General features: G+C 34.2%; 1 pseudogene; it reads left to right on the top strand.

The window, feature by feature from the left end:
• The first annotated feature begins 16,011 nt into the window (after window positions 1–16,011).
• On the top strand, window positions 16,012–64,753 carry LOC101697281 (protein Mdm4 pseudogene; annotated as a pseudogene).
• Window positions 64,754–72,089: the final 7,336 nt, after the last annotated feature.

The raw sequence follows: 72,089 nt of genomic DNA, 5'->3' as shown, positions 1-72,089 counted from the left end.
GAGCTTAAAACACACAGATTTCATGGCTAGAGTACCTAGGGATGGATTACTTATGTGAGGTTATGATCCCCAGAAAATGTTAACCCTTAAAACGGAACGGAACTCCAATAGGTGAAAAATTTCACAACTCAGGAAAGTTGTGCAATAAGAGCAAATATGAATTTGAGTGCTAACAGGTTGAGATTTGCAGCCACATAAGTAGTCTTTTAGAAAATATGTACATATACTTGTAATGAGGAACAATTACCATCATATTAAATAACAATTTTTAATATTAATATACAAGTTACCATGTGAATAGAAAAACTAATCACCATGCATGTGAATGACAGCTCTTGCTCAGAATGAGCTTATGAGAAAGTTGTATAAAGAAATTGTTGCTCACAGGAGCTTCTGTAACAAAAAATAAGTTGAAATATATCAGAAATATTAAAGCCTGTGTGGTTCCAAGTGCTCTTTGTTTCCATGCTATTTTGTATGAATTCATCAGTATCACCAACATTTTACTCATCTGTCATTTTAAAATGCCAATTCTTCAACTAAAATGCCATGCTTTAATTGAAGAAGCAAATATCTAAAGTTACTAAACTCCAAAACATTTTAATAATTCACACGTAAACCCTGGCTCTGTACTTCATATCTCTGTAAACTTATCTGTGTGCCTGCTGTTCATATTTAAAATGGAAATTAATTATCAGCAAGAAATGAGAAAATTACATCATTTAATATACCTAAAGAGCTAAAAAAAATGCCTGGTCCAGGAGAGATACTTGGTTCAGGTGTCTTAATCGCTTGTTGTTGTTGTTGTTATTATTATTATTATTATTATTATTATATTATTACTAGAATAAATTTTACTGTCCATATATTTTCATATATTTATAGTCTTTTTGTGTGGAACCACTATATTATATCAAATCGCATAATAGATCAAACCGTATCAAGGAGTGTAACTTATTATGTAGCTTTCATTAAGAAAGTTTAGTATTAGTGAAATCTACTTGCTTTGTGATATTATCTATAATTATTAGTATAGCAATTTAAAATTTCCATTGCCATATTATGCCTCTACATGTAAATATTGTGAAATACTTATATTCATAATAACTATAAAACTAAAAAGTCTAGGTATGTAAATCTTTTGCTGTTACCACAGGTTATATCATGCAGACTATTTCCACTTTTTCCATCACACAAAGGAAAGGGTACTGTCAAAAGCACTGTAGATGATTAGTATATATCTGTTACATTACAGTTAGATATTAAATTGTTGTCTCTCATAGATTGAATCTAAATTCAATGTGTTATTAAAGTGTGCATTTCACACTCGAGTCATATCACACTTATAGTTTTAGCACTGAGGTTCTAAACTCTCAGAAAATATCACTAAGCTTCTCTATACACCTGTAATTCACACAGTGAAGATCTATGTAAATCTACTGCTGCTACTAGCAAAGGCTCTTGCAAAACTAGGAGCAGAGGTTTATATTTAATCTCTGTCTCTTTTGGGAGTGGATCTCTTCATGGGAAATATTCTTTACAGTCTTCAATTTGTGATTATGCTTGAGAAAGATATGGTCAAAATACATGACAAATTAAAGAATAAGATGGTTGTGCCTACCAAATTCCTGGTCTTGCAACATGATTTTAATTTCCACAACTCAGATCAAATAAATAAGTATAATAGTTCTCAGAATTTTCCTGTGTGTCAATCCATGTGTATCAGGGAAACAATGCAAATAGAGAAGTCTTAGACTGAAAAAATTATATCCATTATTAAATATAATGCTAGGTACTTCTAAGCAGCACCTCTAATTTTATGATTTCTATGATTTCTTACCTCACTTGTTATGTTGATTTAATTATACTATAAAAACAGCAAAATTTGAGTAATTTATTTTATATTTTAAAGAAAAAATTTTTACACTCTATATTCATTGATTACAAAATCAAAAACTTAGTTTCTCCAAGATTTTTTCAAATAAGTAAATAAATTTTGTAGCAAATTGATTTTTGCTGCATGCCTATAAAATTAGAATACATAGAAAACTTGAGAATAAAAATTTCATTGTTATAGTCCATGAAAACCAAGGGGCAATCCAAAAGAGGAAAGGAATTCCTATGTATAAAAATAAGTAAATGAAATAAAGTTTGTCATTAATTACAAATTTGAAAATAAATAATTTTATTGATCAGAATATATTGCTACATTCAGCAGAAATTTTTCAGGAGAAGAAAGAAAATAAATTATTTTCAAATTCTCCATAAAGTTTAGCTGTAAACACTTCAATAAATGTATAATAGTGAGGCTAAAATTTACAGTTTGTTACTCTTTTTAGACAAAATATTTTTTAAAAATTTAAAAGCTTAATGAAAAAATTAGAGAAACTCTAACCTTATAGAAAAATAAAAAAAGATGCTTTCCAACTATATATTATAAGCCTTTATCAAAATATAGATATATTATTCAGTTATACTTATTATATAATTAATAAGTACATTTGATATCCTAAATCAGAAATTTAGAAAATAGTTTCATTAAAACAATGTAAAACCTACATTTCTTGTTATTTATTCAGAATCAACCTGGAAAATGCCTATGTTGTTTTAGCTGGACCAGGGCAACATGCTTTTTTTCTTATTTTTTCTTTCTTGATAAATAGCTTACTGTAGGCCTCAGCAAAAAGACACCAAATTTTAAAATTAATTATTGTCAATAGTCTGCATGATCTTTACTCTAACTGCATCTTGCCTGTCAGTAATCATCCAAGGCTGTACTTCCAATGATAAAATGAAAGAGTTTGCATATTGAATCTCTGGGTCTCCTTGAAAGTGTTCGGTTATCACACTAATTTATTCCCATTGTCAGAGCAAGGTCCATTATGAAAACCCATTCATCTTCACCTGAAGATGAAGAGTGGAGAAAATCCACTTCTGCTCTGAATCAAGTACTAACTGCACCAGGCCCCTCAGATACATCGATAATCTGAACTGCTGCGACTGTGATTCTCTTCCAGCCCCCCTCCCACCCTCCATCTTTTATTCTGGGCACCGGGTCTTTAGGAGTTGGCTTCACCTTCATGATACACAATTTCTGGGCCATGTAAAATAACACTATATCTTACAACTGAGACTTTCATTATAACTGAGTTTTTGTCTTTTTTTTTTCTTTTTCCAGCTTAAACTGAACACCTAAACCATTAGTACAACAATGGGAAAAAGAAAGTTTGTTTTGTATATATAAGGTGAAAATGGATAACTAGGTACCACTGCCCACAGCGCCAAGGAGCAAAGCTGCCCCCAGTGCAGAGGAGGAACCTTGCACGCTGACATACCACCACCCCAGGACCAGGAGCAGAGCTGCACCCAGCACACAGGAGGTGAGGCTTCCAAGCCACCATACCATTGGCCCCAGTGTCAGAGGAACAGATCCACCCCCACCTCAGAGGAGGTGAGCTGTGGGCATCAGCAGGAAACCCCACCCCTGGCCTGTTGAAATGAGAAGACATGTAAACAAGTCTCAAAACAAGATTTCCAGATTACATAAAGGAACCCCATAGGGAAACAACATGGAACAATCTGATGCTCAACTACCTGGACGCCCTAAACTGGCAACAAAAGAGGATCTGGAAAAAATGAAATCAGAAATAATTCCTCAGATAATAGCAGGGATTGTGCCCATAATGCAAGATATGATTAATAAATCTAGAAAGGACACAGATAGAAAAATAGAGGAACTGAGGAACATCATGGAATCCCAAAACTGAAAACAAATGGAATCCATAAAACAGATGCAAACAGATTTCTAGGAGATTAAAAACTCCATTGAAAGTTTACACAGCAGAATGAGCCAATGTGATGACAGAATTTCAGATAAAGAAGATAAGATTGCAATTTGTGACCAGGAAAAGAAAAATTTCTTTAAACTAGTAAGGGACAACAAGAAATCAATCCAGCAGCTGTTAGACAAGGCAAAGAAGAATAGCATAAGATGGACTTGACTCAACAAAGAAACAGGAGAGAGTGCAGATGACATAAAAAACTGTTCACAGAAATGATGGCAGAAAACTTCCCAAGCAGGGCAAAAGAACTTGACATACAGATAAGTGAGCCATATAGGACTCCAACTACCTGTGATCAAAAAAAAATATCTACACATAGGCATATAATAGTTATGATTCCAGAAACCCAACAGAAGAACAAAATTTTACAAGCAGTGAGAGAAAAGAAACAAATCACATACAAAAGAAAGCCCATCAGAGCAGACTTCTCAATGAAAACCTTCAAGGCAAGAAGAGCTTGGAGTGATGTATTTCAAGCCCTAAAGGAAAACAGCCTCTAACCCAGATTGATGTACACTGCAAAACTATCTTTCAAACATGGAGAAATAAGATATTTTCATGACAAAGAGCACCTTAGGAACTTCATGAATAATAAATCAGCACTCTAAAAAATTTTAGACAATATCCTAGGAAAAGACAATGAGGATCACAATATGCTGCATACAACAAACACACTTAATTCAAAAAAAACCTCATAGACTGAAAATTAAAGGGTGGAAAACAATACTCCATGGGACAGGATCCTGAAAAAAAGCAGGAGTAGCTATCCTCTTGGCAGATCAAGTGGATTTCAAACCAACACTGATTAAGAGAGACAAAGAAGGACACTATATCCTAGTAAAGGGAACAATCCAAGAGGAAGAGATGATGATCATAAATATCTATGCACCAAACACTAGTGCACACAGCTATATAAAAAAATACTAACAGACATGAAAAATCAAATAAACACTAATACAATAGTATTGGGGGACCTCAATACCCCACTGTCACAAATAGATAGATCAACTACAGAGAAAATAAAGAATGAAATACTAGAACTCAATCAAACTTTTGAAGAAATCAACTTAATGGTTGTTTACAGAATGTTCCACCCTGAAAAATCAGAATACAGATTCCTTTCAGCTGCACACAGGTAGTTTTCTAAAATAGATCACAAACTGGCTCATAGAACATCTTTAAGCAAGTGCAAAGGAACTGAAGTTATCCCCTGTATATTATCAGACTGTAATGTGATGAAATTGGAGATCAAAACAAAAAGAAACTGCAAGAATTTCAAAAACACATGAAAATTGAACAACACATTTCTGAATAACCAATGGGTCACAGAGGAAACTAAAGAAGGAATCAGACAGTTCCTACAATTAAATGACAATGACAATACAACATAATGGAATCTATGGGACACAATGAAATCAGTCTTAAGAGAGAAACAAATAGCAGTGAATACTCACATTAGGAAAACAGAGCAAGCCCAATTAAATAATCTGATGCTGAACCTCAAGCTTCTAGATAAACAAGAGTGGGACAACCTAAAAGCTCATACAAGGGAGAAAAGTATAAATATCAGAGCAAGAATCAATACAAAGAGACTAAGAGAAGAATGATACAAAGAAAAAAAATCAATGAAGCCAAGAGTTGGTACTTCAAAAGAATAAACAAAACTGAAAAACCCTTAGCCAACCTTATCAGAAAAGAGGAAAGAAAAGGCCCAAATCCAAGCAATTAAGAATGAAAAGGATGATGAGCTCAAACCCCGGCAACAATCCACTGAAAACCCCCACCCCACTCCTCTGTACAGCCACCTGGTTCCACACTACAAAGACGCAGAGGACACTGGACCACCAGACCATGGTACTGAGTCCCGCTGCTCCAGGCCCAGAGGTAGGGGCTTCTGAGCCACAGTCCCACTGCTCCTGGTCCAGAGGAAGGGGCTTCCCGGACACCATACCTCCCACTGCTCCCAGCCCAGAGGAAAGGGCTTTGGGGCCACCTCCTGTCCTGCCACTCCTGGCCCAGAGGAAGGGGCTTCTGGGCCTCCATCCCACTGCTCCTGGACCAGAGGAAGGGGCTTCCCAACCAACATCCCTCCCACTGCTCCCAGCCCACAGGAAAGGGCTTTTGGGCTACCATCCCTACTGCTGCTCCCAGCCCCTGTTCCCATCTCTCCCAGCTCAGAGGAGGTAATCCGTTCAGTCACCAACAGCCCCCCCGCCCCAGTCAAAATGAGAAAACACGTAAATAAGTCTCAAAACCAGACTTCCAGATCACCTACAGAAACCCCAAAGGGAAATGAGATGGAACACTCTGATACTCAACCACCTGGACCCACTGAACTAGAAACAAAAGGGGATCTGGAAAAAATGAAATCAGAAATAATTTATCAGATAACAGGAGAAATTGTGCCCCTAGTGCAAGACATGATTAATAAATCTAGAGAGGAGCTCAGGAACATGATGGAATCCCAACATAGGAAACAAATGGAATCCATAAAACAGATGCAAATAGATTTCGAGGACATGAAAAACTCCATTAAAAGTCTGCACAGCAGAATAAGCCAGTGTAAGGAAAGAATTTCAGATATAGAATATAAGATTGCAATTAGTGACCAGGAAAAGAAAAATTGCTTCAAAATTATAAGGGAACATGAGAAATCAATCCAGCAGCTTCTAGATGATGCAAAGAAGAATAACATAAGACTGATTGAAGTCAATGAAGAAACAGGAGGGAGGGCAGATGACATAAAAACAAACTCTTCACAGAAATAATGGCAGAAAACTTCCCAAGCAGGAGAAAAGAGCTTGACATACAGATAAGTGAGGCATATAGGACTCCAAATAGCCTTGATAAAAAAAAAAAAAAAATCTACACATAGGCATATAATTGTTAAGATTCCACAAACTCAACAGAAGAACAAAGTTCTCCAAGCAGTCAGAGAAAAGAAACAAATCACATACAAAGGAAGGTCCGTCAGAATCACAGCAGACTTCTCAACACAAACCATCAAGGAAAGAAGAGCTTGGAGTGACATATTACAAGCCCTAAAAGAAAATAGCCTCCAATCCAGATTGATGTACCCTGCAAAACTATCTTTCAAAATTGATGGAGAAAGAAGATACTTTCATGACAAAGAGCACCTTAGGAACTTCGTGAATACCAAACCAGCACTCCAAAGAATTTTACACAGTATCCTAGGAACAGACATTGAGGATCACAACCCCAGGAAGCAAAGCAGAATGAACCCATCTGGCATGACAAGAAATTAAATGTAAAGGGGGAGAACCCAAAAAAGAAAAAGTCATAGGAATGACAAGTCAATACATTTCAGTTATAACCATCAACATTAACGGTCTCAATTCACCAATCAAAAGAAATAGACTGGCAGAATGGGTCAAGAAGCAAAATCCAACAATATGCTGCATACAAGAAACACACTTAATTCAAAAGGAAACTCATAGACTGAAAGTTAAAGGGTGGAAAACAATACTCCATGTGATGGGAACCTGAAAAAAAGCAGGAGTAGCTATCCTCTTTGCAGATCAAGTAGATTTCAAACCAACATTGATTAAGAGAGATGAAGAAGGACACTACATCCTTGTAAAGGGAAGAATCGAAGAGGAAGAGATGGCAATCATAAATATCTATGTATTAAACGCTAGTGCACCCAACTATATAAAACAAATACTAACAGACATGAAAAGTCATATATGCACTAATACAATTTAGTGGGGGACCTCAACACCCCACTGTCACAAATAGATAGTTCAACTAGACAAAAAATAAGTAATGAAATACTAGAACTCAATCAAACTCTTGAACAAATGAACATAACAGATGTTTAGAGTCTTGCACCCCACAAAATCAGAATACACATTCTTCTCAGATGCACATGGGTCATTCTCCTAAATAGACCACATAATCACACATAGAACATGTTTAAGTAAGTGCAAAGGAATTGAAGTTATACCCTGTATATTATCAGACCATAGAGCAATGAAATTGGATATCCATAGAAAAGAAACTTGAAAGCTTTCATAAACATGTGGAAATTGAACAACATACTTCTGAATAACCAACGGGTCACAGAGGAAATTAAAGAAGAAATCAGACAGTTCCTTCAATTAAATGACAATGACAATACAACATATCAGAATCTATGGGACAAAATGAAACCAGTTTTATGAGGGAAATTTATAGCAGTGAATATGCATATTAGGAAAATAGAATGAGCCCAATTAAACAACCTGATGCTGAACCTCAAGCTTCTAAAAAAAGAAGAACAGGACAACCCCAAAGCTCATACAAGGGAGGAAATTATAAAGATCAGAGGAGAAATCAATGCAATGGAGACTAAGAGAATGATACAAAAATCAATGAAGCCAAGAGTTGGTTCTTCGAAAGAATCAACAAAATTGACAAACCCTTAGCCAACCTTGTCAGAAAAAGGAAAGAAAAGGCCCAAACCCACACAATTAGGAATGAAAAGGGTGAAATTACAACAGACTCAGCAGAAATCCAGAGGATCATCAATACCTACTTCCAGAACCTATACACCAATAAGATGGACAACACAGAAGAAATGGACAGATTCCCAGATACATGTGAATTACCAAAGTTGAACAAAGAAGACCTAAAAATTCTGAACAACCCAATATCAACCAATGAAATTGAAAATGTAATTAAAAACTTAGCAACTAAGAAAAGCCCAGGCCCTGATGGCTTCACTGCTGAATTCTACAAGACATTTAGAGAGGAACTGCTGCCACTACTGTTTAAACTCTTCAATGAAATTGAAAGGGAAGCAATACTCTCAAATTCATTCCTGGAAGCAAGCATCACCTTGATCCCCAAAGCAGAGAAAGACTCAACCAAAAAGGAAAACTATAGGCCAATCTCACTAATGAACATAGATGCAAAAATCCTTAATAAGATAATGGCAAACAGAATGCAGAAGATCATAAAGATCATACACCCTGACCAAGTGGGATTCATCCCAGGGATGCAGGGATGGTTCAATATATGCAATTCTATCAATGTAATACACTATATCAATAGAGCCAAGAACAAAAACCATATGATTATTTCCATAGATGCAGAAAAAGCATTTGACAAAATCCAACATGCATTTATTTTAAAAACCCTACAAAAAATTGGAATAGATGGTCTCTACCTCAAACTGATAGAAGCCATCTATGAAAAACCAACAGCCAATATCATAGTAAATGGTCAAAAACTGAAATCCTTCACACTAAAATCAGGAACAAGACAAGGATATCCACTATCACCACTCTTGTTCAATATAGTTCTGGAAACATTAGCCATGGCAATTAGACAAGAGAAAGAAATAAAAGGAATAAAGATAGGAAATGAAGAAGTCAAATTGTCATTATTTGCAGATGACATGTTACTGTATACAGAAGACCCCAAGAACTCCACCAAAACTCTTCTAGACTTAATAACCAAATTCAGTAAAGTAGCTGGATACAAAATCAACACACAAAAATCAATAGCTTTCCTCTACATGTAAAACAGACTCACTGAGAGAGATATAGGGTAAAGAATCCCTTTAATGGGACAGGGATTTAGCTCAGTGGTTCTGGTGCCTGCCTCACCAGCTCAAGGTCCTGAGTTCGATCTCCCTTTCCAAAAAAAAAAAAAAAGAATTCCTTTAACAATAGTTTCCAAAAAACTGAAATATCTAGGAATCAACTGAACAAAACGAATCAAAGACTTCTAGACTTCTACTCTGAAAACTACAGTGCACTGAAAAAAGAAATTGAAGAGGATATCAGGAAATGGAAAAGCATTCCTTGCTCCTGGGTAGGAAGAATCAACATAGTGAAAATGACCATACTTCCAAAACTGCTATTTAGATTCAATGGAATCCCAATTGAAAACCCAGCAGCATACTTCAAAGACCTGGGGAAAACAATCCAAAAATTCATTTGAAACAAGAGACCTAGAATAGCAAAAGCACTTCTAGGCAACAGAGACATGGCAGGAGGTATCACAATCCCCAACTTGAAACTCTACTACAAAGCTACTGTGATAAAAACAGCATGGTCCTGGCAAAGAAACAGACCTGAGGACCAGTGGAACAGATTAGAAGATGCAGAAACAATTCCAGACACACTCAGCCACCTCATTTTTGACAAAGGAGCCAAACACCCTCACTGGAGAAGTGATAGCCTCTTTAATAAATGGTGCTGGAAAAATTGGGTTTCAACTTTCCAAAGATTAAAACTAGACCTATACCTCTCACCATGCACTAACATAAAATAGAAATGGATGAAAGATCTAACTATTAAAACAGAAATGATGAACCAGCTGGAACAGAGGTTAGGTAGAACTCTTGAAGACATTGGTGTAGGAAAAGATTTTATGAACAAAACCTCAGTTGCCTGTGAACTAGCACAATCAACAAGTGGGATCTCTTCTTATTAAAAAGCTTCTGCACAGCAAGAGAAACCACCAACAGTGTGAAGAGACCATCCACAATGTGGGAAAAAATTTTCACCTGCTGTTCCTCAGACAAAGGTATACTGTCTTGAATATATATAGAGCTTTAGAAAAATCAAACCTGCTGGATTTATAGATCCAGTCCAATAATGGGCATCTGAAGGGAACAGATACTTCTCAGAAAAAGATTTAAAAATAACAAATAAACATATGAAAAAATGTTCAACATCACTGGTTATTCAAGAGATGCAAATGAAAACAATGCTGAGATTCCACTTCACCCAGAAAGAATGGCTGCTATCATGAAATCAACCAATAATAAGTGCTGGTGGGGCTGTGGGGAAAGAGAAACCCTTCTCTATTGCTGGTGGGAGTGTAGACTGGTGCAACCTCTGTGGAAATCAGTATGGAGATACCTCAAAGAACTGGGACTGGAAGTCCCATTTGACCCAGCTATTTCCCTGCTTGTTATCTTACCAAAATAATCGAAAAGAATCATACCACAGTGATATATGTGCACCCATGTTCATAGCAGTGCAGTTTGTAATAGCTAAAACTTGGAAACAGCCCAATTGCTCATCAACAGGAGACTGGATAAAGAAAATGTGTGTTTTTTTAAATAAAATGCTGTACTATTCAGCCATAAAAAAATGAGAAACTAGAGGCATTTAAATCTAAATGGATGGACATTGTGGCCATACTCTAAAGTGAAATACATAGGACACACTTGTGTAAATTCCAAATAGATTCTCTAGTGTGAGAAACTGAAAGTGCAAGTAAGGAGTAAAAGGTATAATAGGTAATGTGAAATAGGAAGAAAAGGGGCAAATGGGAAGAGGAAGCAGGAGGGGTATGGGAAAGGAAAGACGGAAATGAAATTAATATGAGAAAGTGAAAAAATGGAAACAAAGTCTTTGTAAATAGAGAGTGATGGAGGGGTTGAATTGAAGGCAGGGGAATGGGGAAAAAATAAGAACCAAGAGAAATTACATAATGGTGTAAATTTCCAATGATGAATGTCATTATACTGTATACCTAAAATGTATCAATAAAATTAATTTAAAAAAGAAAAAGAAAATGGATACCTAAAGGAATCCTGAAAATAATTCATTAAAATGCCTAATTAATCCTTTCCATTTTGAAATATGTATAATTTTCATTTGTTTATGATTCTTATTTTTTTTATTCATTATGTTTATTGGTAGATTTATAAAGGTACAAATTCCCAGTGACGAATGTCATCATACAGTATTCCTAAAATGTACCAAGAAACATGATTCTTATCTATTCTTATGTGTACATATATAATAAAAACAGTATTCATATTTAAGAGTCAAAAGATAAATCTGTCTGAATGCTGAATTGGACTACTCACCACAGTTTATAAATAAGATAGGAAATATAAACAAAATGAAGACAGATAGTAAATATCAATTTGCAAATATTATTAATTAGTGGTTGTTCCCCAAACTCCAATTCTGATAAAAATGATAATACTTTCAGTCCAAGAATTTAATTTGAGTTAAATTACTCCCTTTTTAAAAGAAATCTTCAAATTTAGATTTTACCTGAGGCTTTTCTGAGGCAGTATAGGGGAGAACAAAATGAAAGAACTTTAGTTTGCCAACATACCTGAACCTTACCAATCTGGACCACCAATACACAGAAGAGTATGGAAGAGAGGAAAACAGATGGCCAGGCCTTTGGAAGAGCAAGGGCCCTTGGAGTGTTTCCTATGACTATTTTTAAGAAATTATCAAAAAGTGGTGTCTATAAATACAGAATGGATTCTCTTACAGCTCCAGAGCAGGGGTCCCCAACTCCTGAGCCTTGGATGGGAACCACTCTGTGGTCTGTAGCCTGTTAAGAACCTAGTTGTGCAGCAGGAGATGAGCTCTAGGCAAGCTAGGAAAGCTGACTCTGTATTTACAGCTGCTCCTCATTGCATGGTGTTACGGTTTGGGTCTAGATATCCCCCCAAAGCCTCATGTGGTCATAGGCTTGATCTAGAGTGTGCAGCTGGAATTGATTCATGTTCCAACGCTAGGCTCAAGAGCACTAGGATTAAAGGTGTGAGTGTTATCCACCCTAAGTAACCTGAATAAGATAAAAGGGGCTGAAAGATGCTGGCAACACTTCTTGTTACTTTTGCTGCCTTCTGCATGCCATGTTGTTTCTCCTCTGTGATGCTTGTTTGCCATCCCAGCCTCGGAACCAGGCGATTATGGACTGAAACCTCTATGAACTGTAAGCCAAATAAACCCCTTCCCCTTTAACTTTGGGTGTCGGGTATTTTAGTCTCAACAATGAGAAAAAAAGTAACCCACATGGTAAATGCTGGAGCTCTGCCTCCTGTCAGATCCAGAGGAGCACTAGATTCTCTAGGAAACTAAGCTGCATGGCCCTTTGCAAATCTAATGTAACGGCACTAGAAATAAAGTGCACAATAAATCCAACACATGAGTCATCCAGAAACCACCTCCTTCACCCCATTCACACTCCCAGTTCACAGAAAAATTGTCTTCCAAGAAACCTATTCCAAGTGTCACAAAAGTTGAAGCCCACGGTTCTAAAGGATATAATTCCAAAGTCAAAAGTGCTGGTCTCTCTCTGGAGACTGTGGGCTACTAGTGTCTCTTGTTACTCCAGGGTATGCTTTGGTGAATGGCCTCCTCAGTCCATCAGTGCCTTTGGCTTCATGGCCCTTTCTCCTCTGCCTGTACCTCATCTTGCTCTTCTCTGTCTCATAAATATACATATGATGGCCTTTAGGGACCATCCTGGAGGTACAGTGATCTCAAGAACATTAATCACATTTGTAAAAACCTTTTCCCAAATAAAGGAGGTCATATTTATGGTTTTTCAATGTATTATAAACTGTTTACAATTCTTAGCGTAAAGGCTGAAAGAAAAAGTCATTTCTAAACAGTCACCATTTTACAGAGAAGCAATTATGATAAAATATATATGTGTACATTTTCTCTCAAATATATTCAGTCTTTAAAAGAAAGAAAAAAGCATCTTTAAAAACCACTGACAATTACCTTTGTTATAATCAAGTAACTACTGAGCTACATCCAAAATACTAAATAATTTAGTGGTATAGTTATTCTTTGGAACAATTTCCAAAACTTCTTTTTAATTCAAGCATTTTTACTAAATGATACAAAAAACCCTGAAAAAGCTATTTTTACTTTACTTAATATTTTATACAGAAACATCACAAAACAAGTAGAAGTTAAGAAGGGCATAATATCCTAATACAACTGCCTGACTAGTGTGTAACCATGTCAGGAGTGGATCCTAGGTAGATTCTTTTGAGTGATTTTAATGATCTTTGAATTGATTTTTGACAAAGAGAGCACTTGCATTCATTTTCCATATGTAATGACAAACCTCTTAAAATGTAGATTAATTTAATTAACTGGCAGTCCTTGGTTGTATCTTTGAAAACGTGTTTTCTGTAATGCTTTTGTATTTCTGTAAAGAGCTGAACTAACTTACTTAGATGCAAAAATCGGTGAGAGCTCATCTGCTAAAATGCAAACTAGGGTTGCTTTTCTATAGCTATTCTTGGGCACACTCAAATCAAGCTTTTTGAGTCCTAGATTGGCTGCCTGGAACAACCCCTTATTTACATAAACTCTGGGCTTTTGCAGCCATCTCCATTGTGCAGTGGAGTTTTTCTCCATGCATTCTGATTAGGCTTGTGCAAAAATGCATAAATTTCTCATCCAATCAAAGGCTGACCTGGGGGAAACTGGCAGGGAGTGGGTAGAGTAGGAGATTACTAAATTGCCAATTCCTTTTTAACTCCAATAGCCATTTGGATGAAATGAACCAGACCTTAAAGAGGGCAGCAGTATTGGTCCAAATAGAAATAGAAAAGAGTGCTTTTGACTTGAGGAAAGATACTGCAACAAGAAACATGCAAAGAATCATTGCAAACAGAATATAGAATATGAATATGAGTGTTTTCCCTGAATAAAAAATTTAAAAAGACTCAATAATTTGTATTCTATAATATCAGAAATTCTTCATATCTATGTTTTCATTCATCATTAAATGACTTACCATTCTAAATAGGAGATACATTATAATTTTTTATTGAATTTCTATCAAATTTATATTGGGGAAGTTTGACAAAAAAGTGTAAGTATTGTAGACCACTTATAATTTCAGTAATCATGGTAGATGTTTGGGTAGCACATGGTTATAGAGTACACTCAAGAGAAAAGTAAACACATCCATGCATTTCTCTGAAATGTATTTGAAATAAATATGAATACTTAAGGCATTTCAAACCATGTAATTTAAAGAAGAGTGATTATAATCCATAAAAGGTAGTGAAGAAACTAAGACCACTATCATTAATATAACAATTTAAGAAGTATTCTAAAACTACTTGATACTACTTCCTTTGTTAATGGAAAATACACACAATATAAAACAGTTGTCCTTCAATCTTATACTAAAGGATACCCCCAGGTGACAATAATTTTATCAAAATAAGAATATTTTTAAAAATTTCTAATCTTATAAAATCTGAAGGCCAAATCTTAATGTTAAATGAATCACATATTTACAAATGAAAATGAAAGCTGCACATAAAAAGTGCAAGGAGGAGGATATATGTCAATGTAAATGTGTAATATGCTCAAATAGTTATTGAGTAATACAATTATTAAATTCAAGACGCAAATTTTCAAATTATATCAAAACTATTTTGTTGTCGATATAAGCAAAATGAACATTTTAACATATATAAATAAGCCTCAATTTCAGATAGTAAGAAATAAAAGAAGTGATTTTTCAAAAGGACTGGGATGGTACTTAAAATGGATTTTCTTCAGTCAGTACATTCCTTTGATTACCATTGCTAGAGTAGGACTCCAATTTGAACTTCATGGAGAATAGCAAAGAACATTATACCAACCACAAGAAATACAAGTCCAGACACATATATCCTGCCAAGGAAGACAAAATAATCAAGCACCAGTTGGAATTTTGCTTTGTTCACAGACAAGAGAAAAAGGAAGGTCAGCTCTAGCAGTTTGTGTTTATCCTCCAGAGCTCCTGGATTCCCATTCCTGCACTGCATCTCCAGGTTACACAGTACAACTAGTCTATGAACAACCCTCTTGCGCTGCAGTAGAAGGACTCAACCCCTTCCTTGTTGCATGTGAAACTGAGAGCTGGGGCTTGCCTGAGCGTCACTGGTACACAAATCTAAGCAAACAAAGGCTTTGAGTCTGAAGCAGGAATGATATTTCCACTTACAGTGATAGGCTTGGTACAGGGCATGTGAGCTGTCTCTTGGGAAAGCTCAAGGCCATTTTTATGTGGCTGAGCGGAAGAAAAGCAAGCAAACACAGCCCTCTAGGACTCCCTACTTGAACATATTCCTATAAGGGAAAAGAAACCTGATTATAGAACTGGGTTTAGTTTCAAATACAGTAAGACAAAGGAGGGATGTTTAGCCAAGTAACCAGATCAAGGGGGTCAGAGATAGAAAGTTACTGAAAGGGAAAATCAAATGTAGAATGGATTTTTTCTAAAAGACCAGAATTCTTGCTTAAGGCAAGCCTGTGCTATCTGATATCACCTGGGAGCATGGTGGGGGGATAAGAAATTGAGTTAGATATAGCGAGTGAACAGTTATCAAGTGTCAGGGATTCCTGCTAAAAGTGGATTCTACAGTTGTAGCAGGATGGCCTCTAGTCAAGAAGAGGGCTTAAACAACCCTGTCCAAATTGCGGTCAGTGAGAGCGACTTTGTCAGAAGTTTTTATACTGTCCTCGTTTTGCATCTTGTACCTTCTGAGGATGTATATACCTATGAACTAGATTAGAAAGTGCCTTAATTTTCAAGTGGAATCAGTCAAAGTACAAAGTATCTTTTCTAAATAGGGAGACTACATTAAAATTGGAAACACTGCAAAGGAAACAATGGAACAATAATTCTAGCTTCCCTGAAGGACTAATTGGTCCATTAGACGTTCACATGTAACCTGAGGCCCTAATTACCTATGCTTTATATAGAAAATTCTGCCTGCAAAGCTATCAGTGGATTCTTTATTTAAAGGTATTATTACAAAATATTTAGGTTGTATGAAGAAAAGTACTTGACTTTTCCGGAAAAAAAGTTAGGTAGTGGTACAGAATGCATTACGCCTTCTGTCTGTGCTCCTCTGCAGTGATTAAAGTTTTTAAAATTTATCTTCTTTTCTTCATATACTGTTCTTCTCCTCCTCTACTTCCCTTCCACCTTCTCCTCCTCAGTGGAAATAATTCAAGTTAAGAGAATAAACTTAAACCAGATAATGAGATAGTCTGAACTTAAAATTTCTCATGAAAAAAATGTTAATTTTAGATTCTCCTTCCAAAGGTTTCCTGCCACACCTGACTTCAATCCCAAGACTTGTGATCCCTGTCCTAGTAGCCCATCATCCTATTAATATTACTCCCAAACAGTCCAAGGAGTGAAAATACAACAAATCACTCTTTTCATTCAGCATTCCTCTCTCCTTTCTTTTCAAGTACAACAAAATCATTATAACATTTGCTGTCCTTGATTAATCATTTCCAATATCCTTTTAATCTTCTAATTATCTCCTATTTAAACAGTGATCAAGGACTTCCTAACACTAATTTCAATTACTGATTGATGTGTTACTCTGCTTTAGTAGCTTTTACCTTGTTGTCTAGTCTCTCCTCTCCAAATTTATTTTTGTATCTTGTCCAATACTACTTTTCTTCTGCTTTTCTAATTGTTTCTTCTTATTCTGCTTTGCCAAACACTATGTCTTTCCGTGATTCTAAGAATCACTGATGCTAAATGGTCTGGGATCTTTTCTCTTCCTAATCTAGATTTACTGCTTTGGTTATCTGAGATATTGTGATAGCTTAATCTTCTAGATGTTGTGGTTCAGTTGTTACCCCTTAATAATGTAACAAGAATTCGTTTGTCTCTCTCACATTACCTGCCACCTCCCAAGGGTTAAACAAAGTGGACTTCTTCATCCAAAGCTTCATCTGAAGAGTCAAAAAGCTGAATCACGATTTGAGGCTCCAAAGTCTTACATGGAACTGTGTCCCCCTTCATTCATGCTCTGAAGAAGATATTTGTCATTGTATTCATTATTTTTTTTCACCAAATTAAGATCTGAAAACATTTATTATTTGAGAACACTCTGCTGTTCTTCTGGATAGATCAGGATTTTGTCTTCATAGTAAGAAGAGAAAAACTTCTCCCTGATGCTTAGAAATGAAAATATATGTAATATCAGCTTTATGAATTACCTAGTTCCTATTTGAATTTTGACTTCACAAGAATAACAGGGAAATTCCAGCAAAAACATGAGTGATTTCAGTGGTGCTAGAAGCTGACACAGTGATAGGCAGTCAATGATGTATTCTATCCTTTAATGTCTTTCTCAGGGCAGCCACACACCAAATATTTTCTTTTTCAGTTTTCAAGCTCCCTTGTCATCACTTACATTAACTATTATTCTGGGTGATTTTCACAAGGAATGTAGTCAAGTAAAAGAAGCAAACAGCAAAAATTGGAAAGGAAGAAATAAAACTATTTTTTGCAGAAGATATAAGGTTTTAATCATAAAAACTATAAAAGACTCACTTAAATTATTAGAATTACATTTAGAGCAGTATCAAAAAAGAATAAATACTTATGTATAAATTTACAAACAGAAGTATAAGATTTACATACTGAAGACTATGTAACACTTTGAAAAAAATTCAAAGTTCTAAAAGAATAGAAAACATCCAATATTGATTGGTTGGAAGACATAATGTTACAATGGAAACATTTCTCCAACTAACTTATGCATTTAACACAATCTTTATTAAAATGTAAGATGCTTTTTGAAGAGAAATTGTTACTGTGATTCTGAAATTCATATGAGAAATTTAAGGCACCTAGTAGCCAAAACAGTCTTCAGAAAGAATAAAATTGGAATAGAGTTTGTGATTACAAAAATTACCAGAGAGTTGCAAGAATCAAGACAGTGTGGCATTTCCATAAAAATAGAAATGTATATTAAAGGACTAGAATAGAGATCAGAAATAAATCCATAAACATAAGGTTAACTTACTTTCAGCAAGGACACAAAGGCAATTTTTTGGAGGAAAGAATAGTTTTTTTAACAAATGGTACTGGAGCAACTGTAGGTAACATGCTAAGATTGATCCTGTACCTCTTTATGACATGCACAAGAAATTAATTTGTGTATATCAGAAAATTAAATAGGTCTTAGACCCATTTAATTAAAATTGGTCATAGACCTAAAAATCACAGATAAATTATAAAATTCTGAGAAGAGAACAGAACAGGTCATGTTACCTTAGGTAAAGCAACAGTTGCTTGAAGTGATACCAGAACACAAGTGACCCAAAAAAGTAGATTAATTGGAATACTTTCTTCTGTGATACAGACGACAATATTGTTGAGATGAAAAGACAGGATGGGAGAATTATTGTAAACTAAAATTGGTAAGAACTGGTATATAGGAAAAAGAAAGAATTTATACTACTAAACAATAAAGAGTTAAGCAACCCAATTGAAAAAGAGCCTAAATCTTTGAATAGGCATTTTTCAAAACAAAAAACAAAAAACAAAAAAACCCTCTAGGGCCAGAGATTTAGCTCAGTGGCACCGCCCCTGCCTCAAAACCACAAGGTTCTGAGTTCTATCCTCGGTATCAAAAAAAACACAAAAAACCTCTAAAAATGGAGAGAAGTACATGAAAAGATGCCCAATATCATTAATCATGAAGGAGATGTATATCATACATGTGGTAGTGCCACTTCAAACCATTTTGATTGTTATAATCAGAAAGCAAATAATAAGTTTTTTGAGAATACAGAGAAATGGAAATCTATGTGCATGTTTTTTGGAAAACAACTTTAAATATCCTCCAAATGTTAGCAAATAATATTTACCACATGACTCAACCTTCCCTTGTGGATATAAGTCCAAGAGGAAAGATACATTAGGTCAAGATAGTCTTGTACATAAATAATAGAGCATCATTCATAATTTAAAAGACTAGCAACAACTCCCATGTCCATCACCTAATAAATAAAATGTGACATAGTTATACAATTAGGTACTATTTGGCTGTACCAAGGAAGTTCTATTCTCTGCCAACATATAGATGACCTGTGAAACTTTATGCACAGTGAAAAAAGCCAGAAATAAATGCCTACCCATTTTATGGCTCCACTTACACAAGATGCCCATCTATTGAAGCAAACCTATTGAGATAGAAAATATTTTAGTGGTTGCTTACAGCATATTAGAGTGAAATAATTGGCAATAATCATTAAGGGTTATTGGGGAAAATGTCTTTAAAATAAAATTGTATTCATGGTTTTACATCTCTGAATATACAATAAAATATTGAATCATACATTAAATGTGGAATTTGAGAAATTTGTGAATTAAATGTAAAGCTTTTAAAAATAAAAACCTGAAATCCTATATCCATTTGAAAAGTAATGAGCTCAAATTCTTGCTCACTGAGTAAAATACAATATATTCACATCATCAAGTTACAGCAATTTTATTAAACAACTATCCAGGCAGCCTTAGGAGGAAACAGTACACTTGGATAAGTCTCTAAGATGCAGGGCCTATATGATGGCTTGCTCCGGAGGTCTAGGATAGGATTTCTTTTGAGGTCTTAGAATTTGAAGTGGAGTCAGGAATCTAAACCTGACAGGGCTCTTGCCAATAAACTGAGTCTCCACCCTCACATAGGGAGGAAGAGCTTTTGAATTTGTATGGGTCTAGTAAGAACCAGCAGGATGACCAAAGACCTTGGGTGGGGGTGGGGATGGGGTCCAAACTACAATGCGAAAATAGATGAGGCCTAATTGGGTTGGCAGAGTCCACACAGCCTAACTTGAAGCTTGTGTCCCAGGACGTGACTGTGGGACTGAAAGGTGTCAGTCTGTAAGGAAGGGGCATTTGCAAGAGGGCATGAAGAGCTATCGTCACCAAATTCAGGATATTTGGACCTCAGGCTTTCTTAGAATCCTCTAGTGGAGCCCTGTTGCCACTTTCCCAGATCCAGGTCATTTTTGACTAATTAACTATCACATCCAAAAAAGCAGCAATAAGAATTAGTTAATAACTGAGGCCATTGTTTTCTATGTATTGGACTTTAGAGATATGCAATGTGTATACAGTGTGTCCTTGATTTATGAACTCCATTTATTCCTGAGGGCTGGTTGTAACTCAAGTTGGTCAGTTGCCTTCAAAGTCTTTTTCCTGTATAATTTTAAGACACACCTTCTTCCAGGAAGATCTCAATGTCCTTAGAGAGACAATGACCCAGGATTTCTCAGTTAACCCCACCCAGGAAAGGATGTTGTAATGTTCCTTCCAGAACTCTTTAAAGGTTAAATCTGTATCTGAGACCATCTGGAAGCATAAGCGGTTGGCATTCGAGATGTAACTCAAGACTTAGTTTGTAAGTTAAAACTAAAATTCTGATCATGACCCAGGTTGTTTCTATGTCAGGCTGGTCATAACTAGAGGGTTCACTGTAACTTATACTTTATCATAATCATGATCTTGTGTTTAACAAATTTTCCAAAGTCTTCAAGCAAGGTTATTTTGTTGGAAATGTACTGTTGCCAGCTCTGATGAAGCTGAATCTAGGAGAAAAAAATAACCAGATTTTTTTCAATGTACCTTACAGGGATGAGTACTTTACCTACCCTAAGCCAACTGATTTTCTCTAAAATTTGAATTAAGTTTCACAAGTAAGATATACAGTGATAGCTGATGTAAAATCAAGTTGAGTCAAAGGTAGAGCTGGACTAGTGACACTGACAAAACTTTTATAAGAGAGTAAGAGCTTGGTTCATCAAAGAAACAGCAAAAATGGGAGAGAGAAAGGGAGAGGAGAGAAAAAGAGAAGCTTAAAAAGGAAAGAGACTCAGAGACACATAAACTTAAGGGCTATTCTTTTTCTTCTTTTCTTTACTCTTCAAAAACTCTTCAGACACATTTTATATTCCATTTATTGCATTTGTGACTATTCAAGGTTTATTTGAGTATAAACTTTGCCATTAAATTTAAACATATATGTTTTATTTATACTTTTTTGATTCCTTAATGAATTTATCCAATGAATGTTTGTTCTGATTATTTTAACTTAAAGAAATTCTATTTTCTAATATTCCCTCAGCTTGCAGTTTTAGTAAGGCTTTTCTCAACTTGCTGCTCTCATAATATTTTTTTTTTTGCTTCTATCTTGACCCTTTTGAAATAACATAGTCATGTTTGCTGCTTTCAAATCCTCTAGAATCTCTCCCAAGTCTAGTGAACTTTTAAAAATGTCAGTTAAAGGTTCACTGGTTTTCTTGTTCACTTCCTTTAAAATTCATGGATAGGCACCATTGAAATCATTGCACTGTCTGTTCGAAGCACAGTGCCTTTAGCAATTTTGCTTTTTATTTGTATCTGTCTAACTCTTTCTTAAAATCTTCTGCTTGGAAAGCATCTTATTTCTTATTTTAATTCTGAGTACAATTTAAATTAAAATTTTAACTTACTATAGCTAAAATAATGGTATGATTATGTGATCAAGGTAAAAGATTTTTGATATACTGAAATTAAAATGATAGTAAATGTAGTGAAAAACTAATGACCACATAAATATTTCCTTGAAAGTATTTTAAGTACTTTGTTAAAGGTCATGCTTGCAAGGAAAGATTCAGTGAAATTTTTAAAAATCCTCTTATCTCTTAGACATAATGTGGAAAACATGTCTGCAAACTTTTTTATAGATTTTCTTCTGTGATAAAGCAGTTCATTAATTGGTGTATAAATATATATATTCATCCAAAAAAGAAGAGTCTACTTAATGAGTTTTCTAATATCCAAACATTGTACATGATATACAATGTACAATATAATATTGTGTATTAATACATGTTATTAATATATTAATAATAATAAATAATATACAATATTAATTCTATATATCAGTATAATATTAATTATAATATATGAGGATGTATTATATATAGTATATTAATATAATATAATGTAACAATATATTATATTGTACAATGTGCAATATTACATTGCACATTATATTAAGCATAGTTAACCATGAATTCCATGAGTGTATAAAGAACTATTTTGAGATGACATGTCAATAAATACATAGGTGCATATAGGCAAAATAAGAAAAGTTTTTCTATAAATAAAATTTCAACATGCTTCATCATGAATACTAATTTATGGTTTTAATAAATAGTTTTATGGGTAAATATTTAGGAAGTAACCATCTAAGTAAGTGAAATGTTTGCTCAGAATGAATAAATACACAGTTTGCTTGGAATGTGAGAAATTAAACATTAGGAAGTCCAAAAAATTCCTTATTTATACAGGTTATGGGAATGGTGATTTATTACTAGCACATTTTTACAGCATACCCATGAGGCGATGCAGTCATCATATTACAAATCAGCTAACATAGGCTCTTCAGATACAGTTGGGATTTATTTGAATGCTCTTAGTAACAAATCAAATTAAAGTTTGCTCTCTAATTTTCTATAACAACTCAGATTAAGAACTCCTCTATGTTCTGGAGATCTTTCTGTTCTCTGTGCATTTACACAATGACCTTAAAAGAGAGCTAAATTTTATACTGTGGACTCATTTCCAAAAATATGTAATTTTCCAATAATGCCTTTTGATAAAATGTCTTTTGTATTAGAATCATATGTTTTATATACCTAATATAATTCATGTTGTCAAGAAAAGGTAGCTTATTCAATTAATAATAAACTGTTTCATAATGTATACATAGTAAGAAATTAATATGCATTAAAATATGTTTATATAAGAAGGGTGATTCATTTACATTGAGTGTTCTACAGACTTTCCTTTTCACAGCTGATATTCATTTTTTTTTTTTTTTTTTTAGTACCAGGGGATCGAACTCAGGACCTCGTGCTTGCAAGGCAGGCAGCAGAACCACTGAGCTAAATCCCTGGTCCTACAGCTGATATTTAAAAAAAATTTTAAATATTCTTTTAAAATTACCTTTCTGAAAATCAAAAAAAAAAAAAAAAGAGAGAGAAGACCTGGCCAGAAATTGAACCATAGGAGGACTTACATGTGGCTCTGTAACTCATAGAAGTGGATATTAAGCCATTCCTACACTGTCCAGTCCTGCCCCAAGTGAGATACGCTTATGCTCTGGAACCCCAAACAATGTCAGCTCTTCTCATCCTCAGATTAGCTCTCAACAAGTGCAGCTCCACTCTGTCAGCAAGAGTAAAGGGTTCCATGACCCAAGACTCTTCCAGAGTACAACTTTCTTGGACACTCTGCTTGCACTGCCCAGGATACCCATTCTTGGTCACGATGTGTTATTTTTGAATACATACCAATAGATTCAGTTTTCTAACATTTTTTTTTAATGATTTTCATTCATCTTTGTAAGAGAGAGTAGCTAACAATTTTTCTTTTCCCCCTGTTATTTTGGAATTAGGTTCATGCTGTCTTACAATTATTAAAGGAAATGTTATTTGCGTATGAATCATTCTGGAGAAATTTTGTGAAAATTAGTTTGTTACTTGAAAATTTACAAAATCTTCAAATTTTTCTTTTAAATCTACAAAAATTTTTTATTATTTATTAGCTATTTTTCATAATTATAGGCTACTAAAAGTGTTCTAACTTTCTTTTTAGTATGTTTTCAGAAGTTGAGTGTTCTACCAACTTTCCTTTTGGCAGCTGATATTGTTTATTGATTCTTTCCCCACTTTTGATTGATTTTTCCAAATATTTACCAATTTCAACAGTTTACTTCAAATAAAATTATTTTGTCAGGTTGTCTTTTTATTTCTGTATTTAAATTAATTTCTCTTCTGTTCTCGTGATGATTATTTCATTTGTTATCTTTTACTGCTTTTAGTTTTACTTTGGGCTTTTTAATAAATCTTAAATGATAAATTTAAGTAATCACTAGTTTTGTGTCTTCCAAATGCTAAAAATATTTCAGTTTCTTTCTTTCCAATTAAATATGTACTATTTTCTGATTTGTCACCTATACAAACTTTCAGGGCCGGGGCACAGTTCAGTGGCAGAGTGCTTGCCTAGCATATGCAAGGCCCTGGCCTCAATCTTGTGAACAACAACAACACCAAAAACAAAACAAAACACCCTCCCAAAGCAAAGCCACCAAACAACAAAAAAGAAACTTTCAATTTCTTCTATTGCCTTTCTGAAGTGAGATTTATTTTGAAATACTTTTAATTTTCAAATAAATCCCATGACTTTATTAGTTTAACTCATATAAGTTTTTCTTTACTTTTTGTCTACCTTTAAGACAAGACCTTTTGATTTTATTTGGTATATAGATTTATTATTTTCTCAACTTATTTTATTCTGTACTCATGAAATTATTTTCTCTATTACTACTTTAAAGTGAATTAAATAAAATTATTCTGATTGCACCTCTGACGATATTTTCTGATACTTGTTTTCTCTATGCTGATCCAAGACTTGTACATTGTTTTTATTATTTCACTTATTTAGTGTCTGTTTATGTTTACCATAAAATTACTTTTGTTTTTTGATTACCATATTTCTTGCATCTCACACTTTTTACCAAGATTGGTTTTATTCTTCCTGAAATATATCCTTATGAATATTTCTCTGAATAAGTCTAATAGCAAATTCTCTAAGCTCATTTTTATGCAAAATATTTTAAATTTGATCTTGTTCTTTAAGATGAGTTTCATTACACCATTTTACATCAGCAATTGTTTTTAACTACAGCATATATTTCATATATAATATTTCATAATCTCAGTGTGGTTAAATATTGGAATGGCAATTAGAAAATTCTCAATATTTTTAAGAACATTTCAGATGTTTGTGGGTTTTTGTTTGTTGTTTTTGGTTGATTAGGCCTATCTACTTTTCTTGAAAATATATTGAATGTTCAGTGCTTCTTATGTATTTTATTTTTCAAATGTATAATCTTCATTTTTTAACCATTTGCTTTATTCACTTTACCCTTTATGTAACTTTGTGTTCTCATATTTTGCTAATAATGTAAAAATAGATATGGTTTACTGTTCACTTGGTAAATTTTTTTCATGATATTTTGATTATTCCTTCAAGTGTTTTTAGAAACTACCCATTTCTCTTATTAAGCAAAATATTTCTGACACTACAGTTTAGCATTTGTGTTTATACATGTTTGAGTTAGGAAAGACTTTTGTGCATTTATTTTACAATATGGAGTTTATTATTTCTCTTGGAACTGTTCCTTTTACATGGGTAGCTGATAATAGTTTAACTTGAGTGAATTCATTTAGATTTTAAATGAGTAACACAATGGTGTGAAAAACTCTTGGTTGAAACAACATCTACTAGGCGTTTCTCTGAAGCAGTTCAGTTTTCTGTCCTGAAAACATTCATTATCACTTTCAAATTTAATTCTGAGGAAGAGACTAGTGTTAATATCAAGAACTCTTTATTTTAAAGTTTACTACAAGTAAAACATTGAAAATTATTCGGCTGCTAATTTATCCAGTGTATTTTAGGGTTTTATACTGCTTTCACTTTGCCCTACTGCTAACATAGCCTACACAGAATTATTGTGTATGTGTAGCTGGGTGTGGGTGGTGTGTCTGTGTCTGTGTGTCTGTCTGCATGTGTCTGTGTGTGTTGTACTGGAGATTGAATCGAGCCTCTTTTCCCTGGTACATCCTCATCTGTTTTTTTCCTTTTTTTGAGATAGGGTCTCCCCAAATTGCTAAGTGGCTCAGACTGGGCTCAAACTAGTGATTCTCTTACTTTAGCTTCCCAGAATGATAGGATTGCAGAGTTCAACAGTATTAATATTTTTTATTATATTATGAATTTTATTGGTACATTTCCGGTATACAATACACTTACATTCATCGTTGGAAATTTGCACCTTTACATAATCTCTCTAGGTTCTTATTTTTCCCCATTCCCCTGCCCTCCCTTCAACCCCTCCATCCTTCCCTATTTACAAAGACTTTGTTTCCATTTTTCTCATTTTCTATAAAATGGAGTAGTGCTCAGCCATAAAGAATGAGAAATTAGAGACATTTATAGCTAAAAAGAATTAATTTTTAAAGTAAAGTTAGAATGGGAAATCTACCACACTGCAAGATTGGCTGGAAAAGACCTTGGTCTCATCACAAATCTTGTCTTCCTCATAGAGAAAACAAGTGTTATCGCTCACCTTGAAGTTTATGTACACAAACCTTTAAAACCCTCACACAGAGCTTTGAAATAGTATGTTGACAGTGACTATGACAGCAGAAAGAGCCTGGCAATCTTCTCTGAGTAATGAAGTGGCTCCTCATATAGGACATCATGTTGTTACAGATCTTTGTTTAAAAGTAACTGTCAGAGTTTCTTCAGACAGTCACTGCCCTCCAGAGTACTGCAGCAGCAACAAAACCTGAGAACATCACGTGCAGAGGTGAGCAGATAACTGTACTCTGAAACCTAAGTTGAGTATGAAGGAGTCATGAAAGATGGTGCCAGACAAAAAGGAAGAGTCTAGCATGTTGTGTAAAGTGGAATTGAAATGCTTAATTCATTTATACTAGGTTAATCAAAATACTGTGTGTACATATATATATGAAACATTTATATCATTTTCATTATATACATAGGATTATGTTTACATGAATGCATTAACCACAATGGCCAATGACTCACAGATTGGTTACAACCCTGAGTCACAGGGTGGATGCAAAAACGTGTGCTGATTGATAACTTGGACTTACAAAAAATATGTCTATTCCTAGATATAGTTCTGCAGCTAAGTGCCTATGTGAAAAGCTTTTAATCTCTGAATCTTGTTTTCCTTGTCTGTAAAAAGCAAGTAATACAAATTCTATCACCAGCAAAAAATTTTAAAACTAATGTACATGACAAAAGACACTGAATTTTCAGTACAACTGGAAATATAGTTGTGCAATATTTATATATTGAGTCAATGAAGAATTAAAGCCTATGTACTTATATCATAGATAAGTACGATGAAGCAATAGTTATCCTAATGTCATCTGTCTTCAAACTTAGGATTTAATTAATATTATTTATCTTTTAGGTTCATATCATTGATGATCTTAAATAAATGGTGTCCATTTTTATATTTACAAGTAAAAAACGTTTGAAAAATGGTACAGACTAGCAGAGATACATGACAATGTATCAATACCAATGAGATATTCAGCACTGGGTTCTAGAGCAATAGAGATTTGTAGGAACAAGAGAGATTCACCCAGAGTCCTACTTGGCCAAATGTCCAAAGATGGTATTTTAGCCCTTTAGACAAATGTCATTAACTGGTTTTCCCTCATTGCAGTGCAAAGAGTTTATAAGGATTATAGTCATCTGGGTATCATTATACACAAAAAGGTGAAAATGTTCAATTTTTTAAAAATCTTTCTATTGAATTCTAACCTTGGCACAGGCCCTCTGGTCCTTCCTAGGTACACAGGGATCTAGGCTTAACTCTGGGTCTGACTCACTTCAGAAAGTTGAAAGGTCTGCTAGATAGTGACTGGAGGAGCCCTCAGACTCACCCACAGGCTCACAGGAAGAAGTGGAAGAATTTGGCTAATGTGTCTGGCAATGGTGGGAAGAACATGAAAAGTGGGGTAGGGCAGCCCACCAAGTTTGAGGAGCTCTTAGGCAGGCAGGGTTCTAAGCAAAGTGTTGCAGCTGCTGCTATTCTTCTTTCTGTTTCTGCTCTGTTATCTTGGCAGAGCTCCCATCAGAGCACCATGAGGACTGTGTTTGTAATAGTTCCCTGCCTCTCACTTTACCTTTCTCCCATATCAGTCTTAGCAAGATTATCTTCAGAGATCAACATAACTCTCTATCTCTTCAGAGCCACTGGACTAAGCAACCCTTCTATCTCAGGCGTCGTAGTCACCATTGTCATTGCCCTCCTCCTCCCCCTCTTTGCTGTCCTCCTCTTCTCCTTCCTCCTCTTCCTCTTTCTCCCCTTCCTTGTCTTCCTCCTCCTTCCCTTTTCTTTCCTCTTTCCTTACCCATTCTCCTTCCCCCTCCCTTTCTCCTTCTTTTTATTCTTCTTCTGATGTTTCAACTTCTTGTACTGTACTTTTACCAGTATGAAAGAACTAGTAGAATTACTCAACTTTCAGGAGTCTCCTCCTGTTCTGTGGTCTTACTATTGGGAGGTTATAAGCAGTGACTACAGAGAGCAACTTCTTCCAGCCCTTCTATTTTATTTGTAATCTGGCCCACCAAGGCAGTTTAGCAGATTGTGAAAGACAAATAATAAGGTCCACAAATCTTACTTGGAACCCAAAAGTTCATATAAACAATCTGGTAGCATCTTGCAAAAATGCTGCACTCCTTTGGTTATCCTTTTCCCAGACCAATCAGAATAGGACAAACAAATTACCTCACTGGCTCTACCAGCACTTCCTAAGACTCATTTTGTGAAGTGTTTAATGAGACCCTCAGATGCAACTACTCCAAAAGCACCCCATTAGAATCCCTTTCTGACCCTGCTAGCATCTCCCAAAAGTGCCCTGCAGTATAATCCAGCTTTTGGTCTTCACAATGATATTGTACTTTATTGATTACCCTGATCAGTGAGATAATCTGTCAAGAGCTAAACTAGAGAGAGAGTACCAAGCTCCGAACTCTTGGAGTAATCAAATATTACAACAAGCCAAATGAAAGTAAAACTAAATCCTTCAATCACTCACAGTATTGCTATAAGCAAGAGTTTACACCTGAGAAAGCATGAGGTCCCTATGTTACATTTTCCATCATGGAACAGTAGAGTAGTCTGGAGGAATTGGATCAACACAGAGCTGAGAAATACCTCACTGCCAGTGAACTTCTGAACAAAAGATTCCTAGAGTAATATTGACTGAAAGGGTGGCGGAGAAAAATGGGGTGGGAGAGATGTGGAAAAGTATTGGATCCTGAGTCAGAGTAGAAAAAATGTTTCTTCAAGTTTCCCCTCTCATCCTCTCCCCACCAAAGAAAGAGGGTTCAGACTGAGGAAGGTGTCTGAAAACTTAATGGAAGTCTCAACTAAGGAGTGTGAGCAATGTAGGAACCTGGGCAGGAAAACAAAAATAACTAACATCATGAAAGCCCAAAGGGCCAGAGTCATTGTGTGCTACTCTTCGCAAGCACTGCAGCACTGTATGTGCCACAAGTCTGGAGTAAATGCCGATGTTTCCCTTGGGATGTCTGCCAGAAAACACCTTTGCAATTGCCTACGGTGTATTCCATGAAAAAAATCACCTCCATTTTTTTTTCTTTTACATGCCAGGCCCAAAACAATATTTCAACATATGCAATTTGACCTCAAGCTGAGAGGCTTAACCATTCCATTACCCACTGATTAGCCACTTTCTCTTCCCTGATACACATTACCCAATATCCACAACTTAAAGGAGAGCTTTGTTTTGTCTGTAAAAGGTAGAAGGGGCTGGCTGAAGGAAAGCTAATCACATCATGGCAGCCAGGAAGCTGGGAGAGAAGAGAGGAGGTGAAGAAGGAGATATACCTGTTCCAAGTCATGCCTTCAGTGACCTACTTCTCCCAGCCATACCCCAACTCTCCACATCAAGTAAGTTATGGACTCATTCGTGGACTAATCCATGAATGAGTACAGTGCTCCCATGATCCAATAATCTTCCCACTACGTAAGGCTTATGGGGGTTACCCCATATAAGCCATACCATTTATCATAATGGATGGACATAACATGGAATTAAAAGTAAGATTTCTTCTTGATTCTCCATTCTTAGTATTTTGGTTAAATTTTGAATGAGAACTGTTTGTTTTAAATTTCTACCATTTGATTTGTTATTTTCCTTAGAGTCTTTAATTTATAAATGTATAGCTTTCAGCATTTGGAAATAACTTTCAATGATTTTCCCCTAAATCTTTTTCTCCATCATTCTCTTGCTCTTTTCTTTGTGGATTTTCATTTACCACGTGTCGGAGCTTCTATTTGGTTATCCAGATCCATGGACGAGAGTTTATTAATTGAATATATTTTTCTGCCTCAAGTTCAGGTTGGATAATTTTCATTCATTTTCAGATTCACAGACTATCAAAACTTTCCTGCCATAGAATCTATCCTAATTCAACCAATTCATATTAATTTTAAAGTTCTAAAATTTCCACTTAGTTCTGTTCAACATTTTCTACTTTTCAAAGGTTTCCTTTTGTGTGTTCATTTGTTTGAGCAAACCCTTTTACATATGGATGATGATTATGATAGCTAGCTTAATGTTCTCACTTTATAATTTTAATATCTGAGCCATCAAAAGGTAAATTATACTGATCATCTCTACTTTTGAGGAATTTTAAGCTTCTTTATATATTGAATAATTGTGACATATACCTGGAACATTGGACATGTACTTTCATGTAGATTTGTGATACTACACATCCTTTTTAAGACTGCAGATGCATTTGTATTTCCAGGCACATAACTCTATTAGAGTCAGTTTGCAAAACTAAATCTTACCCTCAACAAGTGACAATTCATCTCTTAGTTAAGACTGATCTCAAAGTATCCCTCCTGAAATACGTGGTTCACATGTCAATCCAGCATCTATGTAAAGTTTATGGATAGATTTTTATTATTATTTTTCTTGGTTCTTTATTTCCTTCAAGTTCATCCAGGAGACTTGTTTGTCCTGACTTCTTCTCTTGATAATAAAAACCAGAATGCAGAAAAAGTCTGGTCCTGGTAGAGCCACAGAAGCCAGAAACGTCTTGCTTTCTCTCTATTTCATCTTCTCTATAAAATTGGCCTGTGTCACTCATTCCACAGAGCCCTCTGGTGGTTCCTTTCTGTTTATTTTGTGCTTTGTATTTTGATTTTATTTTCCAAGAAGTTACCGTTAATATTTATAGGAGGGCAACTCTACTAAGACCTTATTCCATCACAACACAAGTAGCACTCCAGACTTCAATTCTAAAAACATCGCAAATGTTGCTACATAGAGAATAAATTCTAACACAATTACAGTGGTAGTCCAGGTAAAAGTAGGTGGTAGCTTGAAGTAAGGCAGCAATCTTAGAAAATTTCAACTATGTGGGAATTTAGATATATTTCCAAGGTGGAGCTAAAATAATTTGTTAAGGAACTTAATTCTTGATGTGAAACAACATGAATCAAGAGTTATTTTTACATTGAATAAATGAATATTGATTTACTATTCAGTGTTCTGGAAAAATCAGAGAGAATAAGCTAGTTAGGAGAAGAGAATTCAATTTTGGACTTGAGCATGTTAATTTTGGAAAGTCTACTTTACTTTCAAGGGTTTATTCTAGTATGTAATTTAGTCAACATGATGATATTAGAGGTACCAGAGAAGTTGTCAGTTATAGAAATTATTCAAAACTATGACACAAGATAATAACCTTAGCAAAGAGAATAAATAAATAGAAGTCTTTCCCATGAAGACTAGCTGCAAGCTACATTTTGAAATGGGTAATAAGAATAATTCAATTCCATGAGGTGGGAAGGAATAGGAATTAAACTACAAGAGAACAGAGTACTTTAAGATGAGAGTCAGTCAAGCCAAAATTTACTAACCATTGTCAAATACATGGAAATTAATGAGTGGATTGCAAAATAATAACCAATAGTTTTGATAGAGTAATATTTTAAAAATAAAATTGTTGTGAGACATTGAAGACATTTCTTCTGTGCACTTTCTAGAATTGGCCAATTTTATTTCTTTAATCGTAGCATGTTTTCTACTCTTATCTATCTGTAACTCTCCCTTGTCTACTATCTTGACCAGAAGGCCTCACTTTGCATTTTGAAGATTTTATGAAGTGTGAATTACATAGGATGCTACATCCCGCTGCAACAATCTTTCCCATCCAACGTACTTTCCCCCTTTAAAAAAGTTAATGGCACATAAAAATCCCAGTATGTAACTGTCCCCTGGTACTTTGTATTAATTGTCTCTGAAAACTGAGGATCATTCTTATATCATTTTCACTCCAATTCCAGCCTCATTGGTGCCAGGCACACCAGTATTTTTTAAACTGAATAAAAATATCATTGAATGAAAGTATAATCTACAGAGAACCTGAGCTGAATCAAGGTGCATGTTAATTCTAGGCTTTTTTTTGTTAACTCTAGGTTTTTCAATTATGTCTAAATATTTTTGTTACCACAAAATTGGTTTAGAAATGCTAAAATTGAAGTAGAATTTCTGAAGATAATTTCAAGATATAGTCCCCAATTAACCATATTAGAGTAAAGAGAAAAAATATTTAGACTTTTGAATTTTTACCTTAGGTTTCTTTTTCTATTCATTTCCTCTTTATTTCTTAGGAAAATACAAATTAAAATGACATGGAAATAGATAACTTTATCAACATTTTCCAGTTCCTTACTTTGTGGCATAATAAGATGTGACTTCTGTGTAATTTCTATGAATGCAGAGTTCAATAGTAAACTCCTATGCTCTGAGCCAAAGGCACTTGGAAAAGCAGCACCCATCTAGTATATTTAACACTGTCCATAGATTAAGAAATGGATCATATCTGATGCATAGCCCTCTCTACAACTGTGAAGAAGAAAAGGAAATAAATACACTGGGAAAAAACTTTCTTTTATTTATAAGTAAACACACTATGCAACTAAACTGTACATGTATTTGAATTTAGTATCACTTAATTGAAAATTAATTTTTATTGGCTAAGTTTATTATGAATTAGAATAAACACATGTGGTATATGAAATCCTCTTCATATCAAAATGTAATTCCATCACAGTTGACTGAATTGGACTGCAGAAATTTAAGATGTAACTTACCACTCCATCATAATGATAGGGACAAAAATTGCTTTCATCCACATTATTTTTGAAGTCACGTGGGCTGACTTTTTCAAATATATCTAATAATAACTTTCAGTCACATCTAATAAAAATAGTCTGTTAGCTAATCATAGAAAAGTTAAACTCGAAATGAAACAATTGATCAAATTTTGAGATGGGTGACTTTTGTCTATAATTCTTTGTTTTCTTTAAAAACTCCTGGAGTTTTGTTCCATGTGAGTAGAATGAGTTACTTAACAAGTGCATAACATTTATGTTTTTCTTGACAAGTAGAATGAATCTATTAAAAATTCACATGTATAAAGGACACATCTGCAAGGTTCAAATCCTATCTCTGCCACATACTTGCTGTATGACTTTGTGAAAATACATACTTTTTCTTTATCATTAAAAGGAAAATCATGGCACTAGTATGTACAACATAGAGTTTTAGTGGGACTAGAAATATGTGGTATTATTAAAGTGCTTAGAAGATTTTCTTGGTAGATAAAATGGTCTGGCCTGTTGAACAAGTATTTGCAAAAGAACTAGACTGGAAAAGGAGTTTTACAAGTCTGGATTAAAGGATTGTAGATACAGTGCATGAAGATAGTGAAGAGTTTTGTATTTTGTGTTCATGCTCATTAGAGAGCATCTACCAAGCAAAAAGAACAAAATACCACATAGACAGAATGACTCAATTTATAAAGGCAATCTTTGCCATTGGCCCTCCCATAACTGCCCAGACACCACAAGACTAGTGTAGCAACAGTGACAGAGATGGAAGCTACAGGTTGGTACAAAAACTGAGGTGTCCTGTATCTCTTTTATCTACTACTGCCTCAGATTGCCCAAACTGCTAGTGAGAGACCAATGCTGAGCATCTGGCAAGGTACTATTTTGTGAAGAGAGAAAAAGTCACCTAATAATGTGCTGACAATGTTCAGTCTCCTCCATTTGAAATGGCACTTATTTGTTCCCATAAGTATTGACACATTCTGGGAGTAGGTTTGTCTCTCCTGCCTGCAGATCATCAAAGCTACCAGTAAGCAGGAAGTTTGCAGATTGCCTGAATCACAAGCATGGAGTCTTACACATTGGACCAGAGGACCCATTTCATGGCAACAGAGGTGTAGGTGTGGAGTCATGCTTGTGAGATCCACTGACTGAATGACATGTGGAAGCATCTTAAAACTGCTGGCATGACACGGTACAGACAAAACCAGCAGAGGACATGTCAGTACTGCCATCTCAAGGGCAAAATTCTGTAAAGGTGAAGTAACATCTCTGCTGTGCCTTAGTGTACAGAACCAGAGAAATCTATTTTGTGCTGTTTTTTCAATAAGAATAATATATGGATCTGAGAACAAAGGAGTAGAAGTGGCTCCACTCATCATAAATCCTTGTGACTATCAGAAGACTTTCTGCTCCCCATGACTGTAACTCTGATCTCTGAAGAGTTACAAATCTTGGTTGCTACGGAAGTTGTACTCTCAAGAGAAAAATCACCAAAAATTTCACTGACCTGAAAGCTATTGTGGCACTTTAGATGCCATGCTTCATAGCAGCAACAGTCAAAATGAGGAGTAACCCTCTTGATAGAGTATTGACTTTTATCAACAGGAGGAAGTAAGGCTGCTGTTACATGGGGAGGAAAAGTAGTAATGCGGGTAGAAATGAATCGACCCATTTGGAAACCATGTTTTTCAACTGAGACTTTGATTCAATATTTTCTGTTACTAGTGCAGAAAGGACATTTTTATCATGGCCTCAGAATTCTGAAGAATAAAGATTTGTGTCACTCCAACAGAAAACCCACCAAAGATCAGCTAAGACTGGCACAGATGACAGCTGCAAGTGAAGGCAATTTAGAATAGATAAAAAAGGAAATAATTTAGATACAAATTACAACACCAGGATCAAATGCAATACTAGGGTGCAAAGTAGATTTCTTCACTTATTTTAAATTTCCTCCTTTTAACAGCGGTCTCTGATCCCTGGATATTTATAGAGAAGTGGGTACCTCTGGTGCAAAGTTTTGAATGGCAACCATAGAAGTGTGTGGCATACATATCCCCTTGTCACCAACTTACAATAGAGCAAGGGAACTTGAACAGATCAAACTACAGACAGATATTGTCTTTGGAATGTAAGATTTACACAGTAATGTACACAGCGAACCCTTACTCTATAAGGCACACACAACAGGCGTAAGGTTCCAATCTTGGTCACACATACAAATGAGACCATTGTGTTCAAGTCACTCACTGAACAAAAGTTCAGGTCTAATTTGCTGTAGGCTGAGAGAGAGCACTATTCCATCAGAGGGCCTACAGAGTCCCTGTCTCTTGAGGCTAGAGTAGTTAGCTTGTGAGCAAAGCTTAACCATTTGTTAGAGACAATAGCATCTGATTAACAACTCTTCTATGCCTCTTTATGTATGGTCTTTGTGATATTTTCCATCTGTCTGTCACTCTAGCTATAGTGGTTGAGCCATTTGTTCTTGGCTCAGCTTTTCAGAGTGCTGCTGTCTCAGAGTTCATTAAAACTCCTTGCCTTGACTTCCAGTAAGTGTGTCATTGCACACTTGACATGACTGGCACCATGTTTCTTACATTCCCCAAGAGAGAATTTACTGTTCAGATGGAAGGAGTGTAGCTGATGGAATTTACCTGTTCGTGTCTTTATTTTATTTTATTTTATTTTTTTGGTACCAGGATCAAACTCAGGACCTTGCACTTGCAGGGCAGGCGCTGGAACCACTGAGCTAAATCGCCAGCCCCACCTGTTCATGATTTTAGGCTCTGACTTAAATTTTGAGCTGAGACCTCATTCTTTGCTCTCAGGCCACAGTCAATTACGGATTACAATAGATATTAGAGTCTCTTCATTTCTACCAAAACTAGCAAGTCTCTACAGGTATTTTTTTATTCAAAATCCCCTGTTGAGTTGGCTGAAACTTCTCTGAGCTACATATTTCATGGCCAGAGTCTTCTTATTTCCAATATTGCTCCTTCTCTCTTATTTTTCATAAACATTATCATCACCAAATCTTCTACATTCTTAAATCTCAGCATTTACCTTCAAAAAAGCCATAAAATATACCATCTTTATGGAAAACACTTTACTATGCTACCAGATACAAAAACTAATTTTGTATTTATGTACACTTTCCATATTGTTCTAATAATATTAATACTTTCTTTATAAAAAAGAAGCTAAATCTTACATTGAACTTTGGATCTCAGCTCTTCTTTCAGCCATGGAAAACGTTAAACATTATTCTCAAGTTTTATGCACTGAAGCTCCATGTCTGTATTGCAGCAATTTAACCTGCATCTAAACACTGACTCCAGTAATACACTCATAGGAGACAACATAGTGCTCTACCACTTTATGGGTTTGCTTATTTTCAGGCTCTGTTTTCTCACTGTTCATTCCCTACAAGAAAATAATCCCATTTTGGTGCCAGCATTTTTTGGAAACACTTCTTATTAATCACATGAAGACTTTTGTTCTGTTAAAAACAATGAGCGTATTTTAATTATTATCTTATCTTCAGACTGAAGAGTCCACCTTCCAGTATGAATTTGCCTCATGAAGGTTTCAAAATTTTCTCAAATTCAATTTCTTCTCTTGGTAAACAGCAACATTTTCCATTGCATGAAGTATTAATGTAGGATAATTATGATTTAATGTCTCATACACCCACTTTAAAAATCCATCACCAGCTCTTTGATGTTAATTTCTCTTAATTTGCTCTCTACTCAGAATCCTCACTGCATTATTTTTGAGTGACCTACAGCTTTTGACACTACAAATGTTCCCAAAGTAACTTCTTGCACCCACTCTATCTTCCCACTAATCTTTAACCATATTGAAACAAATAAGATTTCAAAAAAATACAATATAATAATTATCACAATGTTCCTTCCTGGTAAAATTCCATTTAATACAACCTCATTTCTCTTTGAAGTGAAGAACACTGACCCTAGAGTGACCTGGTAAGTCCTGGTAGTTTGTCCTTGACTCCCCTTCCTGCTTCCATGCGATTTTTATCCCTGGTGTCTGTAATTCACCTCAATCTGACTTTTCCTCAGTTTCTTAGAAGACTATGTATTGTTTATATATGGTTTTGCATAGGAAGTTTTACCATTGTTCTAGCTCAAAAAGTTAGTATATATATATATATATATATATATTTTTTTTTTTTCTCTTCATGAAAAATATGTGCGGACCCTTCATGGGAATGGGGAAAAAAATAAGAACCAAGATATATCATGTAAAGGTACAAATTCCCAATGATGAATGTCATCATACTGTATACCTAAAATGTACCAATGAACTTAATGAATTAAAAAATGTTCAGAATAAATCAGTATGATTAATAGCTTAAAATATAGTTCATTGGTCAATGTATCCAAGTTGAAAAATCCGATCAAACTTTTAAGACAAGCACCAAGAGTGTGTGGGGGGGAGATAATAAGATTCACATTCAGTAGTTAGGGACAGGTTAATACAATTTAATAAAGCATGGGAATAAGTTCAGAGATTATAGATATTTTCAGATATCACAAATGCTGGGCCACAACAATTTTTTCTCTGTTTTGAAGCCAAGAATATTTTTAGAAATTCAATAATCACATACTGCTTTATTCTGTTTTTGTTTTTTGGTTTTTGTTTTTGGTACTGGGGATTGAACTGGGGTCCTTGCGCTTGCGCAGCAGGCGGTAAAACAACTGAGATAATCCCCAGCCTAAATGAAGCGAGGAAAGTTTCCTCACTAATTTTTTTTTTTTTTTTTGTACCGAGGATCGAACTGGGGTCCTTGACCTTGCACAGCAGGCGGCGAAACCACTGAGCTAAATCCCCGGCCCCTTCTCTTATTTTTTCTATTTGCTGAAATTAACTCTCGAAAGTTTTTATTATTTCAGTAACATTTTTTAAATAGATATTTAAATTTATTTAACTACTGCACTACCACTGATAACCATTGATCATCTGATAGGAACTGGATGTGATATAACCTCAACTTTCTCAATATTTTCAGGACTTGATCAAATTTTCATTTTCTTATTTTTATGGTGGAGATTGACTCTTGGTAGATATAATCATTCATATTGGTAATTAATACGAACAACTGAGGCCTATATGCAGAATGAAGATATCTGTATAAACAATGCTAATAGCATATATTTAGAAAAATTATGGTCTATTTAAACAATATCCTGAACTGTTGTCAATATTAGTAGCATGTATGCTGGGAATATTTTGATATTTTACTCTTGCAGGATTATTCATCAGAGAAATTATTTTGTTTTTCTATTTTACAGAAACATATTTGATAATAAGATTATTACTAAGTAGAATACATGTTTTCCAGTTTTTGATATATTCTTAGATGTTCATAGGAAATTTAATTCTTGGGTGAAGCAGTATTTTCTTACTTATCATGAGACATATAGATATAGAAAGAGATATAGTTATTTTAGATGACAAAACTTTGGAAAAATATTATCAAGCCAGGCATGGTGGTACATGCCTGTGATCCCAGCATTCAGGATGCTGAGACAGGAGGACCACTGTGAGTTTGAGGCCAGCCCTCAAAAAATCAAAATCAGAAAAAAGAAGGGAAAAAAGAAAAGAAAAATGTTATTCAACATTACAAATATCAATAAAAATAGGATCCAATAACATAAAATTTAAAAGTGTATTGCTCTGGTGGATACAATGGAAAAACATTTAAGAAGACATTGTTAAGTATGCAATCTTGGTGCTTTTCAACCAACAGCCATTATTTTTGCATGATTTGTACAAGTCTCATATTTTTTTCATAGACAGACATTTTTTCAATTTTAGATTTTTAATCATCTTTTGATTTTAAATCTTGATAATTTCATTTACATGAAACAGATACATACAAGTGTATTTATCATGCATGCAAATTAAATAAATATAAATTCAAATGCTATGTAAGATGAATATATATCTATATATGCAATGCAATGTACAAGATTATAATTTTAAATTATCCTTGTGTATTGACTGAGTTAAGAACTAGAAAATTACCAAAACATTTGAAGGCTTTTGTGTATCCTTATCATTCTTTCCTTCCTCCAGACTTTCAAGAAAATATAATCATGAATAGAACGATTGCCATTCCCTTGATAGTAATACAATTTTAAATAAATTTTAGTATGTATTATCTATTTTTGATGGAATATTAGGTTATTTCCAATTTTTATTATTAATGTAATATATACAGATGCATGTGGATCACAATATTTCAAATATGTGAAGATACCTTTCTAATTACCTACAAAATTAGAACTGTAAAACTGTTCAAAGAACTAATTCTTCCAATGATAGAGGTTTTTCTAGGAAATCATTATGAGTTTCATATCATATTTCTCAAGTTTCATGCAGCATTTCTCTGATATCTGCTTGGAATGGGATTAGCTTTCCAGGTTAAGAAGAAATAACCCATGAAAGTGTAATTGTATATTCATTGTTTATTACAAATTCTAAACAATAAAGAAATACTTAGAAGATATGATTTTTGGAAGTATTTTTCCTATTGCCTAGAGAATATTTTTAGCTCCTAAGTATAGAAATTCAAATGAGTTTCCAAACTACATTATTCACAAATTTAAATAAATTTTTGCTCAGACACTGTGGCCAAAAATATTACTATTATTATGTTAATTATAATAATTATACTATTAACACTGGGGAAACTAAAATATGAAAAAAGAAATCTATTAAAATATATATAAAATATTTATTATTATGCCTTCCAGTATATTTTAATTTATAAATTAAAAATCTTTAGAACTTAAATTCAGACCAAATAGCTTCTCAATAGATTTATTTGTCACATGTATCAATGTGGGCAAGCATATGTCAAGATACAAAGAAGGATGATTTATAATATAGTAGTAAAATAAGGAAGTTATTTTTATTGTAAGAAGTATATGTGGTCCAAATGGGACTTATATTTATTTGCACTAAAACATAGTTTACAAATTTGTCTTCATTGGTTCCAATTTATTTCCCTTGTCTTCAAAAATGCTATGTTATTCAGAAAGAAGAAATTACAAATCAAAAAGAAAAATTAAGCAGAAGAGCATATAAGCACCGATTTTTTAATAATTTTCAATACACATACTGGCTCATACTAGCCAGATAAAATGTTTAAAAATAGATAAAAATGGGAAAATTACCTTATTCATTGATTGAATTGCCATCCAATGATCTAATTCTACTGATTTTTTATTCTTCTGCACAGACTGCCTATTGGGATTTCCTATTTGCTGTAGTCTAGACCTGATGAACAGAAGCTCTCAGAGAGATTACGGCTGACAAGACCTTGGAGAGGGGCACTTCAGGGGTCCAGATTGAACTTGTGTCACCCTTTTATACCTGATATAATAGCTCAAAGAAGTTTTTTGATGGCACTGGTGCAACAATTGCAGCAACAGCATTAGGGGCACTGACTCAGTGGGTAGCCATGCACCAGCCGTCCATTAGTAGAGGAGCAATAAAGGAGCTCGATGATACAGGGCACATGGTAGCAGATATTCAGTTTAACTTTGGGGAGCAAAAATCTCTAGTGACCTTTAGTTTTAGCACCTTTCATTTTCTTCAAGCATGCCAATGCTTAATCTTTGGAAATATTACCTGAAATTGTTTTTTCTGAAATAAAGATACAATATTTTATTTATCCACTATACTTAATACATGCATGCCTGCATGTATGCATGCTTTCAGAAAATGGCTATTGAATGGAATAAAAATCTCCATTATTTTTTCAAATGAAACATTATACATTGTTTTATTTTGGTTTTGCCTTAACTAATGTTAATGTACAGTCTTGTAGCTGCTTTAATGTTAACTTGTGATAGATTATTTGGCTAAGCTTAATGTCCTAGAAAGATTCTTTGTTAAGTATTCTGTCCTGATGAAATTTTGCATATTATTGAATCTTTATTAATTTTTTAAATTCATATAATGAATACCCACAACTTTTGTAAGTGAAAGGTTGTTTGCTTCAGGCTTTATTTGTAAAACCTAACATTAAAAAAATTAAAAGTTTAGAGAAACACAATATACAATATACAATTTAAGAATTGAGACAAAGAAAAATGTTTGAATAATATGCAATAAAAGTATTTGTGCATCAATAAAGGCTAAATATTCAAGTTATTTTAAACGGAGTTAGGAAATGGCTGGAAAATTTCATGTTTTATTTCAAGAACATTATATTCCATGTGTTGCATTGTTATAACCTTCTGATATTAATCTGAATGAAAGAAATCCATGAATTAGAATGTATTACAAAATACTACCTATAAACTTTCCTTTTATATCACCAGGTAAGTTCTGTTTTTTGTACCTTTACAAGTGATATCAAAATCTAGTACATAATTGATATTATTACCCAATGATTTTTAAAACATCATTATATATATAATTTAGTACAATATTATACACTATTTATGAATATTTGTTGATTTTTTTAGGAAAGGTACAACTGTTAAACAGAAACCCAGGAATATTTTTTCTGTACATATAACTGTATCAAATAATGTATAACTTCTAGTAGACTTAAATATTTGTTTTGATGTTAAATGAATCGGAGAATTAAATGGCAGCTAGTTTATTCATTAAATGAAAGCAAAGTGCATGTAGTTACCAATATTTGTTAAACAACTTTTTCTTCAGTGTAATATAATTATAATGGAAAGACCTATCAAACTGAATTATTTTGGCAATGTTATATTAAAAATAAAAACTGCATTAGAGCCTCAAATTATTTAATTAAGCATATGAAATATGGAGAACTGTGTAACTTAATGTCTTGCAGAATTGTAGACTTTGTATATTATGTAAAAATCCCTACCCAAATCTGGGTTTGTCCATAAAATTCTCAGTAAAATATATGAATATTCATTCCAGTAGGAGTAATGTATCCTATACTAATGTGGGTCGTATTTTGCTGCCAAAATAAGTTACAAACAAACTTATCTAAACAATTTTCCAGTTTAAATTTGCAAATAATAGATATGAGTTAGTAGTAAATTGGACTGTAAGGAACAGAAAAGATGTCAAAATATTAATAAAAGTACAATTCACTGTAAGAAAACGGATTATGAAATATTCTGTATTATCAATATCTTCTCATGCTCTATTAGTATAACACCAAACTTTATCTAAAATTAATTGCATAAAGAAAGCTTAGATTCACCCCTCCCCTTTAGAATTATTGTTATTCCTTTTTCTTGGTCTTTTACATAAACATTAATGTATGAATATAGATTGTGATATAATACAGTAACATATTTGATAATGAAATTAGCAGGAAATGACCCTATGTATGCCTCCACTCACTTTCAGATACAAATGAAAAAAGAATGTCCAATTCTAATTTCATTGGCTATGCAACTTTCCCTACTCTGTATTTTGTATTTGACAATTTTTTTTTTATTATCTGTCTCTTAAGTTCATCGGTAAGATTTGAAGTGTCTCTTAAAATACTAAATGGCTGTTCTAGTTTTCTTTTTCAAAACAACTATTTTTAAGTCACTTCTCTGATATCTAAAAAAAGTATGCCATTGCATTGAGATATTCAGTTTTAAGGACCTTTTCTGTAGTCAAGTGGCTATTCACTTAAGTTCAACAATGAGCTGTCTACTGTGTGTAAGCTAGAATATTATGATGAGCATGTTATTGTTTCTCAACATTTATTACAGTTAAACCTTAAATTTAAGATGTGGGATCTGTGTTTTAACAATGTCAAAAAACACAAAGAGATAAATCACTTTGTACTACAAAATAATGCTTTGTGTAAATTGAACAACGTACAACTTGACAAGTAAATCTTTGTATTATTTTGTAAGTCAAAAGGTTCAACAACTACTTCAGTGACTAGGTATGTAGTAGTACATTGTTCTTTAAGGAAAGAATTATGCCTTTAATCATTTCAAGTATAGGTAGTGCTGGAATCCATTGCTGAATAAATATAAGCATACCTATTCCTTAAATTCCATGTAAATTCATGTTTCAAATTAAGCTTGAGTTAATCTCACATTATGTTGTACCAATTCTATTGAAATTGTGCATGCTATAATATCTATCTGATACAGCTCATCTGATTATATTTTGTAAATACAAATGAAGCATCTCCAAAGAATTGATTGTTTTGATGTGTCTATGGGAGTATGTATGCCTAGAGAAATATTTTTAATGAATTCTTATCATTGACTTATCTGATCCTATTATATATTTACCACTAGTTTATGGAAGGAATAGATGAGTGAAAAACCAACTGACAGTTGTAATGATGTGCCGGCACCAGTACATTAGTGAAGATGCGGGCAAAGAAAATTTGCAAGACTTTGAGACACAGCATAGCAACATGTCTCATCCTCCGCCTTGGCTAGGGCTTGACCACTTCAACAGAAGCCCTAAGAGAAGTCGGTACACGTACCTTGAAAGGGCTATTAAAATCCACAGCTGAGTTCCTCCCCGTGTGTTCAAGGCGAGGGACAGCATGTGGGTGGTGTGTGCCCCTTCTTAACAGCTGTACAACTTTGGAACACGTGCACTCTAGCTGAAGTCTTCAGCAAGAGGATTTGCTGCTGATGTTCAGTTTATTTTGTTGAGGCTGTTCAGTTTGGCTTCTCTGTATCTTTGACTGTATGTTCCTCTGTATCTGTATTCTTTGACTACCCTTTTTGAGCAAAATGAAGGTGTTTTATAAAGCTTGGATGCCAATGAGAGTTATTTTATGGTAACTATGATGCAAGGTGACTTTCAGCGCATGGGAGAAGAGATTTCCAGACACGTGTCCTGACACAAGGTCTCCGGCTGTGTGGGTGGCTTGGGGCCCCGCTACCAGCCTGGGGTCCTGGCTTCCGGCCTGCTGCTACACCGTTTGATGTGCAGGCTCCTCTGACTCATTCCCTTTGCTTCTCCTTCCAATGACATTTTGTGCATCTGTAAAGGCAAACAGAGAAACTCACAACCTAATAAATAGCACTCTTTCCTTCAAAAAAAATTGACAAATGATTTAATAAGTATGCTGATATATATCATTCCTCATGGACCCTACTACTACACAGATTACATTAATATATTAAAATAAACACTATGAGTGGTAACATGGAATAATTCTTGCCTGAAAATAAGTAACAAAAAATTGCATAGTCTTACGTAGTATGTTTACTACAGTAAAAGAATTTGACAATTGTCCTATAACACTTGATAGTCACTGACACTTTCTGAAACCATTTCAATATATATTTTCTTTTCCATTTCAAAATGGTTCCAAGTGTTCAGTTTTCAGTTATAGCATTCTTAGTTAACAATTTTGGTTTTATATCAAGTATTTTCAATACATATGTTATGAAAACCATTTTTTTCTCAGGAAACAGATTTACATTTAACTCAGATAAACATAAGGAATAAATGGAAAGGAAAATGATCACCTTAAGAATTTCACTATTTTCAAAGGAATGATTTGATTTTGATAATATTATAGTAATAATATTAAATAATAATAATAAATAAATAAATAAATAATAATAAAAAGGGTAAAATTGACCAAAAGCTGATAGTTTAAGTATAAAGATTTTTTTCTTTCCTATTGATAAACATAATGAATTCTAATGATGTTTTTCACTCTATACAGATGAAGTTTCCAATTAGAAGGAAAAAACCTTCTGTTTATACCAACTGCATAGTAATAGCCACTCCTAATTTTCACCAAATGCATGATCTTAGACAGCTTACTTCCCTTTTTTAACCTCCCAATCCCCTTTTTCATGCTTAATTAGACATAATACTTTAGAAAACAAAAATTAAATTTAATAACGTGGGCAAAGTACCTAACATAAAGCCTGGGACATCGTAGGCGCTCATCAAGTGTTAATAACTATGGAAATAAACTAAAATGGATTCCAGACTAATTGGAGTCATAGGCCCTTTATCATCAAAAATGCATTTGAGCTTATTTTATACAGTATACCAGTAGATTAATGTTGACCAATATAGATAAAATGATCAGACTAATTTATCTACAAGTGAATTCTTAAAATTTTATTTTCAAAAACACATTGTACTGGTTTTTGTGAATAAGAGTTGCTCATAAGTCATGAGAAATATAAAACAAAGGAAATGCCAATTTTAATTCAGCCATAAATGCTGAAATAAAATCATCCAGAGCCTCTAGTCCTAAATAGAAGACCCTCTGTGAAATGTTCTAATATTGTGTAAGATATGATTTCAGGTCTGTTAAATAATAGTTTAATATGCTTTCATATTAGGCCTGTCTCACAGGTGAGTGGGTGAGTTTTCTCTTAGAATTGGACATGTTCCAGAAATTATCCATCACCTAAGAAGAACTTTTATCCCTGTAGGGGAAACTGAATCCAAGTGAGTGGTGTTAGATTCTTGGGCCAATAATTTAGCAAAAGTAATGGTTATCTCAGACTTTTAATGATGGTAGAAGAGAAAAAAGCTTGTACTTTAGGAAGCATGTCACTTTCTTTGTTTTAGATTTTGGTATTCCTCTTTTATTCCACTAGAGTTCTGTTAAGGACTCAAAATTTCCATCAGCTATGTTATAAGGAAACAGGGAAGATACACCCAGATTTGTGAAAATGTGTCATAAAAGAGCTCTGATATTAATAGAAAACATGAAAATAGGAAAAAAAAAGATTCAGATCACAATGAGAGTGGCAGCAATTACTCAAAAAACATTGTATTTCAGAAAATAAGTTTAATTTATTTAATATATAATTAAGTAAGCCAATATACAATCCTTATTTGATTTATAAACTTTAGGAGCTTGATGTTTATCATTTTTGTTGGATTAACTATTTTAGACTAATATTTCTTCTTGTTAATATGATATTAATTATATACTCTATATAAATAAATAAAAATATAACTAACTTGTCAAAAACTCTGCTACATATCTGAATCTCTCCTAGATAAAATGAAAATTTAAGTTATTACAGAGAAAGTATAATTTCTTCCAATATGACCAAAATATGTTTTACAAAGCAAAGTAGTTCCTAGGTAGAACTGAAAGTCTCTTCAAGTTTCTGATTTTATGTTCAAAGTTAGAAGTAAGAATAAATCATCATTTCATCTGATGTAGCTGTGCTTCATTAAAAAATATTGGTTTAGGGCTGGGGTTTAGCTCAGTGGTGCCACTCCTACCTGGCAAGCACAAGATCCTGAGTTCAATCCCAAGTACAAAAAAAAAAAAAAATCAGTTTAAATTATTTTCAAAATACTTAAGTTTCTGGCAAAACTGTGATGTTTATTTAAAAGTGATTCCACTTTGAAAACAAATTAAAGGATACAATTGAAAAACTTAAAAATCATGGACCACACCTTTAACAAAATCAGATAATAAATGTCCCCATAACACAGCTGGCTTTATTCTGCTTCCTTCATCTGGTCATGTGGAATCACTCTGGTGTACTACATGGAAAGTGAAGCATTAATATAACAGAGGTCAGTTACACCTGAGTTACATATTATTCTTATTTATTTTACCTACTTGTTCTCTCTGGATCTGATCACAAACTTGTCGCTGTCCATAGTGGAGAAATTTTTTTTTCTTCCCTCAAGTTGTTTAACAAAAGACAGATTCACAAAAAAAGTATAGTTTATTAACTTGTGCAGCATAGATCATATCACACAGGAGGAATCTCAATGATGATAACAAGATGACATGAGACAAGGATTAATTCCAATACAAAAATATTCAAAAATTTACAATGTCCATGTAAAATCTGTAAGGAATATCTTAAAATTAAATTTTGAGACTCGCCCCTCAAACTTGCTTAATAAATGTTAATAATGTAACTCAATTTCCTTTTGCTTGATTAAACTTATTGTATCACTTATAAAAAAATAAAATATATCATTTTCCCAATTCTTGATGTTAAAATTAATCTAAGTTCTTTTAATTTATTACTCAGACAAGTGGGAAAGAAAAATTATTGAAAAATTATATACTTACATGTCTCATGAAAATGTAATTCACACACTTAGTGTAATTAATTTTTAGTTGGAACAATAATTTAAAACCACTTAAAATTGATAGAAGCTATTTTAAAATGTCCTTGTAAATTAGATTTCTAAAATAACAATCTAAAGTTAATTTGTCTAATGAGTAAATATTTTTAAAAGATAATATGGGAGATTTAATAGTCTCAGATACTATATTTTCCTAACAACTGCCGATAATGAAATTGGATAATTGTGCTATTCCATTTTAGTTTTGTCTGGCTTACTAGACAGAGAAGAGTTAGATATTAAACAAGCTTGGGGATACTGATGTTTCAATGTCTTGGTGATTTATAAACAAAGAAGTTAGGAGTAATTGCAAATATATGTCTTTATTGCCAATTTTCATAGATTAGCTAAGACCTTAGATATCATTTAATCCAACTGTCTTATTACAAAAATTGAAACATGACATTTTCTGAGGTTAAATAAGTGTCTAGTGGCCCTGCCTTAGTAGGTATAATACTTCCCTTCCATTAACTAACTTTTTCTGCAGTGTTCTTTTCCATGACATAACTTCCATATTTTAATCAATTAATTCAAAATTATTTTTAATCAAATACTTGGAGACAAGTGTTATTTCTTCAGATTTATTTCAAAATGCCCTGGGGTGAAAAAGGCACCTAATAGTAACACTGGGATCACAAGTTAGGATTGTCTTTTCAAAATTTCCTATTATACAATAAGTAGGGAAAGTGAAATATAATTAAAATATGAAAATTAATTTTTCTAGTAAGCAATGTTTGTAAAGTATGTTTGTCAATGTTTACATTTAACCACAAATCAGTCAAGTTGTGGTGCAGAGCTAATTTGAAAGATATACACTGTTAAGCTCAGAATGTAAAATCCTCAAATAGGAGACTGTGGCATACTGAATATTTTACACTAAAGGAAACTGACAAAAACAAAGAAACAGAAAAGTCAGTCTCTGGCCTTCTCCCTCCCTGTTTCCATAAATAAAACCATGTGATAGATAAGTGTACTAACCTGTATCCCAGGGGGGAAAAAATGACACCACATATAAAATCTAAGAAGAATCAAAATAAACTTTGTTAATTTCCTCTTCCTTTTTATTACTATTAGATCATATCCTTTTCTCATCTAATCACACTTCTACATGAGTGTTTATAAAAATACATAGCTTTCTCTGAGTTTCAGTTCTTCATTTCTGAAGGTTTAATGTCACATAAAACTTAGTTAAATAACCTTCTTGTACTTTCTCCTGGTAATCTCTTTTTTTATTATGGAAGTCTCAAACATAAACCTTGAAAAAGGATAAAAGTAAATTACTTTTATTCCCTTCCAACACTAACATCATAAATTATAAAAATTAGAAAACGTGTGTCTTTTTTCATCCAAGCATGTAGAAAGCTAGAATTTCCTCATTATTTTAAAATTTAAATATGGTCATGTGAACTTTTTTGTAAAAGAGAAATGTCTGTCAAGAATGTCAATTTTATCTTCCCAAAAGAATTAAAAGCATCATACCACAGCAATATATGTGCTCCCATGTTTATAGTGGCACAGTTTGTAATAGCTAAAGCTTGGAAACAAGCCAAATGCTCATCAATTGGTGACTGGATAAAGATGTGGAATTTTTTTTTTATATAAAATGGGGTACTACTCAGCCATAAAGAATGAGAAACTAGAGACATCTATAGCTAAATGGATGCACATGAGGCCATACTCTTAAGAGAAATAAATAGGACACATATGCGTAAATACCAAATAGCTTCTCTGGTGTGAGAAATTGAAAGTGTAAATGAGAACCAAAATGTATAATAGATAATGGGAAATAGGAAGAAAAGTTCCAAAGGGGAAGGGGAAGTTGGAGGGTTAGGGGAAAGGAAAGAAAAAAAAGAAAAAATATGAAAAAAGGAGGAAAAAACGGAAACAATCTTTCTAAATAGGGGGGGGGGTGCAAGAGCCAAGATAAACCATGTATAGGTACAAATTCCAAAGCATGAAGGCGATCATAATGCACACCTAAACTACACAGATAAACTTAATGAATAAAACAAAAGAATCAATTCTAAATGAAAGCTTCATGAGCTGGGATAATAAACAGTGATAACCCTGATGTTTGCTTCAGTCAGCCTCAAATCCAGGAGAAAACTAAATGCACAAGAAAACACAAACAATCATCATTGGAAAGTGGTGAAATATTAATTAGTTGAAAATATTAAAATATCAGGACTGCTTGATTCTGTAAGGTAAATTAATCTATCATGACTAAATAATGATTGTGTATAAGATGAACTAAATAAAACAACATAACTATCTGTAATTCTAGCACTCTGAGAGGCTATCCCACGAGGAATGGAAATTAAACCCAACCTGAGCAATTTAGCCACTTAGTGAGACCATGTCTGAAAATTTTAAAAATACAAAATGAAAAAGGGTCTGGAAATATAACTCAGTGTGAAACCTTTGTGTTCAATGTCCACTACTAGAACAAATAAACAAATATTTTGGCCTACATTAAGTTTAGTAAACCTATACCAAAATAAATTTAATTAGCCTTTATTTGGCCTTGATTTTTAATCCAATTATATATATGTATATGTACATGTATACATATATATATACACACACACACAATTTTCTGGGAATAAGTATATACACACACATATATATATGTATATATGTGTGTATATATGCATATGTGTGTGTGTGTATATATATATATATATATATATATATATATTCTGCTGTACATATGTATATTTTGCCATGTATTTTTTACCAAAAAAATGTATACACACTTCAGGAGAAGAAAAATAGTATGATTTTTTTTTTTTTAACAGATGATGTTACCCTCAGAGGTGGGACCCTAAGGATGTTTTAAATCACAGAAAACCCACTACCTTCCTAGTCCTTAGGGAAGAAATTGCAAACGCATGTGCAGCAATCTCAATGACTAAGGATACCCAAGCAGCAGTTCACCATACTAATAAATGTCAGGAAGCTAACAGCCTCCACTTTGAGCATTTCTTGTAATTGCAGAGGCCAAAGGTAACTTGTATTAATCTCATGATTTCTCAATAAATCCAGTTTTAGAAAATTTAAACAAGTTTTTCTTTTCCTGAAATAATGTGTATACAGTTTTTCAGCAGAGTTTATATAAATGTATGTGTTGACATAAAAATATTGATGCTTTTGATTTTTTCTTCAGCATACAAAGAACTTTAAGTCATCACTCTAGGAAAGAAAGAAAGAAAGAAAGAAAGAAAGAAAGAAAGAAAGAAAGAAAGAAAGAAAGAAAGAGAAAAGGAGAAAGAAAAGTCAAAAGCTAACAACTCATCTTAGACCTGTCAAAGAATTGTGGTCACAAGGTAAACTGTTGCCCTCAAAATTGAAGAGAAAGTCACATGCAGAGAGTTCTACTTCACCACAGGAGAGAACCAGGAGCAGAAAACTCTGGGGAGCCAATAAATTGGATTCCTTTTAACCTAGTACACCATGATATTCACAAAATTTTAGAAGTCATACTGAACAGTAAATAAAGGAAAAAAAAGCAGTAAAAATTAGAACCAAAGTCAAATGGCAGAAATGTTGGCAGTATCAGAATAGTAATTTATAAGAACTATCGTTAACACATTAAGGAAAGACTTTAATTGAAAAAGTAGGCAACATGAAAAGCTACAGAAAGGTAATTTAAGTGAAGAAATTAAATTTAAGAAAGAATAAAAAATTGTAAAATATAGAGGCACACAAGCTTCAGCCAGAGCCCTGCCATTCCATCAGTAAGTGTGCGCAAATCCCAGGGAGCAGCTGTAAGGCCTAGGCCAGTGCAGCTGCAGGTGGATCCCAGCCAGGACTCCGCCCCAAACCCAGAGGCTTGGGCACACCCACCCAAGCTAAAGGTCTGCCCAGAAAAGAACTGCACAGGTGCACAAAATTCAGCCAGAGGCCCACCATATCATAAGCCACAGTCAAGGACCCACCTGTAAAAGAGCTACACAGGCACACAAACAATACCCAGAGACTCACCCTGATACCATGGATAAGTGTGTAGAAACCTTGAGCCTGTGCATACAAAAGGAACTGGAGTGCACAGCCTTCAGCCAAAGGCCCTCCCAAACAACAGCTACATAGGGGCCCCAGTGAGAGGCACACCTAGATACCATCCCAAGTGTGCACAGGCCCCAGCCAGAACCCCACTCAGACAACAGGTCAGCTCAAGGATCCAGAAGGCAGACAGACAACAGATCAGCTCAGGGATCCAGAAGGCCACCACTCTGAACCCAGGAACTGGTGTACTGGTGAGCAGCAGAGTAAAGGTTTCTCAGTGGCTTACTGAGAACTGAAGACCACTGGGTGAGCAAAAAGTCACCTCAACAAAAACACAGCAGGTTCCATCTGTTGAAATGAGAAGATATGTAAATAAGTCTCAAAACTAGACTTCCAGATCATATAAGGTATCACCAAAGGGCAATAAGATGGAAAAATCTGATACTTAACCACTGAGACTCCCTGAATTGGCAACATAAGAGGACCTGGAAAAAAAATGAAGTCAGAAATTTTCAGATAACAGCAGAGATTGTGCCCATAGTACAAGACATGATTAATAAATCTAGAGCAGACGCAGATAAAAAAAATAGAAGAACTGAGGAACAGGATGGAATCCCAACATAGGAAACAGATGGAATCCCAACATAGGAAACAAATGGAATCCATAAAACAGATGCAAATAGATTTCCAGGAGATGAAAAACTCCACTGAAAGTCTACACAGCAGAATGAGCCAATGCGAGGATAGAATTTCAGATATAGAAGATAGGATTGCAATTAGTGACCAGGAAAAGAAAAATTTCTTTAAAATAGTAAGGGACCATGAGAAATCAATCGAGCAGCTGCTAGATGATGGAAAGAAGAATAACATAAGACTGATTGAAGTCAATGAAGAAACAGGAACGAGTGCAGATGACATAAAAAAAAAACAACCTGTTCACAGTAGTAATGGCAGAAAACTTCCCAAATAGGGGAAAAGAAATTGACATAAAGATAAGTGAGGCATATAGGACTCCAACTAGCCTTGATCAAAAAAATCTACACATAGGCATATAATAGTTAAGATTCTAGAAACTCAACAGAAGAACAAAATTCTACAAGCAGTTAGGAAGGAGAAGTGGGAGGGGTAGGGGAAAAGAAAGAAGGGAATGGAATTAATATGACAAAATGAAAAAGTGGAAACAAAGTCTTTGTAGATAGGGAGGGGTCTAGGGGTTGAAGGAAGGCCAGAGGAATGGGGGAAAAATAAGAACCAAGATGGATTATGTAAAGGTGCGAATTACCAATGATGAATGTCATTATATTGTATACCTTAAATGTACCAACAAAATTAATTTTTAAAAAACTATAAATAACAAAAACTGAAACAGAGCAAATTGACAACCTTGTTAATAGGATAGACTCAGTTGCATAAAGAATACACGAACTTGAAGATATGACTGGAAAAATATTCAAAATGAAAATGTAACAATAAGAAATGAGGAAAACAGAACAGAATCTCTAAGCCTTTTGGAACAATTACAAAAGTTATAACACATGTATAATTAGAATAGTAGAAGGAAAACAGAATGGAACAGAAGAAAAATCAGAAGCAATAATAACTTAGAATATCATAATAATAATAACTTAGAATATTATCAAATTAATGTCAGAACCCAGACCATTGCTCCAGGAAACTCAGAAAACAGCGACTGGATAAATACCCTCAAACAAACACAATTAGGCATAACACAGACCACAGTAAATCAAAATTTAAGAAAAGATGGGAACTTAATCATATTTAGACATCAAGCCCTTGTGGAGACAGGCCTACCTGAATTTTAAAGGATAACACAAAACAGTATAGTTCCTAAGTACGATGGACCAGGCACACATGATCTTGCTTATAAGCAGGTAAAACCTGAAATAATTGATGTCATTGAAGTTGAAAGTAAGTGGTGACCCGAGGCTGGAAGAAGGGCAGGAAGGAGAAAGGCTGATTCGTGGGAACTGAGCTACATTTAGATAAGGGTAAGAGGCCCTCATGTGCTCTGCAGTAGGATGACAATAGAAAACAAAAATGTACTGCACATTTCAAGAGGCTGGAAGGAGGACTCTGAAGGCTTTAGTCATAAAGAAATTATATATGTTTGCGGAGACAAATATGTTTTAACTGATTTAAATATTACACAACATACTTATATGTATTGAACATTTCGTGGCAACCCATTTATACAATTTTTATATTTTTATGTATCTGCTAAAAACAAATTTCAAAAATAAACTTAGCAACAAGAAGGAAGACAAGCCAGACATGTAATATTGTAAGAGCACAGAGTAGTCTGTGTTGTCAGAGGAGCAAGGTGAGCAGCAGGACACTTTCATCTGAATGATGGGGCTTAGGGTAGAAGGAAGGAGAAAGGAAGACAGTAACCTTTGTTCCCTACCCTTTACATTGTTATGCTAAGAAATGAAAGTTTGAGATAGTAAAAGGTGAGGAAAGGATGGAGTGCCACTTCAGAGGACTTGAGAAAATGGAAAACATTTTTGAATTTACATTTTGGAAAACGCTTTGATGGTATGAAAGAGGATGATGTGATTGGTGTTGACTTTGGAAGCAGGAGATTCTTTTAAGAGAAAAATCTCCTTTCGTTTTGTTTGTTTATTTGTTAAACTGAGATGAGTGTGCAAATACAAAATGTGGAAAGCCACAGAACAATTAGACTAACGTGGAGTGTAGGGAAACGAGATGTCATGCAGTAGTTTAAAACGGGTTTTTAAAACACAGCTCTTTAGTGAAATTCTGCTGTATATCTCTTTATCTATAAACATGTTATTGTCACTTTAAATAAAAATAGAGGCTAATGTATTTTAAATTTTATATATATGGACATGTATATTAGTTATTAATAGTTGAAATTTAAATTTCAGATTTCAACACTTGTATAGAACCATTAATGTCATAATTTTTTAAATCTAAGAGAATATTTTTCATATGTGATTTTATGCTTTCAGCAGATATTGAAATTTTGATATTTGACAAAAGAATATGGCATAAGATATGGCTTCTTCATTAAGGAAAAGAACATATTTAGTTTGTTCTGAAACTATTTTCATCACATATTTAAAAGAAAGTGGTCTTTTCTCAGTGGTCTAAGAGGAGTGGTAAATGCAATAACTGGGTTCCTAAGATGTCTGATCAAAGATAACAGAAAGATTACATTAGATGTTAAAAGAGATTAAGAAAAAATACTATGAGATGAATATTTCTTTTTTCTTTTGTATGAATGTAGTTCTATACTTCATTGTTATATATTATACATCACAGTAATATTTGAAAAAAAGATTTATTGTAATTTTTGTCAAAATGCTTTGTAGAGCACATTTATAATGCAAAATTCTCTACTAAAATTCAGCACATTATTTCATAAAAATGGCATGTTATATCCCTAAGTCAAACCATACTTTTATGGTGAGCTAGTACTTCAATACTGAAAAAGTAAGCAAATGTTGTTTTACATCAATATTAAGTCACCACTAGATACACTATACATTCATATATTAATTATGGAATTGTTCCTTTTTCTTTTCAAAAAGACCTTCATTTGTTTCTTAGGGTAGCTCTTAAATCCTCTGTAAATGTAAAGTTTTACAAGAATCTTTGAAATACCTCAACCACATCCATATTTCATATAATAAGGTTTAGAACTTCTGCCTTTTGTTGTTTACAGTCCTGAATACTTTTATTAAACTTGAAAGAAGAATCGTGAAAGTATGTTTACTGACTTCAAAACAAAGATATTTATCCTTACAAACGTTCTTACATTTGTTAACAGCAGAATTTTTTTCTAGCATGATTTAAAGGCTTTTCTAAGAGAAAGAACACAATAAAATAGAATCCTCAATATTATGACAAGTATTAAGTTCTAGTGGTGTTTAGAAAAATATTAAGTAATCAGAGAATGTGGAGGGAGTTTAGGAGGTTAGTAAATAAATCTGCCTCACATAACAAAACTTTGCTTTTCATTGAGATTTGAAATTTTAACATAAAATTTATATAATACATGTAATACTATACTAAATTAGTTGCATAAATGTTCAAAACTTTCAATAATTTAGATATGCTCACTTTGTTTTAAAATGTACATGTTAAAGTGAATAGAACATATACTAATAAAATAAAATTGCTTATATCTTTTGCTATATCTAAACTATTTAAGCAAGAAGTAAAAGAAATCTGTTCAAATTTAGAATTTACAATTTATTTTATAGTCTTTCATGTTCAGTATCTTCAGATAATTGGCTTAAAATTAAATCTTAAAAATGTTTAGGAGATCCTCCTTTTGTTTTTTGTTTTTTTTTTTTTTTGGTACCAGGGATTGAACTCAGGACCTTGTGCTTTCGAGGCAGGCACTGGAACCACTGAGCTAAATCCCCGGCCAGATCCTTGTATTTTTGACCAATTCTAGAATTGCATGGTAAAGGAAAGAAGGATCTTTAAAATCTACTTGATATATTTCTCTTTGTTGCTCATTTTTTGAGTAAAAGTGTGGTAAATGAGAGGAGAATGAGATATGGGGTTGGCAAAGAGGTGTTATGATAGTAAAACTTAAAAGTAAGATTTGATGTGCACAGCAGAATTATCTTTAATCTCACAGAATATCCTAAAACAACCCTGAAATTCACCTCTATCCCCTTTCAGTTGTGGTTTAAAAGCAGTCCCGGGTCACAGGGACCCAGAGGGAACATCTATGAATAATTGAGATATGCTGTGGACCTAGACTCACTGTGGACCTTGACCTTGAGCTATCATTTGGCACCAGCTTTTCTCAGCAGCCATCTGAGAGTAGTTATTCTTCCCCCTCTGGGACATGTTAACTTCTAGAACACATGTTCATCTGTGACTGTAGAGTTTGGCTTGAAGACCTTATTATCAGATATAGACTTTGACGCAAACCTGTCACTTAGTTCCAGCTCTGTCAATGATGGTCCAAGCCCAGTGGAATCTGCCCTTTAATCTACTCAGTGACCCCCTGAGAGTAGCAGCAGCCTAAGGGATCCTGATGTAGCAAGATAGGAACTGGCCCACCAACTGTAGATCCTGAAGTGGACCCTCCTCCCCATGAAAATACTTCTGACCAAGATTCCAGAGACATTCTTGTTTACCCAGGGGCCAGATAGGACCTACATCTGCAGACTCCTAATGACAGTTACTTCAACAGCAAACCCCACAAGAAGCCTAACAGTAGCCCTGTGACTTGGCCTCAAAGCCTCTAACCCATGACCCTGGAAGCAATCCCGTCCTCACAGAGACTCAACAGGTAAAAGATATTCCTTGTAAGTGGTAAACAAAAGAAGAGGGTATACATATGTCAAAATATTATTTTAGCTAAAATCTTTCATAAGAAATAAAAATATTGTTATATGATAACAAACAGATCAATTCATCAAGAGCATATTCACACAACATTGGTGGACCTGAATGTAAACAAATAATAATAGAAAGCCCACCTAGACAAAAAAAAGGAAAATAGAGCTTTTGTAAAACCATAGACTATAGACTAAATGAACATATCAGATATATATATATATATAAAATCGTACCCAATAGTAATGATAGTAATGGAAGGCATTCTTCCAAGGCAAACATGGAATATTATCAAGAACAGAATATATGTTGGGTCACAAAACAAATATTAACAAACTTATGAGGAGTGAAACCATTTAAATTTTTTGACCAAAGTGATAAAAAGGTATGTAAAAAAATGATTAACATAAAATATGGATATCTACCAATTCCTCATAATAAATATAATCACTACATATTGAAATATATACTAATTTTAAAAATAAACTAAAAATTTTTCAGCAGACTGGAGTGGAAAACTTTTTTGTCTCATTGCAAAAGAGTATTTATGTAATAATTTTTGAAATATTCACCAATATGGGTTATTAATAGAATCTTAACCAATAACCTGAAGAATAAATAAAAAGGAAATTAAATAACTATCAAGAACAAAATGAAATCCCAACATATTAAAACTTACCGAATGCAGCAAAACAGTGCTAACAGAGATGGTAGCAATAATACTTACATTTAGAAAACAAGATTTCAGAAACAACTTGACTTCACACTTCAAGGAACTAGAAGAAGAAGAATAAACTGAGATAAAAGTCAAAATAATGAAGGAAGTAGTAAAAATTAGAGTAGAAATAATTAAACAACAGAAAATATCCTTAAAACTAAGATGTTTTTAAAAGGTAAAACTGACCAAACATTATCTAGACAATGCAGAAAGAAAGACAAAAGATGGAAAAAATAAAACATAATTTATATACCAGTAATATATAAAGATCATAAGAAACTAATATGAATAAAATACACCACAAACTGTACATCTTAAAAGAAATGTATAAATTTCTGAGAATTATCAAGGCTGAATCGTGAAGAAAGAGAAAATCTGAAGAAACCCATAACAAATAAAGAGATTAAATTATTAATCATAGACCTCTCACCATAAAAAGCCGTAGAATAAATGGCTTCATGATTGAATTCCAATGAAGATTTTCAAAAGAGTTTATCTCAGACCTTTTCAACTTTCTCCCAAAAATAAAAAGTAAAATAAAATAAAAATGAAAGCAAGAGAACATTTCCAAACTCATTTTAGAAGACCAGTGTATCAGTCAGCTTTCAAGTTGCCGGACCTAATACCAACAATCCTCTAAGGGAAGTTAATTCAATGTATCATTTTCTCTAGAGTCATAGGAGAAACAACATGGATTGTAACATGGATTCTCTTCCATGACTGCTGAAGGGGAATAACCACAGGCAATGGTGGAATGCACATTGGTTCTCACAATCTTTCCTAACCAAGAAAAGCTGAAGTAATAGAAATGGAAGTAAAACTTCCAACAGGAAATGGCAAGTGTTCCTTATTGCAGACTGACATTTTTGGACACATTTCAACAAAATCTGAAGTGAATGGCTGCCCCTGGGGTTTCTTCCTCAGGGAGGTCTGCCTTCAACCTCATACAGTCCTTGGCTGCTGAAATGTTTTACAGCCCACTGTGCCAAACTTAATTGCAGCTTCACTGATGTGGGGCTTCCCTTTATGTTTATCCTCATCACAGTTGAGAACCCTTAGCTCCAAGTAAACTCCAGCCAGGACTTCCGCATAGTTTCTATTGGATAACTCAGTGGTAGAGTCTAACCATGCTTAATTGCTTGAATGGTTCAGGACATCTTCCCCAAGAACCAGCTATTATTTAATGTAATTATTTGATAAAAAATTGACATGTGCTCTGAGTAATCTTTCCTTCAACTTATTTACCATAAAAGATGTGATGTTAAGAAAGACCTGGATGGTGAATGTGTTAGTCAGCTTGTCATTCTTATCACAAAATACTTGACAAAAACAAATGAAAGGAGGGGACATTGATTTTGACTCACAGTTTCAGAGGTTTCACCCCATGGTCTATTTGTTTCATTACTTTGGCCTTGAAGTGGGACCCTTTGCCAGAACAGTGAAGCAGAGAAAATCTTCTTACCTCGTGGCAGACAGGAAGCAGAGAGAGAGACAGAGAAGGAGCCAGAGAGGGCCAGTGCTAGCTGGCTTCCTTCCTCTAATTATGGTCCACCTGCCTATTGGATGGTGCTGCCTACATTCAGGGCAGGTCTCCCCACTCACCTCTGAAAACACCCTCAAAAGTACACCTAGGAGAGAACTTCACCAATCTCCTGCTCAAGATGACAATAAAGGCTACCCATCACCATGAAAGAGCTAAGAATACAGAAAATATGCTAATCTAGCCTACTACTAATTTTAATTAAAGGCACTTAATAAACAACAGATGCCAGAAAGTCACCCTGAACTTCCTTCTGTTTCTTAAAAGCAGGAGATAAGATTCCAGTGTAAACTATGGCCTCTCTACACCACAAGGAGCCTATCATTATTATGAAGAACAAAAGTTAGAACTGAGAGAAATCCACACTAGCAGATTTAGCCTAGTTTTCTTTGCGACTACTCTACCCTACTAATAACTGCAATGCATGTTCAGCTTTGTCATGTTTTTCCATAATTAAGTGCTCAATTCAACTCGTCATGCAAATGTTCAACTCTCTGTCTTTGGGTTACATTTCCTTACAAAGGCACTCCTGCCTCGTAAAATATGTATTAAGTAAATGTATATTTTTTCCCCTATTGATCTCTCTTATGCCAGTTTAATGTTCAGGCCTATCCCCAAATCCCTAAGTGAGTAAAGCTAAAATTTTTCCCCTTACAATGAACTGTCATGGTTTAAGTTTTTTGTCCCTAATATAATTTAGAATAATGTTCTTTTTTAATCTCAAAAGAGCTCTGGTTCTGTTGATAAACTATACGGTTACTGCACTCAGAACCAAGTATTTTTAATGTAATATTTGCAGAATGTGAATATTTTAGGAATAAACATATTAAGTTTTAAGAGGAAAGTTCTAAATTGCACTAAGAGTGTGTAACAAATGTAAACACGTGAGCCGTGGAAGTTTTATTTATTAATGATTAGATTCAAAAATTAGTATTGTTAAGAATTAGCAGGACAAATATTTTTCCTTACCACAATACCAAGTCACATTACAGAATATTTAAAAAAGAAATAAACACATTTACAATTTGTTATTTATATTTTATTATATTAGGTGTACACAAACTGTCAACACTTTGATAGGGCAAGCAAAAACACTATCTTATTTTCACATTTTGTAAATACTTAACATGCAACTGTTCATACAAGTCAAGAATTGGTCTTGTAATCTCAGCCAACTATGGCCTATTTGCTGACTGCCTGTTTTATAAATAAGTATTTTGGAAATCAGTCACACTCATTTTAAAGTATTATCCATTGCTTTTTTTTTTCACTGCGGCAAAATACTTGCAACAGAGACCAATTGCACACTAAGTCTAAAATATGTATCTGGCTACTTAGGTAGATAGCTGATTCCCAGTCTAAATTGTGCTACAATTTTATATAGAAGTGAAATGTTAAGATTCCACCATTTTGTCTTCTCAAGGCTACAAAAGAGAAGTGTTAGCATGGAGTTCTTGACATGTATGCACAGGACACTATGTGAGATCATCTCTGCCCATGATCTCCCTGTTGCTTTTGAGGCATGTCTATGTATGAAAAGAACACTGGGACCTGCAGTATGGAAAACATACATTGGGGAATCTCACAGTGCAAATGGGGTGGTGCTTCATTTTTTTGGGGGGGGTGTTTGAAAAGGAAAATGTTTGACATTTTCATAGCTTTTGGAAAAATCAATGTCGGTAGGCCCAAATACATGAGCTTATCAATGTGTTCCCTGGAAAAGAGGAATAAACAGTCTGTTTAAAATTATGCTTGAAAATTAAGAAAAATAACTCTAGCTCTAAAATTTATTTTATCCTAAGTTACTTATCCATATGTTGTATAATATATAAAATTATGTATGGTTATATACTACCTAGCCAGTACAGAACAACTGTTTCAAAAGTTCTTGTTTCTTTGATCAGCTTCAATTGTACATATATACATATATATGCAGTACAGTATGTACTTATACAGTTAAAGAACTAGGTTAAAGTTATTTATGTCACATTAAGTAGTTAAGTAAACACTTTTTCTTATCTTTTGTAATTATGAGTAATATATAAGTTGAATAAAATTTTTTAAATAAAGTAATAGAAAGCCAGGGATTTAGCTCAGTGTTTTTGCCCCCTGCTGTGCAAGCGCAAGGGCCCAAGTTTGATCCCGGGTACCAAAATAAATAAATAAATAAATAAAGTAATAGAAAGCAAAAACACAGTCTTTTATTTATTTACAATATTTCATCTATATCAAAGTTTTTGAAATATCTGTTAAAATATAAATTCAAAAAATATTTAATTTTGGAAATAAAGTGAAATAAAAGAAATGCTGTGAAATCCTTCAATTAACCTATTGGTTCCTGATTCATTTGTACTTCACAATATAATTAGCAAACTTTAACTTTTAAGAAAACATTTCATAAATCTTTTAGTGACAATATAATTTAAAATTATGTAGACAAAGCATGTTAAATATGTTTTCTACTATTAAGTATTTAATTATTACAAATTTTTCATTATCTTTGTGATTACTGCTCAGTGCATTCTTGAAGGCAACTTTAAAAAGTTTAGGAAAAAATTCCTATTTATAATGGGGAACATGAAAATTTTTTTTCCTTCACAAATATGTTATAAAATAATAATGAAGACAGAAACTTTCTTCAAAAACACAATCCAAAGACTAAAATAAAGATTTTCATTCCACATGTATATAAATTGGTAAAGAATTAAAATAAAGCCACTAAATACAGTGGCATGACTAAAATCTATTGGAGAATATAACTTTGTTGACCTCTGAATCAGAGCAAGTTCAGACCAAAAGAAAACACATTTAATACATGTCAGTTCTGCTGCTGAAAATCTCCATGTGGCATCAACCATAGCAAGCATATGTAATACCAGAGTAGACTCCTGACCCTGCTGCATTCCTGTATTGATCTAAATCAGGCAATTTTCCCCACATTACTAGTACACAATATGGTCAGCTTTGAAAGACAAAGGGCAATGGATAGATAATAGGTAGATAAATAGATAAGTTTTTGTTGTATTTTTGTGTAATCTAGAAAAAGAATCCTGGCAATCTTCTTCAGTGTGCTAAATAGGAGAAATGAGTAGAAATCCCACAGAGTCAAGCAGAATATACTATTTTAAAGATAAAGTTTTTCTTTGCTGGCTATATCCAAATGACTTAGACATTCACAGCAGACAGTGAAATCATCAATATCAAACTGAATTCTAAGTATGATGTACGTGATCTGGACAAATGTCTTCTTATTCTGGAAAACTTCTAGCTTGGGGGATATTGGCCAACAAAATTATGTGAACAAATAAGGGGGATTATAGTTGAAATGGAAGAAGGGTATTTATTATAGAAAAAAGTGATGTATTCCTTACCAGATATTGTTAGGGCAGCCTATTGAAGAACCATTATCAATGAAAATAGAAAGTAAAATAGTAGGTTAAAAATTCAGTATCAAAATAAATATAAACATTCATGTAAATAGCTAGGTAATATAATGAGTGAAAAGGTACAAGAAAACATTGTTTTAAAAATTATGAAAAGTCACAGTTATAAGACATTAATAAGAATGCCTACCATACTTGTGGGTTTTTTATACTTTTCTATATTTGATTGTTGTATTAAAGAATTAAAGGCTTAATAGGGGCCTTATATTATTCTTTTTCTTATTCAAACAAATTTGAAGACTTATTTTTTCTGATGCTTAGAAAGAAAAATAATTTTTGGCTAGTACCATGATTTTTTTCCTTCATCTCCAGTTAGTAAGGAGTTCTCTGTTCACTTTTACTTCTATAGATGGCCATATGTTTGCAAAAAAGAATTTATGAATTTTGGTGCAATCATCAGGTAAATCCATGAACTTATTGTATTTTATGTTCTCTCTGCTTTAAACTGGGAAGTACACAGTCAGCTGGGAGTTCTGTAGTTACCTGCATCTCTGTTTCTCTATATGTGCATTATCTTCTAAATTTACTTTCATAAATTGCTCCTACCTCCTTCATATCTGAGTAAATGTGACAGGCAGGCCTTGTCATAATATCCCTTCTTCCTTTGCTCATAGTGGTATAATTTTAGCTAAGCCCACATCCATAGGAGTTAGATATTTTCTTGGGCCAAATGTCTGCTCAATCAGAAGATGCTGTCAATCTCTTGATAGCATCCCTAAGAAGAAGATGTGTATTATAGACTTCTTGTATTCCACTTCATGTGCAGTCAATGTGGTAGAGTTAATTTGTATATGCAGTTAAAGGAAATCTTATGGAATAATGAAGGAACAAGGCTGAAACAGATTGGGTCCTTGAAAAAATGGGTCATGTTGTAAGCCTTCTGGATGCATGTTGGTGATTGAGAGAGAAGTATGTTTCTACCTTGTGTAATTTTCTGTATTTTAGGAGGCAAAAGTAAAGCACAACTGATAAAGTCAGTAGGAAGATAAAAGCAGGAGAAGATGTTGTACTTGTTAGTTTTCTGTTGCTGTAACAAAATACTGCTGTAGCCTTAGGATCCCCAACTACCCCTGCCCCCCATCGCCTGGCTTCATGGGGAGTGGATCATGGAGTGACCATAAATAAGATTTATCAACAGTGAAGTATCTTCACTGCCAAAAAGACGTTTTATTCCATCTCTGCCCAGGGTTCGACACCTGAGAGTGCTTGCCCCATCTTGCCAGAACAAATCAATCTGACATGACCAAACCTTCCAATTTTGAAGATACTGCAAACAGCAGGTACACAGGGTCCTCCTAGAGGTGGCAAAGACTTGATAGAAAATTTAACCCAAATGAGACTTTTCAGATGGACATAGGGTTTGAGGAATGGGATGTAGTTGGCCTGCCCCTGTGGTTTTTAGGAAACTTGAGTAATAATTATTTACCTTGTAATGGCTTAACTCATGGATAAATCAGGATCTAGGTACTGACATTGCTTCAGAATATAGAGATGGTTTATGGTTTTCAAATGAGTTAGTATCAGAGTTGTTAGGTGCTGGAATAACAGTTGAATCTTCTGATACTAAACAAGCAAGTGAATAAGTAGGAAAGTGACAGGATGATTGAAGTGGGCAAAAATGATGACCTTGAGGACTCTAAGTCCCTACATGATGACACTGATGTAGAAGTTACCTCAGAGGGTAAATGGCAGTATACAGAGCACAAGGCATTTAGCTCTCCAAGAAAGAGGCACTGTTTTCATTGCTGGGCACTAAGAAAGGACTGATATTCAGATTATTCTAAATCAACTCATTCTCTCTCCTTATCCGATATCAGTGCCATTTTTGAATAGACAGGAAATTGCCAAAGAACCATTTCAGCTCCAGTTATTAGCCCTGAAGATGTAAATATCAGGTCAGAAAATTTCAAACCTTTTAATCCCTGCAACTCATTGGAATTCTTAAATTTGTCTCACAGTTCTTAAAGCCAAAAGACTACCTGAAGCATGGGAGAACAATCAGATAATATTTTTGAGCAGAAAAGAAGGAAAAAATGGAACCAAGTTCTTGTGGATAAGGAGGCAGAGAAGGATGGAAGAGAAAGAAGGGGAATGGGGAAAAAACAAGAATCAAGATATACCATGTACAGGTAGAAGTTCCTAATGATGAATGTGATCATAAAGTATACCTAAAATGTACCAATAAATTTAATGGAATTTAAAAAAGAAAGTAGATACAGAAAATATGGAGGATTGCCAGAATATGTTGAAACCATGTAGCTTACGTGAGAAAGACCAGGAGTTGGAAACATTATTCCTGGGAGGAAAAGGCATTTTGCCACTTGTTTTCTTTGTGCCAGAAGACTGAAGAAAACCCAGGCCTTATGTGCTTTTTGCAAAAAAAAAGTTTCAGTTATTATGATATGTCTAGCATAGCCATACCAATTGTGTAGAAATATTAGAGGATCAGGTGAAATATCAAAATATCAACATTGAGCCTGTCTGCTAAGTGAGACCCATTGCATGTGTTTACTTATTAATATAAACATCTGAGGTCTGAGTCACTTTTGCTTCTAAATTTAGAGAATAGAGAGTGAGTAGCTTAGACCTCGATCATCAGTTTGGGGACTCATTAACATGAAAAGATACCTACACTATTGCATTCTCTCTCCAAAGATGAAGATCTAGGAAGGAACAGCTACAAATCCAAGCAGAAAAGTGTGTTCATTCACTCAGGTACCAAATTATTTGAAGACTAAATCCCTTCTTTAGTTACCTTTGTTCTCTATCTTCCTTTTAATGTAAAGTTCTGGCATCAAAACCCAAGCTAGTCATTATAAAAATACTTGGATTTACATCACAAAAAGAAATAACCTCATCAGTCAAATTATGAAGTGCTTTGAATCACTTTCTGTTGTAGTCAGTCTGCATGGTTCTGATATACAGAAAGAGAAACTTGTTTTTTTAGTTAAATTTGTTTTTTTTTTTTCTTTTTGGTGGTAGGGATTAATCCCAAGACCCTGACTATGTTCTATACCACTAATTACATCCTTTATTGCTCTTATAAAAGAGTTTCACTGTGTTAACCAGGCTGCCTCAAAACTCTTAGTCTTCTGAGTAGCTGGGACTTTGGGTTCCAGTCCCTGAGCCCAGCTCAGAAAAAGACCTGAAACACAGAAGATTTCTTCTGTATAAGAATTAGTCAACACTATAGTTATCAAATAGTTTTGCTAACATTCCCCTAAAATAATTTTGAGAAAACATATAAAAGCTTTTGAATATTAAAAAAAACCTAGGTATAATTAACATATAATAAAGTGAGTTGTAGAAATCTGAGTAAATATTCTAAGATATAGAAAATTCCTGTCACCCCAAAATATACCCTGTAGCCCTTTTCAAGCCTTCATTTGATGCCTCTAAACCTAGATTAATTTTCCTTTTGCATATCTTTGATATTTAAATTTTTAAAATAGTACATATAAAAGACATACCATCCAAAATTATGGAAATATATATATATATATATATATATATATATATATATATGGAAAATATATTTGTTAAAATAGTGTGATGGCACACATCTGTATTCCCAATACTCCAGGAGGCTAAAACAATAGGATTGCAAATTCAAGCCCATTTGGGGCAACTTAGCAATAAACTTTAAAGAGAGGTAGAGAGAGAGAGAGAGAGAGCGAGAGAGAGCACACACTAGGGATGTAACTATGAAATCCTGAGTCCAATCTTCTGTACTGCTAAAAAAGAAAGAAGAAATGAAGGAAGGGAGGAAGGAAGGGAGGAAGGGAGGGAGGAAGGAAGGAAGGAAGGAAGGGGGAGAAGAAAGAAAGAAAGAGAGAAAGAGAGAGAGAAAAAGAAAGAAAGAAAGAAAAGGAAGAAAGAAAGAGAAAGAAAGAAAGAAAGAAAGAAAGAAAGAAAGAAAGAAAGAAAGAAAGGGAATGTATTGCAGCTATAGATTTAGATGATTAAATTTACAGAAAAAGTCTGGTCACGTGAACTGGCAAAGTCTAGTCTCATTTCAAAATTAATCAACAAAATCAGACTAAACTTTAAGTCAGAGAACACCTCAGTACATACACGAGTTCATGTCTCCATCTTACCTATCAGGTCTAAAGCAAAAGTACAGAAATTTTAAGCAAAACTCTCCACTGCTCTCTTCATCCTAAATGATTCTGGGGAGCCTTTCAGATTTTTGTGGTCTTTTTGTGCCTCTGGAGTTCACAGTCTGAGGCAGTGGCCCACAGCAAGATTCAAATGAGGACAGAATAGGGGTCATGTCATTTGTGAAAAGGGTAGTAATTAAAAAGGAAAGAATCTATACAATTCTTTCAGTCACTTTTGCCCACATCAATTTTAGAAAAATATAGAAAGTGATACTGGGTGTTGTGGTGCATGTCTATAATCCCAGCACTAGGGAGGCTGAGGCAGGTGAATCATCATGAGTTTGAGGTCAACCTGAACTACAAAATGAGACCCTGCTTCAAAAAAAGAAAGAAAGAAAGAAAGAAAGAAAGAAAGAAAGAAAGAAAGAAAGAAAGAAAGAGAAAAGAAATTGAATATCTTCATGTTGGTTTCTTCATTGCCATTGCCATTTGTGTCTGCTTAACCCATGGCGTATTCCCAAGAGTATGAATCTATCACTGAAGACAATGGAATGCTGACCTTGGGTTGTAAGAATCATCTGGGTTCTTGCTAAACATGCCCCAGTTCCCAAAGATTGAACCCTGCCATCTGGGAAGCCCTGTCCTAGACAGAAGGAATTTGCTTTCCTGTTACTGTGGATCCTAAACAGAAAAGTAGACAGAATAGAATACATTGTCATATTTAGTTTCTAGAAGGCGCATTTTCTGAAATTTCCAAGATTTTAATACTCCGGTGCACTCAAAAATTTACTCCCTCTTTGCACATGAAGCTCCATGTCACAGCTAATGGTAAAGGTATAACAAAAATTCAAGTGTCTTGTCTAGTAAATCTTTAAAAAATAATTGTTTCTCTCATTCTACTTTTTTTTTTTTACAGTGGTACTGGGAGATGAACCCTGTGCAATATTGCTCATCATTTTTAAATTTTTTTGAGACAGGGTCTCACTAAATCAGCTGGGCTGAGTTCGATCTTGGGATCCTACTGCCTCCATTTCTCGGAGTGCTGGGATTGCAACCTTGTTTGCTAAGTATGTAAATAATGGGGCTTTTTGATTTTGGGACAATTAATATATAAAACTTAAAATATGGAACTTCTACTAATTGGTTTTAAGGACTGACCTGTAACCAAAATGAAATATTAGAAAAATGACCTAACACTTTCCCCTAAAAGAGAAAAACCCTGTAGAGTTCAGATTTAGCTAATCAGAACATTACTTCTCCCATTGTAAGGACAAGTAAGGGTAAGCAAGTGAGCTGAAATTAACATTTTGCCCTGGTTAATTAAGCTCAAGTCTCTCTCTTTCGGCATTTAGACATAAGTATGTTTTTAAATATAAGCAAACTATTCCTTTAAGTTAAATGTTTTGCCAAAACAAGGTGAACACTCTCAAACTTTAGAAAGTTAAATCAATTTCCTCCTTAACCCTCCCCTGCAACACTCTTCATAATGAATAGCTCTCAATTTTGTTTTGATTTTTTTAATCAGTCAAGAACCTTTATAGGTGATAAACTTGACTACCGAGAGAATTAGGGATCTGCAGTTATACCCTGTGATCCTTTGATGTAAACTTGCAGATTTTAAAAAATAATACTTAAGAAGAATTACACATAGTACTTATGTTTGTAGATGTTTAACGGTAATTTTGGAACATCCTTACTTAGCACATAGTCCCTGCGGGCCACTCGGCTTTCTTTCCTTTCCCATTTCTCACCTGAGGTTTTTCACTGTCTCTTAGTATCAAATGTTTTTCTTAGAATTTCCTTGTGTAAATTTTGGGGTTTTTAAAAATTTTTGCTGCTGGAGATATGTGTTTGAGCAAAACCTGTGTTCAGCTGCAGGAAACTTAGAACCATCTTCTTAGTCCATTTTTGTTTTTGTTTTTGTTCCCCACCCCCAGGACCTTGACACTGAGGTAAATCCCTAGGTGCTCACCTGACCACCCCTAACATTTTTTGAGACAGGGTCATGCTAAATGGATAAACTGCTGTGGCTAGGTTTGAACTTGTGGTCCTCCTGGCTCAGCCTCATAGTGCTGGGATTAGAGTCACGTGTCAGCACACAGCTGGTTTTATTCTTTTAGCATTACAACTAAGTTACAGGTTCTTGTATTCTCTGTTAATAAAGCAAGTCATAATTTGTGAAATCTTTAAAGACTTCACCACTATAAGATATACTACTGTTCGTCTTTTACTTGTACTTGTGGGGACACATACTCTGGTTTTTGGAAGTCAGTGTTAGTTTGCCCCCATCTTTCAGCATCCTACTGAGGTTGTCACCATCACACCCCTTTCCTTTTCAAAGGTCTTCATTTGGACATTCAATTATATGAATGCTGTGTTCTTAGTAAACCATGCTAGAGTTGAAATCTTGATTACTAGGAAAGAGCTTTTAAAATGGATGTTCATAACAGCACAGTTTGTGATAGCTAAAACTTGAAAACAGCCCAAATGCCCATCAACTGGAGACTGGATAAAGAAAATGTGGTTTTTTTCATAAAATGGAGTACTACTCAGCCATAAAAAATGAGAAATTGGAGACATTTATAGCTAAATGGATGCACATTGAGGCGATACTCTTCAGTGAAATAAATAGGACACACATGTATAAATACCAAATAGTTTCTCCGGTGTGAGAAACTGAAAGTGTAAATGGGGACTAAAATGTATGATAGGTAATGTGAAATAGGAAGAAAAGGGGCAAAGGGGAAGGAAGTGGGAGGGGTAGAGGAAAGGAAAGAAGAGAAGGGAATTAATATGAGAAAATGGAAAAGTAGGAACAAAATCTTTGTAAATAGGGAGGAATGGAGGGGTTGAAGGGAGGGCTGGGCAAGGGTGAAAAATAAGAACCAAGAGAGATTATGTGAAGATGCAAATTTCCAATGATGAATGTCATTATATTGTATGCCTAATATATACCAATGATTAGAATGAATAATCAATAATGCAAATAGGAAGAAAAGGTCCAAAGGGGTAGGGGTAGTGGGAGGGGTAGGGGAAAGGAAAGAAGGGAAAGGAAAAATGATGAGAAATGGCAAAAATGGAAATAAAGTCTTTGTAAATAGGGAAGGGTGGAGGGGGTGAAGGGAGGGCTAGGAATGGGGAAAAAATAAGAACCAAGATGCATTATGTAAAGGTACAATTCCCAGTGAGAAATGTAATTGTGTTGTATACCTAAAATGTACCAATAAAAGAATTTTTTAAAGAATAGATGTCTTTGGAGCTCAGTGTTTCCTGCTACACCATGGCATAGACTGACCAATGAAATCACATTAGCATTAAATTTCTTATTTTAGATGTCATTTAAGTTGGTATTTATGATAGTGTTATCTTGGACAAAAGGTTCAGGGCAGAGGTAATAAACTAGAAAAATGTTTTCTAGATTACAGCAAAAAGTCTCTTGCTTCACATTGTTAACTCTATCCCTTTACAGTGTACTTAACAGTAATTGGAATGGTTTTACATTTAGTACTTAAATCAAACTTAAAAAAATTTAGATGAAGCCTTTAAATTTCACCCTAGTCCATGTAGAGATATTTCAAGTTTCTTGTTGGAGGCTTCAGCCAGGCCAGCCAAGCATTGAGGTAATGTGGTTATATTTTAGTTATAATTTAGGTATATTTAGATATATGTATACTTAGATATATGTAATACACTGTGGAATATTATTTGATTTGAATTATTTTTAAAGGCCATGAAAATTTGTAACTTTTTATGTGCATTCATTCACCCAACCTGGCTCCTTTGAATTCTCACACATGACAATTGGTAATGTTCTTGGGTTCTATGAAGCTATTGGCTTACCTCAGAAACAAAGGAACTTGCTAACAGATATTTGATTTTTATATTTGTATTTTCTGCAGAGTTATGTGAAATTCTGAAAGTATGTAGCTTCAGATACTGTGAATCTGTTGCATCCACTTAGCCCATTGATTGCTGAAATTGTTCAGATCCACATTCTAAAGAAGAGTTAATTTTGCTGACTCTTCTTATTCATGAGTGTGCATGAGTGTGCACACACACGAACCACACTGATGTTACCTTTGTGAAAGATGGCTCTGGATTAGAAAGTTGATGCCTTAAGAATCTGCATTTCAAAGATGGATGAACCTGCAAACTTTCCCTTTTGCCAAAAGTAAAATGTGCCATAGAAATGGTAAGGTTACTTTGTTGGGATTTCTCAGAGTTGTGAGGTGAGAGAGCTTCAGTTTAGCATAGGAGGAGATACACTGAGGACTGTAAGGCTGCATAGAAATTGAATATCTGAGGTAGTGGTTACAGTGGCTCCCTAGACCTAATTTGGAGGCTGTTTGTTCTCATTGTTTTGTGATGTTCTCTCTGTTGGGCCAACTTGTCTTGTCATCTTTGGCAGCACTATATTCTTCCCTTACAGGAGTCACCATGTCTCCCATTCTGCATGAGCATTTTGAAATCCTTTCATGTATATGCAGTCCCAAGAAAGCTATTATTGGTGAATGTGGCATTGTTAAAAAAAAAAAAACAAAGCAACAACAAAAACTACTACAGCAAAACTACACCTGTGTTTACTGAGCCTTCTTCAATAGCCTATTGAACAACTGGAAATGTTACAGGGAAAGTGGAAGGTCCACAGAAGGAAGTGGCTAATATTTCTTGGTAGTCCATCTGAAATCCACTGCTCTGCATCACTGCAGGGTGGTGTTCCTATATGTAGTCTCTATCTAGCACCTTCTGGGAGTACAGCACAGCTGGTAGGACCCCCAACCCCACCCCATTTCTTAAGCTGGAGAGGTAAAATATAATTGAAAAGGGCCAAATAGCACAACCAGAACAATTTCTTTCTCAAACAGTTGGTATAATTTGCCAAAAGCATTATTGAAAATTAACATTGCCCTTATACCAGTTGAAAGTTAATCAGATCATTTAATTTCTTATCTGTGGTATTTTTTAAAAAGCACTTATCTCCAGAGATATTTTAAGTACTTTGATGTCAACAGATATTTCCCCTTCCTCCCTCCCTTACTGTTCCTCTTAGGTCCTCTTAGTTTAAAATTATCTATTTCTAGATGTTGATTTTTTTTGGCGGGGAGATAGACTATCACTATGTTGTGTAAACTGGCCTTGAACTCACTATGTAGTGCATGTTGGCCTCAAACTCATGGTGAACCTCCTGAGTTCTGGGAATACAGGTGGTCCCGTTATGTATGCTCCTGCCTTGGACTTCCTAAGTTTCATTTTTTTATCTGAAAATTAGTGTACACACATGCCCTTTCTACTTCATAGTTTATTGTACCCATAACATCTGATGGAGCAACATTAAAGCCAACACTTGCCTTGAAGAAGATATAAGAATTCTTTATGTTCTCAATAGAGCAAACTCTGGTGTATTTCAGTATCCCTGCTTAGCAGGGCCAGTGTTACTATAACTCCTTTTGTGCAAGCCTTTGCCCCTATTTTTTCCTTGATGTAAGACTTTTCCCCCTTTCTGCATTGAGAATTGCACCTCCAGGAAGCTCTCACAAAGCTACATGCCCAACCCTTTTAAAACTTTTTTTGCTTTGTTTTGAAACAGGGTCTCACTAAGTTCCTAACTTTCCCAGACCAGTTTTGAACTTGTGGTTCTCTTGCTTCAGCCT

The sequence above is a fragment of the Heterocephalus glaber genome, unplaced genomic scaffold, assembly GCF_053883595.1.
Source record: "Heterocephalus glaber isolate CG9 unplaced genomic scaffold, H.glaber_assembly_v1.0 deba00001586, whole genome shotgun sequence".
Taxonomy (NCBI): domain Eukaryota; kingdom Metazoa; phylum Chordata; class Mammalia; order Rodentia; family Bathyergidae; genus Heterocephalus; species Heterocephalus glaber.
This window is presented reverse-complemented; position numbering and strand designations above follow the sequence as displayed.